At 40.1% G+C, this 72,089-nt stretch overlaps 1 protein-coding gene and 1 pseudogene across 1 annotated transcript; one reads left to right on the top strand and one right to left on the bottom strand.

The window, feature by feature from the left end:
• Window positions 1-3,252: 3,252 nt before the first annotated feature.
• Window positions 3,253-8,427, bottom strand: LOC127680168 (oogenesin-3-like; annotated as a pseudogene).
• A 46,529-nt stretch (window positions 8,428-54,956) lies between these two features.
• LOC127680167 (oogenesin-3-like) lies at window positions 54,957-60,682 on the top strand. Its single transcript, XM_052175734.1, is given in 5 exon segments — window positions 54,957-54,986; window positions 58,095-58,408; window positions 58,938-59,522; window positions 60,173-60,633; window positions 60,636-60,682. Coding segments are annotated over 5 exon segments (1,437 nt in total).
• Window positions 60,683-72,089: the final 11,407 nt, after the last annotated feature.

Raw genomic sequence — 72,089 nt, 5'->3', positions numbered from 1 at the left:
ATTTCATCCTTTATTTTTCTTTTGACAAAGATCTTTATTTCTGTTCAGATTATACCTAAACATCCATGTGTGATTTGTAATTGAAAATACATTCCTCATTAGTCACTAGGGAAATGCAGATCAAATCAACCCTGAGATTTCACCTTACACCAGTCAGAATGGCTAAGGTCAAAAACTCAGGAGACAGCAGGTGTTGGTGAGGATGTGGGGAAAGAGGAACACTGCTCCACTGCTGGTGGTGCTGTAAGATGGTACAACCACTTTGGAACTCAGTCTGGCGGTTCCTCAGAAAACTGGACATGACACTTCTGGAGGACCCTGCTATACCTCTCCTGGGCATATATCCAAAGGATTCCCCGGCATGCAATAAAGACACATGCTCCATTATGTTCATAGCAGCCTTATTTATAATAGCCAGAAGCTGGAAAGAACCTAGATGTTCCCTCAAAGGAGGAATGGATACAGAAAATGTGGTACATTTACACAATGGAATACTACTCAGCAATTAGAAACAATGAATTCACATTTTTAGGCAAATGGTTTGATCTGGAAAATATCATCCTAAGTGAGGTAACCCAGTCACAAAAGAATACACATGGAATGTAATCCCTGATAAGTGGATATTAATTAGCCCAGAAGCCCTGAATACCCAAGGCACAAATCGCATAACAAATGACTCCCATGAAGTAGTATGGAGAAGGTCCTGATCCTGGAAAGGATTGATCTAGCATTGGAGGGGAATATAAGGACAGAGGGAAAAAGGAGGGAGGTCATTGGAGAATGGATAGAGAGAAGAAGGTTTATGGGACATATGGGGAGGGGGGATCTGGGAAAGGGGAAATCATTTGGAATGTAAACAAAGAATATAGAAATAAAAATATTTTAAAAAAAGAAAATACATTCCTTTTCATGCAAGTACATATAAAGATTTATCAAACTAATTTTAAGAGTCTTTCACATTATTTCTTTAAAAAAATCTTCTGCAACCATCTATTGAAAGTCACAAAATTTTATCCAAATCCCATATATATTATTTTAGCCTTTAATACAGTACAATGTGAATGAAAACCAAGAACCAGGCTTATTAAACCCTAACTGTTCTCCCTCCATGCTCAAACTTACAACCAAAACTTTCCTTCTGATAGGTTGCTTCTGTCCCAAACCCATGTTGCTTGGCTTGATTTTCATTATCTCCATTGCTGAAGTTCCCTTTGTGAAAGCAGAAAAGTCCACACTAGCCTGAAACTCCAGAGGACCATTCAGTGTATTATTCCCCACAGCAGAGTCTTATTTATTTAGTCAATTTACTCATTAGTAAATTGAGTGATGTGCTATGTTTGTACTTTGTTTGGGGGAAGATTTTTTTAGTTTTTCTTTTTCTTTCTTTTATTTTTTTTTTTTTGATACATGGTCATGATCTGTAGATTAATTGAAACTCCTACTCTCACAAACACTCCTGTTTCATTGATGGAACTGTTGCCAGCCTGACAACAGCAAACATGGCGCTGGCTGCACTGTTCCTTGTTCCACATCCTTGTGCCTTACAGAAAACAGAGTACATTTCTAAAGGTAGCCCCCAAGGTCCCTTGCTTTATATGGACAGTTCCCCTTCTTGAGAATGTCTACCAAAGCTGAGCTTTCAAGTCTAGCAATCAAAAGTCTCCTTTGGCTTATGTAATTATCCACACCAATTAAACACCTTATCACACAAGGTTTGAATTTTACCTCTATAACATGCCGTTGCCCTATAACTTATACTCCTTGATCCTGCTGGCCCCCCAAGGACGACTACTCCTTTAGCTTTTCCCTTGTTCTCTTCTACTTCTGCTTTGTCTCCTATCTCCTGTTGTCTCATGTCCCTTGTCCTTTGTCCCTCTAAGGCAAATAGATCTCCTTTGTGCTGAGAACTTGATATGAGGGTATCTTGGACTGACTCTGAGTATACATATCTAATAGTTCATTCCTGGCTCCAGCCGGAAACATTGTTCATTCTCTATGGTCTTCCCTTCAGTAAACTCATGATTTTAAATTGTCTCAGGCTATTCACAGAATCTGAAAAAGAACATCATGGTACACTTTTTTAAGAGAAAATAGCCTGGCATGGATGTGCACATATTTAACCTCAGCTCTCCAGGGATCCTAGAGAGGAAAACAAGACCTATAAGAAAGTGAGGCAGAGCTTCGTGGAATTAGGTCCAGACACAGTGACCTACCTGGAGGTTAAAGAGATGAACTGAAGTGAGGAAGGAGATGGTGATGAGTTCCATAGAGAAAACCTCTTCTCCACAGCCTGCTGTAAGTCACCTCAATATCATAAAGGATCTGCTCTACAGATGAAGGTTGGGAGACCCACCCCCAGGAAGACCTGTCACAGGGGACCAGGGGATGGTGTTAGGACATATTTCTCTAAGTGAAACTCTTCTTAGTCAACATAAAAACTGTTCTGGAAGTTTAAAGAAGTAAATAGATTAAGGTCACATCATGCCTTTCTCATTTTGATATCAGGTCTCTAAGTGTTCATATGCTGCAAACCATGTCTTCCAGCAAAGGTTAAATACAAGGACATAGATCCTGAAATGTGGCTGCCTTGGGATTCACTAGGTCCTCATATTCTTGACAGCTAAAGAAACCTGTCCCCTCATCCCATTTTTCTCCATATCTAACTCAGTTTTTCTGATCTTAATGTACTACATACAAATTTGTATCCCAAACATTGAGCATTTTGTGAAGCCCTGTGCTTTAGCTCCCATTTATGAGACCAGTTACTGAACGGAAATGCACAAACCTGAGACTGACCTAATTATGGTGATGAGGAATGAAGAAACTGGACACAGATACAGAAATGCTGCGAATCATTAGGCTCTGTGCTCTGATAGAGGCATACCAACACCCCAGTAAGTCAACACTTGTATATGTGCAGTCAACAGATGGGGACAATATCTTCATGGAAGGATGCTTTTATTGAAACACACTAAATTTATAAAAATCGTGAGAGGAGAAAAGCATACTTGAAACCTTTAGCAGATGAAAAACTCATTCACAAGCTGTGAGAACAATCTTGTGTTTTCTCTGTCTCAGACCTTTGGGTGATTGACATTTTCATGCTCCTTTCAGCAAGGGACTTTCACTTAGGATTTCATCAATCCCCAATACTAAGCCTCTATTTTTCTGTTCCACAATCAATCACTTAGTAGGTCCTTTTCAAATAAGCAACATTGAGTATTCAGCTCATAAACATAGGACCCACCACAATTAGAGCATTGGTTTGTGGCAAAGGTGACCCTCTTGGGCTGTCTTTTGGCCCTGAGTATATCCAGGAGCTCAGGGCAAAAATTTTCTAATCTGTCTGATAGTATTACCTCCCTGTTTTCATAGCACTCCAGAGGGGCAGGGTACAGCTCATCAGTTAGCAGGCTAAGCTCGGCCGTGTGGTGTAGAACTTTTTTCAGTAAAAGCACAGAGAGGTCATTATCATAGAAATTGATTTCTGTGAGATGGGAACATTGTCTTAGGGCAGGCAGCAGGGCATCGACCTGAAATTCCCCCATACCACATGACTTCAAATGCAGGCATTCTAGGGTATATCTAACTGTCTCAAGGAGACACCCAAGAGGCTCAAGGAGTAAATGACATAAAGGTATTTCAATAAGATGCAGACATTTGAGCTCAAAAATATTCAGGCAATAGGGCAAGTAATCCAAGTCCGACTGTGAGAGGTAACATCTCCTGATCCAAAGTGTCTGCAAGGGCTTCTTCAGGCACCTGGGGAGAGAAGAGATGATTGATTTCAGGAAAATAGTGTTGAAGAGGGAAAAGGATTGGCAGATAAGCAGATGACATTCTCCCATACTCATTCTGACTGTATATTCAGGTCACCCCCACCCAGGACATGGCCTTCTTTTGTCTGCTCACACAACCAAGACCATACTAGTCTGAGGCCTGTCAACATCAATATGATTCAGTATCTTGCAGGATACCACACCAATGGATATATCAGGCCATCTTGGTGCACATAAGAAGAACTACCTACCCCAAATAAAATTCAATAATTTCCTAGTGTTATTTTTGAAAGTTCTCAGAGGTTTTGTTCCTGCAAGGTCCATGATCCTGTCTTTATTATGAAACCCAGTGTTGCATAGTTCTCATCTACTCAACCTGTTTCTGGACTAAAAACATGAGCAATAAGAGTCATGCTTATGCCTGTTCATACATGTCTTATCACAGAGATCATCTCCTCGGATATGCTATGTCTTTAACATTGATAGATTTATGGTGTCCAGACCATCATGGAATCCCTAGCTTGCAAACCAAAACCAAACAATAACAAAAACAAAAAACAAAAAACAAGGAAAGAGAACAGGAAATTAAAGAGGTGTGGTTTTTCTGGTCTACTGGACACTCTCAGTCCTTCCTTACCTGAGATATTCTTTCAGGTTGTCTTTTAAAAAGGGGACATCATTTACATAGAGTTCCCGGAGATGGTGGAGTGTGGGAAGTGGAGAATTCACTGTGATTACTTTCTTCTCATCAACCTTTCTAGTATAACCCATACTGATGGTATCTTTGATTTTATCTAGACTGAATGAGAGAAGATTGTTCATCTGTTTCAGGTAGGGATTAAGAAAGTCCAAATCTTCTAGGCAAAGACAACATAGCTCGAGATCTTGTATACAGTCTGCATGTACAATTTTGAAGACATCCAAGATTGTGGCTTTAGTTAAGCACTGAATTTTCAGCTTTTTACAGCATAAATGAATGGAATCTTTTCTCTGCTGGGCCCACTGCAACAAGTATGTGGCACATTCATCAAGGCTGCCTTCCATGAGTTGGAGTTGAGTCGTCACCCACAATTCTTTCTTCATCCCACAGTCAGGGCTGCTTTCCAATGCCTGCTTCTGTTCCATGAACTCTAGTAAGCCTTCATCTTCATGGGATTCAGCCGATATCCCATAGAAATCATGGTCTCCATCCCTCCAAATGATCTCTCTGAGTTTGCAACTACTGTGGGAGAAATGAGTATAATTTTCAGAAGGCAAGAGATAACACATCATACAGTTTGATTTCCTTCCACACCTCACACTTCAGCTTTTTTCCACAACATTTTATTCCTGTGCCTAGAATCAAACCCAGAGCCTCATGCTGAGAAAATGAATAACATTCATTGCAAGAACAGCATCTTTAGCCCTGTCCTGCTTCCCTTAACTCCAGTCCCCTTAATCCCAACCTCATTTCACTTGAAACTTTTAGGGATACAGGAAGAGATCCATTCTTCACTGGGTTTTTCTACCTTTTTCTGTCTTCTATATTAGCCATTATTTTTCCAGATAGTTTAGACTGAGCCCAAGCTTCTACACCACTCTAAGCCTCTTCTCCAAGTAAAGAACAGTCCTGACTATAAGGTAAAAAAAATTGAATAACAGAAGCCTCTCATCCACAGTTGGCCATATACCCTCTGTCCCTAATTGCTCATTCTCAGTACTCAAGAGAACCTTCCTCCATTCCCAGCTGATCCTGCCTACCTGGAATGAACTGGTTCTGAAATCAGTATATCTAGCCCCTCAAGAACAGCCTTCAGTGTGTCTAGGCAGAGGTTCTTTATCAACATTCCTACAGAAAGGTATTGGAAGGGCCACACAGGTATCATGGCGGTCAAGATTGTTGTATGTCCATTAATGAAGGCCTCCTCAAACATCTTTGGGAACAGACTACTGGGAAGGTCCTTGAGATAATAAATGGCCAAGGCCTCCTCACTCAGTAGCCTATCTCTTGTCAGCTTCACCAGGGTGGCTGGGGAGTAGACATCCATTGTGTCTTCTAAAGAGTCATCCTATGGAAGCAAGGGAAACATATACCATTAATGACAATAAGTTTATTATTAGGAATATTTCATAATAATGTCATTATTAGGAAGCCTTTCTGCCCACATTGGGAGGTGTGGAGGCTAGATAACTAGTGCTGAGAATGCAGAACTCAATTTACCAATTTGTGCACACTCAGTTGTTTTGTTGTTGTTGTTTTTTTTGTTTGTTTGTTCATTAAGATAATGTCTTGACAGAACTCCCTATATCCTTGGCTGTCCTGAAACTTGATTTATAGACCACAGTGGCCTGGACTCTACAGATAATTGCCTGCCTCTGCCTCCCAAGTGCTGAGATTACATGTGTTTTCCATCACTGCTCAGCCTGTGTCTAATCCAGGAATCTTTGATCTGGCCTGTGCTGGTTTTAAAGCAATAATTATCTCTGGTAGTGGGAAGTGTCTCCAAAGTATACTAGTTCCCAGTGGCTACATCCAATTGCAGCCACAACTAGGGAACATACATCCCACTAAGAAGGGAACACAAGGAACTCTTAAGCCTCAGTCAGGTGTTGGATTATGAATAGACTGTGCTTAGCACTGCAGGCCCTCAAAGAAAGCAAAGAAAATCAAATTCCAAATTCTCCACAATCTCTATTTATCCAGCTACACTGAATGGAAGGGAGACTGTGATTGTGATGTAATGTCAATTAAATACATACATACATACATACACACACACACATATGTACACATACATATACATGGACATATATACTACATACACACACATATATGTATGTATATATACAGGTTTCTTCCTTAAAGTTTGAAGACATCCTGAGTTCCAGTAAAACAAGGGACTACTTATCAATGAGTAGATGTAAATAGGATTTCTTTTTTGGTATTTTGTGTTTGTTTGGTAGTTTTGCATTATTTATTTAGTTATGTATCTATTTATTTATTGAATGTATATGAGTGTACTGTCCCTGTCTTCGAACACACCTGAAGAGGGCATCACATCCCATTATAGATGGTTGTGAGCCACATGTAGATTCTAGGAATTGAACACAGTACCTCTGAGAAAGCATAGTACTCTTAACAACTGACCCAATACTCTAGCCCCTTGTTTTGCCTTTTTAAAGGACACATATAATATTTGGCTATTTTGACTCTTACAGCTTTCCTCTGCCTCCCTGTTGCTGGGATTAAAAGCTCACCAAAGAATCCTAGGCTTAAAGTGACATAACGATCATTACTCAAGGCAATTGAGTAGCTCACATCTGACACTCTAGCCTAGAGGGCCTAGAATTCAAGGTCACCCTGACATTCTCACTGACCAAGACAGTGAGGCTATCTCGAGAAAGAAAAATAAAACTAAATAAAATTTAAAATCCCCACAGAAACCACTATGACCTAGTTAATACTCAGATGTAATTGAGAACACACTTGGATATTCTGGTTAAGCAGCCCTCCGGTGAATGAGGTAGGAGAAGAAAATCTTTGTGAGTTTAAAGCCTGGCAAACTTTTCTCAAGTTACATTCCATACATTGGCTCCTCCTCCAGTTCCCCATCCAATTGCTACTCCCACTTTCATCCAAGAGGTTGCTACCCCCCCCCCAAAACCCTCAGGAATTCCCCTTCTCAAAGGTCTCAAGTCTTTTCCACTGAAGCTAGACCAGGCAGTCCTTTGCTGTATATGCACTGGGGACTTTAGACAAGCCTGTGTATGCTGCCAAGATGGATGGCTTAGTCCCTGGAAACTTCCAGGGACCCAGGTTAGTTGAGATTTGTGGAATTACTATGGGGTTTCCCTCCTCTTCAGCTTCTTCAACTTGTCTGCTAATTCAACGTTTAAAAAAATCTGAAATGACCAAGAAGCACTTAAAGAAATATTCACAGTCCTTAGTCTTCAGGGAAATGCAAATAAGCATGGTCTTAAGCTTCTACCTTACAACAATCAGAATGGCTAAGATAAAAAACTCCAGTGACTACACATGCTGGTGAGGATGTGGAGAAATACAATACTCATTTCTGGTGAGATTGAAAACTGGTGCAACCACTCTGGAAATCAATCTGGTTGCTCCTCAGAAAATTGGAAACACTTCTACTTGATGAGCCAGCTATATCATTCCTGGTCATATACATAGAAGTTGCCCCACTGTACTGCAAAGACACATGTTCCTCCATGTTCTTAGCAGCCTTATTTGTAATAGCCAGAAGCTGCAAACAAAGCAGACAGTGCTCAAACAAAGAATGGATACAGAAAATGTAGTTCATTTACACAATGGAATATAATCTGGCTAATAAAAAATGAGGACATCAAGAATTTTACAGGCAAATAGTTGGAACTAGAAAACATCATCCTGAGTGAGGTAATGCAGACCTAAAATGACATGCACGATATATACTAACTGGTAAGTGGACATACAAAAAAAGAACAGAATATCTAGGATGCAGGCCAGACAAATTTATGTAGAGAGAACTCATCTCAAAAAAGAAACAGCAAGTAAGAAATGATATAAACAAAATTTCATGTGAGGACAAGGCTAGACTAGGCTGCATGAGATGAGATATACTTAGGAAGCTGAGGGACTTACTTGCTCTGGACACTGGTGGCAGATCACCATATTCAGGCAGGGGGAGGCTGTAACCTCAGGCTTCAAGAGAATGAGTGTTTCTCTGCCTGCTGTGACCCTTTATATAGTTTTCAGCTGAACCCTCCCTTTATAGCCACACCCTCACAGCCAAAGCAGGCCTCTGAGTCAATAATTGAGTCTCCACCCACTTGCTCATTTTCGGATATGGTTGGTGCAGGTAAGTTGTGTGAGATCCTTACACAGGAAAATTCTTAGGCCAGACAGATATGCAAGAACTGATCTATTGAAGCAAGAGTTTTGCATATTGTCTTTCATCATAGCACTTGCAAAGCTGAGGCAGGTGTATCTCTGAGTTCAAAACCACTCTTAGACTCCAAGCATATGGCATTTATCCCAACTCATGCTGACTATACATTGAGGTCAACACCCAGGGCATGACCTTCTGTTTTCTGCACACACAATTCATAGCATGCTAGTCTGAGCCCTTTGATTATCAGCATGGGCATGACTCAGGTCATGGCAAGAAACCACAGCAATGGCTGTACCAGTTCAACATAGTGCATGTAGGAAGATACAAGATACATCTTGTATCCTCAATAACCACTCACCCTTATGTCAGTCCCTGTCCAGTGATTCCTGTGTTTCCTCCTCCATGCTCTAGTACTTCATGGAAAATGATATTGAAAGGACCAAGTTGGTAATTCTTACTCTTCTCTCCTGTGTAGGCTTTTCCGACATTCATTTATATATGATTTCTTCTTCTTTGATTTCTATCACTGGGTTTCACAACATAGCCCTGAATGGTCTTAAAGTCTAGAGCATCCTCTCTCATTTTGCAAATTCCACAGCTACCACAGATAGAGGAGAAAGGAGAGGAGGGAAAGCAATGTAAGTGGAAGGATTCAGTGGCATGTCTATCTCAAATTCACAGTTTTTCAGGATACATTTATGTGGTCACATGACTCCAGATATTCTTACAGGAAACTTAAATGTCTCCTTTTCACTTTTAAATTTCAGTCTGGTTGGTCAGCTATGTGGTCCTCAGTTCACAGAACTTCTACCCAATTCTCCAATTTAGTAAAATAAAGCCCACTGTCATACAGCATCTTATAATAACTTCAGAAAGCAGTAATACCATACATTTCAGAGATTCTCCTCCTTCTGTCATTGGCAGGCTCGATCTGTGGAAAGAAAATCCTATGTTGTTGGGCATATATCAGTAGTACTGCCTCATTTGAGGGCCTTAATAGGGAATCAGTATCTTTTTGCCACAAGAAGAAACTGGTCACACTGCCTTCTCCTGAATAACCTTTCCAAATGGAAAAGAGTCAATGGATCAGGGTTTGGTACCTGTTGAGACAAAGCTTAATTATATTTGGGTTATGTCTTATGAGAGCCTCCATATGCTGAGCCTGATGAGTGTTTGGACTTGAGACCTCTAGAGTGTACAACAGGGTACACTAAGTTCTCTAATACTGCAGATCTGGCCTTATGGTGGTCTCTGGAATGGGGGAGACTTACAGTTCCTAAGACATATCATGAATATATGGCACCTGAATGTTTTACCAGACCCATCTGACTCAGCCATGTCCCTATGGACAAGTATGCCGAATGATTTTGTGAGCTCCTTGATACGAAGAGGCTAAATGTGGCCCAAGGCAGCCCAAGGTACAGATACCAGCAGTTTCAGTCCAGTGCTCTCAGCAGGCAGACATTAGGCAGGACCTGAAGCTGTAGTTCAATCCTGTAGAAACCATCAGGCTTGCCAATTGGCTTCAGGAGACGCCGCAGAAGCAGCAAGGAACCTGGCAGAGGAACCTAAGAGCAGTTCCTGGCAAGTTTCTCTCAATGGTAGCATTATCACAAGTTGAGCTCAACATTGCTATGTAAGCTAAGCGAATAATACATGGATGTTTTTAGTGAAAAATAGTGGGGAAGAGCAATCCAAACTAAAGCTTAGTGCTGGTGTTCCATTGTTTATGGGGTCATATTTCCTTCTTTATCAAGAAATTTTTTCCTGTCTGCTATATTAAAGTATCCTTTCTTTCACCTGTGTCTGCTTCAGGAAAACTTTGTTTCATATATCTGCTTTACTAAAGGATCGTTTCACCTGAGTGCCGTAGCAAACCATCATTTGATATAACTAACTTTCCAAAGAAACCAGAGTTTTCCATTTCACTTGGGAGGTACAATCAAGGAGATTTCTGAGTTAGAGGCCAGCCTTTTCTACAGAGCAAGTTCCAGTATATCCAGAACTAAACAAATAAACTGCCAAAGGAGATAAAAAAGAAAGAAGAATGACCAAAAACCAAAAAAAAAAAATCCAAAGTAAAAAAAATACTTTTTAAATGAAAATCTGCTTTCAAAAAATACTGCTTTGAAATCATTTTCAATTCAATTTTAGTGCACAGACCTGTGTGTGTGTGTGTGTGTGTGTGTATAATATGAATTTATTCATTAAATTGCTGCTGTATAATATCATTTAACACATTTAAATTTTTTTGTTTTTAAATTATGTGTGTGTATATTTATATTCTCATTTATTTAATGAGAAATGTTAACATGGATGAAATTTCGTACAGGCCAAAGGAGTTGGATCCCTCTGGATCTGAAGTTTTAGATTTTGTGAACTACAGGATATGGGTGCTAGGAATTGTAGTTGGGTCCTTTGAAAGACCAGCCTGTACTCTAAACATGTGATCCATATCATAAATATTAATGAAGATGTGATAGCACCTGAGCTGCCACAGTACCAAGTATCTGGCATAGGCCTAGGGGATTAACAGAAAATACAGACTCACATCATTCTGGTGATGAGAATGCCAAAGCTTTACTGAAGAACCACCAATTTATACTTGAGGCTGTGTGGAAAACAATAGGAAAAAACAATCACAGCCATAGGTCAGGCACCTGGGAAGTCCCTACCACACTGGGCAGGAAAACAGAAATCAAGCTAAGCTGCAGGATATTCTGCTCTGAGGAAACCTGTGCAAACAGCTCAGCTGGGGGCGTTGAGCTAAACTCACTGATACCCAACAATGATGCAGTCTCTCTGTAGAGACATGACTGGTTTGGGAGTTCTGAGACAGTAGACCAGGTTGGCCGTGAACATAGAGATTAACTTTGCTCTCCTCCTAGAGCACTGAAATGAAAGGATCACACAGACTTGCTTCACTAAGAGTTTGTTTGTTTGCCCAGAAGAAGGGACAACACCATTTCTGAAACCTCCTGTTGTGATAAGTGTGAACCAACATCCTGTCTCAAATTTCACTGTGTTTTTGAAACAGGCTCTGACCATGCAGTTCTGGCTTTTCTGAACCTTTTTATGTAGCCCAGGTTGACCATAAAACACAAAGATCAGCCTGCCTCTGTCTCCAAGGTGCTGAGATAAAAGGTGTGTTTGACCATGCCTGGTTCTGATCAAATTATTGGCATCCATTATTTAGTGTCCTGGCTGGTTTCTTCTGAGACTCCCTCCTTTGACTGAGAGTTAAGAACATCTCTATCCATGATGTAAATTTAAACTGTTTTAAATGACACATAAGTCTTCGTGCTATGTTGGGTCACTCAGTAGAAGCTGAGAAATTGTCATGAGACTGTTTGAACCTTGAAGCAATATTGTCTCTTTCGAATGTGTGCACTTGGTGCTATGTGAGAGCTTGCAGCTACAGTCATCTTGGTTCTAAGACGCTCCTTGCAAACCTGGAGTTCTTTCTTTTGATTATGGCTACCCAATGTCAAAAGGGACTGAGATTTGTGTGGGTTGTCTGCTCTCATGAACAGTAAGGGCAAGATAACCTTGGTAACTGAAAACTCTCCCATCCCCAATTAAACTTGTTCGATGTTTGAATAAAATAACTTGGGTGAGCTATCAATGTGTTAATCTTCCTGAAAGGCTGTACCCCTCTTCTCATTCAGAAATGAAGGCTTCACATCTTGGTGAGCTTCTCTCTCTACTGTGGCACCTACTACCAACATCAATCAACAGCATCTGGAGACTGCATGTCCACAACTGCTGCCCCATAATAGATGCAAGTGATCTTCCTGCCTCATTCCTCTTGAGTAGCTAGCTAACGCAACTGAAGAATGACAGAGCATGCAACTCAGCTATATATACCCAGAAATAATGCACAGTTGTGACCATGTGTTTGTCACAATTCCTCAGAGAATACTTTTAGGAGATTCTGTGTGCATGTCTACTATCAGAAACAGAGTAATGCTGATGGAATGCATACTCTGAACCATGTGTGTCACATGTGCAAGAAACTCAGCCAGGTGTGTTGGCTTACAACAGTCATTCTATGAAGTGGAATGCTGAGGCAGAAGCTGTGCTGGGAATTGGGGTTTCAGATCAACCTTATCTACATATCAAGACCTTGCCCAAATATAAGTTAAGAGTGAGTACATAAATAGCTACTAAATTAATGAACAGAACCTCATTATGGGAATTGGATTAGTTAATGGACTCTTGATTTTTCACTCTAGTTTTAGTTTGGTGACTTTCCCAAATGAAAATCTTTAGTCTAGACACTATCCAATAAATTCATTGAGATCTGCCTGTTTCTTACTCTGGAGTGATGAGATTAATGTATGTGAAATGTATACATCGGGATGTGTTTGTTTGTTTTAACATTAAGGCTCTCAATATAGCACTGGTTGTCCTAGAACTCTCCGTGTACTCAAGGCTGGCCTCATTTCTCTTCTCTTCTCTTTCCCTTCCTTCCTTCCTTCCTTCCTTTCTTTCTTCCTTCCTTTTTTGGCATGGGAGGGAATGGTTTATTTTTTTCCTCAGAAGAAACAGAAGTTTGGGAAACATTTACAACCGACTTTAACTTGCTGGTGGTCCCAACCCTCTTGGGAACAGCTGTTAAGAATGTTAGGCACTCTACCAGAAGGAAGTTGTTCACTCCAGACAGACTGTACATGGAAGATGCTTGAAGAAAACATGTTTTTCCCTGAGTGACATATAAGACAAACAGAATTTGATGAGAACCACCTTTACAAGCAGTCCCTCCGTCTTCACTTTGGAGGATGTGCCTCAACTATTCATCCAGTCAGTACGCAGACCACATGCTTCTTCTCCCCCTAAATCAGTCCCTTTCTCAAGCACTTGAGCTCCCCAAATCTTCATGGCCCAGGACCTAAAATACCTACTCTGATCCTGCCCATACATCAGTTGTCACATCTTGTAATCTGGGAAGTCAGGCTCCTAGTAAACAAAATGTCCATGACTAGATTATGAGAGGCTAACCTTTTAGTCACCTCAACCTATAGGGTTTATTCAACTATATAATGTGTTCTGAAGTCCAAAGAGATAAACATCAATGAGCAAATTATGATTGAGGATAAACACATAGGTACAAATTGCTCCAGCAATATGGACTTATGGTTGACACAGCCAGGCAGGGGATTTCTTCCCCATTACATTCTTAGTCATTTGATTCATGCCTATTTTTATCTGCAGCTCTGACTAAAGGTCATATTTTGAGGCTGAAGCTTTCAAATGACCATAGCTTAAATACCTTCAGCTTACCAATGGCTTTTATATAACTGGGTCTAACAAACCCATGTTTCTCTAAACTTAAGTGAACATATTCACACTTGGAGCAAACTTCCAAGCTATGATGCATCTCACTCCAGCTTCTTAAATCCCCAAGGGTATCTTAGATGCTTTTCTTACCAAAATAGGATAAGTACAATGGAAAACATTCCAATCCAAGAATGCCCATACCTAGTTACTGTTGGTCATAGGGCTCAAAGAGGTAGTATTACTATCCTCTAACAAGAAAGCTGTGCTGACTCTGATTAGGATGGGGGAGGAAATACTTAGGTTCATAGTTTTGAGAGTAGAGGTGAGAGTTCTAATGTAGATAACTAAAATGGCATATAAAGAGCACAGGGAGGAAATGTAGAGGACTATATCTATAGGGAAAACAGAGCATAACAAGCCAACATGTAAAGGGAGGAGAGGAAGTAAAGGTTAGTTCAATACCACAGGTGGGACACCTATAGAGACCAATACAGAAATTCAAAGCAAAGCTTAGCAACCTTAGTAAAAAGAAATATATATTTATTTTATGGAGACAAGGCTTAAACTTATGTTAAACAAGTAAACCCAGTGAATAGCACCAGGGTTAAGATTCTAGCCTACTTTCCCAAACCACTTTATCATTTAGTAAGTCAACAGGTGATCAAATGTCTAACATCTGCCTATGATCCTTAAATACAAAAACAGATTGTATCATTAAGCCTGCATAGTTATAAATATGATTTGTTCTACTATAACCAGTCCACACACACACATGGTTCTGCATATATACTAGAACTGATCATGACAAAGTTTTAAACCTCAGAGTGAACTTGGCTCCATTCAGACAGTGACTCTTCCAGAGGGAGCACTTTTCTCACGTATTTATTCTCATTAACCACAGTCCTGTAGCCACTTTCTTTCTGCAATGTTGCTACAGTAGAACCGGACTGTTAAAATCTTGGGCAGCTTCAAGTCCACCTTCACAGATACATTTGTTTCACAGAAACATGTAGTGTGGTGGGTGGAATTTTAAGAGTGAAATATTGCACTCACAAGACTCTCTTATCAGATATGCCAGATTGGTGCATACTCCAGCAACACAGACACGATACGGGCAGCAGTACATTTCTGATGCTGCCTTCTAGATCCTGTATGTGGAAGAACTCCACAAACCCAGCCCAGCCCACTTGTTTGAAAATCCAGTCCTATTTTGGCTTTACAAGAACATCTATGATACTTTTTTGTTAATGGTTCAGTGTAGCTTATGATTGATTTGAGTGTTTGACCATAAAACAACCAAAAGAAGTGAGTCTCAATCCAGCCCCGGTTTTTTAACCCATCTTTGAAAACGTAGACCATCATCACTCCAGAAAAAGATTTAAGTTCACCTTCGTTTTTTTTTTTCTTTTTTTTTCTTAGATATTTTCTTTATTTCAAATGTTATCCCCTTCCTGGGTCCTCTCACCAATCCTCCATCCCATTCTCCACTTCCTGCTTCTATGATCGTGCTCCCCCACCTACTCATGCACTCCCACCTCCAAGGACTGGCATTCCCATAAACTGGGGTATTGAGCCTTCCAGGACCAAGGGAATCTCCTCCCATTGATGCCAGGCAAGGCTAATCTGCTCCAGATGTGACTGGAGCCATGAGTCTCTCTATGTGTACTCCTTCGTTGGTTGTTCAGTCCCTGGGAGCTCTGGGGGCATCTGCTTGGTTCATATTGTTGTTCTTCCTATGGGGCTGCAAACCCTTTCACTCTTTTCTCTAACACCTTGGCTTTGTTTTTAATGTCCAATTTTCCAGGCATGTCCTGGAAGGCCATCTTGTAGTTGTAATGCATGCCATTGCCCACCAGCCACAAGTTCTCCAGCGACCTCCAGCATGCAGCACCGGCCTCACCAAGAGGCTTTGAGTCCTCGGAGCTCCCTGCTCGCCTGCTCCCACAGGAAGTGCCAGATCATCTCCACCAACTGGCTGTACAGCTCCTCCTCCTCAGATGGCAGTGGTGAGCAGGGCAGCCAGCCATTGGTACTAGAACTCTCTTAGCTTTCACTCCCATAGGGGCAGTGCAGCCAGGTGCTTGCTGAGCACTGCCGGCTCACAGGCATCCAGCTTCATCTCAGGAGATATGATGGCTTCAGCCAATATGGTCGTCTCTCAGGCCAGCATGGCGAGGAGTCCTGGCAACTTAAGCAGCCACCTCTCTGCTGACGCCATGATGTGGGGTCCTCAGTGCCCATGGGCTTTGGCTGGGTCACCATCCATGCTCAGGCCCACACCATCGGGCCCCTCTGCTGGAGAATCTCAGTCCAGGCTGAGGGCAGTGCCACAGCAGCGCAGGCTTAAGGCAATTGCTGAGTTTCTCCACAGGCCAAACATGGTCAGGCACCTCAGACTGAGAAGGAGGAGAGCACAGAAGGCTGCAATTCCAGACTTGAGGCAGGTGGAAGTCAGCAGTGAGGAAGGCTGTTTCCTGCTGCCCCCTTCTCAAACTAATTTTTAATGAATATTTCTTTTATGAAGGTGGGTGCCCTTGCATTTGCATAGATGTTCACACTTGAGAAGTCCTCCGGGTGCATTTTTCCTTTAAAGAAAATGAAGTGTTAATATTCTCCATTCTCTTTTGTTTATTTTTCGTTGAAAACTTTTGTTACTAGATATTAGACTGGTTAGTATTATTTTTCTTTTGGTCCATTTGCTTTGTAACCTTTTGTATTCCAGCCATCTACTCAGAAGTAATGCCTCTCTCTCTTTGTTGCTCAAATGTGTTGCTTGTAAAAAGCAGAATAATGAGTTCTGTTTATACATACACTTTTTTAACCTGTGTCATTTTATTGGGGAATTGAGTTCAGTGATGTTGAGAGCTATTAATGGACAATATTTGGTAATTTCTGGTATTGTGATATTGGTGGTATCAGTGTGTCTATGTGTGATTCTCTTCTTTCTTTTAATTTTAGTGATGTGAAATCATTTATATCTTGTATTTTCTTGAGTGTAGTTAACCTCTTTGTATTGGAATTTTCCTTCTGGTATCTTCTAGCCAGCTTGCTTTTGGACTTTTTATTTTTATCTCATGTGATTTCTCACAGTATACCTAAGATCTATCTGCAACTCATTATGTAGCCTATGTTAACCTGTATGTCTCAGTACTCCTTCTGCCTCAGAATAGTGTTATAGAGTGTGTCCAGTTTGATTAGATCTTCATGAAGACAATAAAATGAACTGATACCTGGCAAAGGTAAGAACCCATTCACTGAGTCACTGCACAAACACTAATGCTTTCTTCTTCTTTTTGACAACTATAAGTTTAAATAAATTTACATTTATATATTTAGAATGTTGACTTTAACTCTTCTTTGAAAGTCTGGCATAATTCTGTCCTACTTTTATTGACTACTTCTATTTCCTTAGGGGTTATAGGTCTATTTAAATTGTTTATCTGGTCTTGATTAAACTTTGGTAGGTGATATCTACCTAGAAAATGACCCATTTGATGATAAGAACGGCTGTTTTTCAAATATCTGGTATCTGTTGATATTTGCTTTGTGACCAAGTATGTGGTTAATCTTGGGGAAATTTCATTGAGGTGCTGAGAAGAATGTATATTCTTTGGTGTTTGGATGAGATGTTGTATAGTATTTGTTATGTCCATTTTGTTTATAATATCTGTCAACTCCAGTGTTTGCCTGTTCATTTATCTTTTATTTCCCTGATGAGTTGTCATCTTGGAGGCTCACCATCTCACTCTGCTAACTTAGTTCTTGTCCTGGATGCTTCCAGCCTCTGTACAATCTCATCCAGATCCAGAATGTTTTCAGCATTTAAGACTTTCTGCTGAACAAGCTCAGCTTTCCTTAGACTTTCTCAACTCTGACTAGTTCAACTCATCTGTTCTACTTCAAACTCTGCCCAAGGTGATTGATTCATTCTGACTGTATTTTCCTTATACGAACTTTAAAAATATGTTTTAATCTTATTATCCTTCTCATTCTCTGGCTCATTTTTTTTTCACATGTATCTTGCTTGTTAACTCTCCTGTCTCTGAACCTGTCTCTGTAGAATTGCTTCAATATAAGTGTTTCCTCTATCTCTCTGTACTGCCCCCCAAGTAACTTCCCTTTCTTCTTCCTGTTCATAAGGGTTGAACATCTTTCTTTGATTTGTCCCTTTGTCTGCAACTCAATTATATATCACTTTCAAATATGAGTGCTTCATTCTACAACAAACTGAGTTTACCTTCATTGTTTGGTATTAAAGGTGTGTGCTAAGAGTGTGTCCATATTCTATGCAAGGAATTAAAGGTATGTGTTAAGTGCTGAGCCACACCACACCTAGAAATTTGTTTTTCTGTAAATAATAGAGTATCAGGATTCACTGTCTGAGCAACTATCCTGAAATATTTCTTTGTTTAGTTTTTGGCTGAATGGCTTGTTTGGTGGTGAGAGTAAGACTCCACCTGTAGAGCCAGAGAGGTGTCTGAACTATAAAAAGCAGACAGGAGCAGAGCTATTGGAACTCACAGCAGAATCTTTATTTTATACCAGCTAGCTTGAGCATCCCTAGCACACCACAGTCATGCAGGAAGTATTTGGTAGTGGTGGAGCCTAGAATACAGTGTGTGTGTTCTCTCTCTCTCTGTGTGTGTGTGTGTGTGTGTGTGTGTGTGTGAGAGAGAGAGAGACAGAGAGAGACAGAGAGAGAAAGACACACACAGAGAGAGAGAGAGAGAGAGAGAGAGAGAGAGAGAGAGAGAGAGAGAGATTGTGGATATTTCAGTGTGAATCATGGAGCTGCACCCTTCCCCCTTGGAGTTCTATGGTGACATGAGTTATAATGTAGTAGAGAAACTTGTACAATGTTGTTCTAAGCTCATGGATTCCCTGAGGGCTCTGAGACAGCCTAAGTTTGGAAGTAGAGGAGACATGCTCTTTACTGATGAGCCATTACTCAGCACCACCTCTATCTCCATATTTCTTTTGAGACAATATTTTACTATGTTGTCCTGGCTCCTCTGAAATGTGCCATGATGACCAGGCTGCATAGGAAGTCATAGTAATCTGCTGTCCTCTGCTTCTGTTTTGCTGAGGTTAAGGCCATTGGTCACCATGCCTGACCAGATATTTTTTCCCTACCATCAAAGTACTTTTATATGTCACCTATGGCAGGTTAGGTTTCATAGAACAAATGATTCTTAGAAGAAAAGTCAATTTCATGAGCATGCTTTTAATGTCTTTTTCATTGCAGTGTCTATTTATTTATACAGGAGGGGACACTAACCAGGTCCAGGATGCTAGGCACTCACCTAGTACTTCTGATCTTTCTGTAATTCCCAGTTGCTTACAGATTTTGGTGTGACCGAGTAATCACAGAGATGAGGAAGTTGATCATGAATGGCATCTTCTCCTCCTGCATCTTCTGCTTTATCCCCCAAGGTTTAGCTAGCATGGGCATGAGATCCTGAATTTATAACTCTGATGTTCTTCATCAGTAGTTTACAGTAATACAATCTGATCTCCCACCCATGTGTTCTTCTTTTTCATAAATTATTTATACAGCAAAGTCTGATATAGACTGACCCAACTGAGTCTAGTCTTGAACAGTTTATCCTCAAGCCATGAACTCTTCAGTGTGTTTAGAAGTAGAGTCCTAACATCCAACAGTGAAACTATTGGTTTAGATCTGGCTAATGTCTCTGAGGCAATTAGAGTGCAAGAGGCACCATGAATCCTCTAGGCTACTTTGGGCAGGCTAACTGTGATCACAAAGGTGTTTCCAAGCCTCAATATGATGGGGTTCAGCAGCATACCCCTCTACTTCCCGCACATGAGAATAGCGTGTGAGAAGATCAGAAGACAAAGGTTAGTTTTGCTCTATAGAATGTTCATGTCCAGACTGGGACACAAGAGAGTCCACAGCAACAACAAATATCCTCAGTGGAGCCAATAGAGAACCTTGTGGTCCCATAATTTAGAACTCTAACTCACCTGCTGATGTTTGAACTTTCTTTCAAGCTGGTGCTTAGTTTGGAGTATTGTGGACTAGCTGGGAGGAACTTCCTCAGGACACCAAGCATGACAGGTATGCTGGGACACAACTGGGATGCCAGCACTCCTGAAATAGTTCATACAGAATATCCTATGCACTGTTCTAGATATTCCATCACAGCTGCTTGGTCTTTGTGCTGGTCCTGGATACGCTGTTTTCATAGTCAGGACCATCTCAGTATTAGTAATTCCTTCAAGGATAACAAGGACATTCTAGACTAGATATTCTCTGGTGTCCTAAATTTGGTTGATACACCTTCGCAGTAGATAGCTGTTGGAGCCTGTGTGATACCACATGTGTCACTCAAGTGCAATTAGAAACAAACAAATCAGTCTCAAAATACAACAAAACACACCTGAAGATTTGTTTGAGTCATGGGCTCACTAGGTAGCCCATGAATGCCTATTTCTCTTTTATAGAAAATGATGGACTAGAGCTTACTACACAGAACAGGCTGGCTAGGTATACTGTGTAACCCAGGGTAGACTAGAACTTACAGAAATCCACCTGCCTTTCTGTTCCAAATGCTATTGAGATGCCAAAGCTTTTAACTTTATACTCCACTTTAGAAAACCTGCCCTAAGTTTTAACTCACATAAACTAACAGGTTGGTGCCTAACATTAGTTTCCAAATTGCCTCCCAACAAAACCTGAGCCATACTACAGTTGCTACACTAATCCTCATGAAAATGAGAGTTTCCAGGTTATATCCTCAACAAGACTAGTGTCTCCAGGTTATTCCCCCCACAAACCTGCACCCTAAGGTTATAAGCCCACCCCATCCCACCCCAGTCTATCACATACCAATGCAGAGGTGAGCTGAAGTTAAGTTCATAATGACTCCCAGCACCAGTCAATTATGTTAAAGTCCAAAATAGCTTTCCAATTAGATGTTTCCTCACGTAGTCTTTGCTTGCTATTTACTATAAAGCATTGCCCCCATAGATATTCAGGGCTCTCCCACCATCAAAAACCATCCTACATCACAATGGTGCATTGAGAAGGGGCCTGGACTAGCTCAAATAAAATAAAGACCTTGTGTGAGTTATATCAGATTGACTCCTGTCTGTTTTGGGGAGGATCACTAACATTTCACTGGCACAATACTACAATCAAATTTGACTCATCACTACCTGCCTTGAAGTAGCTTTTGATGCAGAAATCAAGTACTTGCTTTTGAGAGATTGCATCATTGCCACTACAACATGCTTTCTAGTTCCTGCAGTCTAGAATATCCTAAGAGTCTTAAGTTTCCTTATCTCGATATTTTCAGGATCCTTCTATGTGAGTCTGGATTCCTTCCTTTTAGTCTTATTCCATCAATTATAAATAAAATAATTTAGGATCCCAGATATGTGATGCACTAGGACAATCTTCCTGTTACTCTGGCGAGTTATATTAGCTCCATTCTCATTAGCTGTATTTTGTTTTAAATTTATTCTCATACAAGAAATGTCAAAGGCAGGAAGCCTCCCTCCATCCCCTTAATATAAGCATGTAAATTGTTTATTTTGAGCTTTTGGACTAGCATCCACTTATTAGTGAGTACATACCATGTGCGTTCTTTTGTGACTGGGTTACCTCGCTCAGGATGATACTTTCTAGTTCCATCCATTTGCCTAAGAATTTCATGAATTCATTGTTTTTAATAGCTGAATAATACTCCATTGTGTATATATACCACAGTTTCTGTATCCATTCCTCTGTTGAGGGGCATCTGGATTCTTTCCAGCTTTTGGCTATTATAAATAAGGCAGCAATGAACATAGTGGAGCATGTGTCCTTATTACATGTAGGAGCACTTTCTGGGTATACGCCCAGGAGTGGTATAGCTGGGTCCACAGGTAGTACTAGGTCTAATTTTCTCAGGAATCACCAAACTGATTTACAGAGTGGTTTTATTAGCTTGAAATTCCACCAACAATGGAGAAGTGTTCCTCTTTCCCCGCATCCTCTCCAGCATCTGTTGTCCCCTGAGTTTTTCATCTTAATCATTCTGACTGGTGTAAGGTGGAATTTCAGTGTTGTTTTGATTTACATTTCCCTGATAACTAAGGATGCTGAAAATTTTTCTTTAGGTTCTTTAGAGTCATTTGAGTTTCCTCAGTTGAGAATTCCCTGTTTAGCTCTGTACCCCATTTTTATAGGGTTATTTGATTCTCTGGAGACTAACTTCTTGAGTTCTTTGTATACATTGGATATTTGCCCTCTATTGGATGTAGGGTTAGTAAAGATCTTTTCCAAATTTGTTGGTTGCCATTTTGTCCTATTGACTGTGTCCTTTGCCTTACAGAAGCTTTGCAGTTTTATGAGGTCCCATTTGTCGATTCTTGTTCTTAGAGCATAAGCCATTGTTGTTCTATTCAGAAACTTTTCCCCTGTTCCCGGGTATTAAGGTTTGTCCCTACTTTCTCCTCTATAAGCTTCAGTGTGTCTGATTTTATGTATAGATCTTTGATCCACTTGGAGCTCAAAATAAACAATTTATAATTCACCCAGCACAGGAAGCTCAAGAAGAGGGAGGGCTTAAGTGAGGATGCTATGGTTCCTCTGAGAAAGGGAAAAAAATACTCACAGGAGCAACAAGGAAGGCAAAGTGGGGAGCAGAACCTGAAGTAAAGGCCACCCGGTGAGTGCCCTACCTGGGGATTCATTCTATAAACAGTCACCAAACCCAGACACTATGACAGAAATGTGTACCAAAAGGAACATGCCATGGCTGTCTCCAGAGGGACCCTGCCAGAGCCTTACAAATACAGAGGCAGAAACTAGCAACCAACTATTGGACTGAGCTTGGGGGTCCCCAACAGAGGATCTGAAGGGTGGTCCGGAGGAGCTGAAAGGGTATATAGCCCCATGGGAAGAACAATGACTTTGGATGCCCAGACACCCCAAGACTCCCAGGGACTGAACCATCAACTAAGGGGTACACATAGTTCCAGCCAAAAATGTGGCAGAGGAATGCCTTCTTGGGCATCAGTGGGAGGAATGGTCTTTGGTCAGGTAAAGGCTCAATAAAGGCCCCAACAAAGGGAAACAGATGGGGGAGGGGAGGGGGAGTTGGGGAGAGGGGAGAGGGTGTTGGGTAGAGGGGCATATACATGGAGGCAGGGGGTGGGAGGAGGGGTAGGGAATCATGGGGGAGGGGGGCTTTTGGGAGGGGGGAAATTGGGAAAGGTTTTACCATTGGCAATGTAAATGAAGAAGATAATAATAAAAAGATTTTAAAAAGTTAAAAAATATATATAAGCATGTAAAATACTTTGATGGACTTCAATTTGAGGGGCAAATTTAAACTGAGAAGAACCTGGGCGGATGAAGAAATACAGTCAAGTGCTCTTCTGCACACATTCATCCCTTGTATTAATATGGCTAACTGTATTGGCTGAATATATTGTGTGTGTGATTGGTTTATTCATTTGATGAATGTAATTTCACTGTCCCTCTCTTCAGATACACCAGAAGAGAACTTGGGATCCCACTACTGATGGTTGTGAGCCACCATGTTGCTGCTGGGAACTGAACTCAGGACTTCTGGAAAGGAAGTCAGTGCTCTTATCTGCTGAGCCAACTCTCCAGACCCAGGTGAAAAGAGCTTCCGCCAAAGCAGGTAGTGGGAAACCCATAATGAAGGTTTCTTTGCTGACGCCATCTGTATGTTGCGCTGCCTTACATTGCCCACTTGAGCTCTTTTTATCTGCACACCACAAAGCGTGTGTATTTTTTCGCTTCTTCAGACAGGTTTTCTCCAGTTTCTTTGTGTGTTACTTCTTTTTCCAGACAGGATTTCTCTGTGCCCTTAGCTGTCCTGAAACTGGCACTTTGAAGCAGGCTCTCCTTAGACTTCATGATGTGCCTGCCTCTATCTCCTAAATGCTCGGATTAAAGGCATGGGTCATCCATGGCTGGCTGTGTGTTGCCACTACTTGGCCTCAGTGATTTTAAAGCCAAAATTTCCTGTCTAAGATAGGAAAACTCTCCAAAGTCCCCTCCTTCCCAGAGACCATGTGCAATTGCAACCACACCTTGGGAGAATATATCTAGCTGGGAAAAGATCACCAGGAAGTGTTTAAGTCTCAGCCCATGGTTCAATGATGAATAAACAGCCTGTGCTCAACTCTCCAGGACCTTTGTAGTAAAAATCATTTACTGGTGGGTAAGTGGATTTCTACACCACTTTTGATCATTCAGATCCCAAATAAGTGATAAAGAACATTTATATCTCTAAGAAGCCTTGATAGCAAGGAGCTGGAAAGACATCAACTCTCTATGCTATTTTGGCTATGTCCCTGTTAATGTCCCCACAAGACAACTTTTCATGGTCTGTCTATTCTGCTCCTACTTTAACGGGCCAACCCTCATGTTTTCATGATTCATTCACCCCATGGTGCCTTCTTTTCTCCACTTCTCCTTAATTTCACTCCTCAGAGCCCAAGCCAGTAAACCAAATTCCCACACATCTCTGTTCTGTCCAGCTATTTTCTGTAGGCATCTTTATTCAGCCAATAGTTTTAAATTAAAGAGAAAGGTTATATAGCATCATTGGCTTTAAGTGAGGATTTCCCCATACCTAATGGCAACCAGCCCTTTTGGGCAGTACTTACCATTACAATACACAGTAACAGACAAAAACCTCAACAATGGACCTCAGAGAAATAAAGAAATACCAAGTTCCCAACCTTTCCTAAGTCACCATTCATCTGGTTGATCCTTGGCTAGAACAACTAAGGGAATCTATGGAATGGCATCGTCAATCACTAAGGACAACTGTTGGTGGTCACCTGTGTGTGTATATTAGCAGTAGGTTGTATATCAGCAAAGCTTCAGCAGTCATTACCAAGGTATGAAGATACTGGGAAACATATGAAGGAGAGATTATACTTCACATGCTGAAGGCAGGAGGCTCACTAGGTTGGTGACATATGTGGTTACTTCTAGAGCACCAGAACAACCTGCCTGTGGCCTGCAGAAATGAATGGAAGACAAAAAAGGAAAGAGAGAATTATAAAACAATAATGTACATAAACAAACAAAAAGAAACTTAGAAAAATTTTAAATATCAAGCAATTGTTCAGATTTTATTTGAGAGTTCAGATCAAGAAATCCTGCTGCATCCTGAACGTTTTAGGACATTCTGGTCTCCATGAAGGAAACAAACCAAAAGCAACCTACAGATTCAATGCAATCCCCATCAAAATCCCAACTCAGTTCTTCATAGAGTTAGAAAGAGCAATTCTCAAATTCATCTGGAATAACAACAACAACAACAACAAAAAAAAAAAAACAGGATAGCTAAAACTATTCTCAATAGTAAAAGAACTTCTGGGGGTATCAGTATCCCGGACCTCAAGCAGTACTACAGAGCAATAGTTATATCTGTGCATCTGTATTTGTATGTGACTGAGTGTGTGTGTGTGTGTGTGTGATTTTTTTTCTGTTTAATAGGAATGTCTGGGAAACCTTTAGCTGGAGGCAATTCTGGCTGGAATGAAAGATATAGAACTTTAATCTTTTCAAAAGTTGATTTTTAATGATGGTTCTTAAACACTTTAACCTCCCTTTAAGCCCATAGCCACCAGAAAGAAAGGATAAGAGGGGAAGTGGACCTGTTTAGACAGGTTTTTTGGTACAACTCCAGTCTGTAGTGACAGGTGAGAAGCAGAAGGTCAGTTCCCTCACAAACACCTCATGGAGACACCAACAGTCCAGTTCATTTGAGTCTGGTTGGCAAACATGAAACTGCAGTGATGGCACTACCTAGCAGAAAAACCCTGGCCTATGCCTTGGGCTGGAATTAGCAAGAGGGACCAAGAGGAATTCACAGAGAATTTCTTTGCTGTGCCTTTGTCAGGGAAGCAATGATCAGCAAATACATGAAACTCATAAGCATTGCATAGATAGATCTATAAACAAGTCAAGCTCAGCCTCTATCACTGTCAGTATGAACTCCACCCCCAGAGCAGTTTCACAATCACCTGCCTTTAATATAATATAACCTGGGTTGTATTGGCTCATTTCACTTTCCAAGAAATCACCTATGAGTCAGGAGAGCAAATGGTAGAGGGAAAAGACTAGGTTACTAAAATGTTTGGATTAAATAAAGAAAGTTAGCTTGGAGAAGGACAGACCAACCCACGGGCTAGGGCTAGAGGGAGGATTGACCAGTCAAGCATATCTTATAACAGGTAGGAACTGAGGACTGTCAAGGAGAGCCTGAGAGATGGGTCTGCTTTGAATTGTTAAACAGGCACTGGAGGTGGAGCTAAAACTTTTGGGGAGAGGTGAGAGAATGAGGGGAAGGAAAAGGGAAGTGGGTGAGAGAGTAATTCTGAAGAGTAGGAGGTAGATGAAAAATGGAGGAAAAGCACATGTCCTTCAGAGACTGCAAGTTATAATGGTTCTCATAGCTGGGGAATATAATAGTGTAGTGATATATCTTCCCAGTCTAGGCGTGCGGCTTATATTCATATTAATTGATTTGTCTTTTCCTTTCACAGGCATATTTGGGTTGGAGAATTACTGTAACCTGAGATAAAAGTTCGCTGCCTCCCCTCCCCAAAATATGGTTTGGGCAGCAATCTAGGCTACAGCAGTATATGAAGTGAAAACTGACTGGTTTTAAGGGGCCCACAGAAACTGCAGAGAGACTCCCTTCTCCAACTATCAGGCACAGAGCTAATGTACAGGCCAGTACCTCAGCCTGGAGCTGGACTTAGGCAGTGCTATGTTAGAATTGCAGGGAAGGACAGAAAACCCTGGAACACAACTGCCTGGAACACAACCGCCTGGAGCACAACTGCCTGTGTTGGGCAGACACAACTGATCTGGGCATATATACTCAAGAGAGCCTTTCTATGTTCACTTCCCAGTATCACCCTGACCCTCCCTACCACATCTGCACAGGAAATAGAGAGTGAGACTGGATCTCCTGACTGCTTGCTTGTGCTGCAGGCTGCATAAGATTAGCACACAAGCACATGCTGCAAGCTGCAACCCAGACAGGGGCACAAAACCTCTGTGTCTCTGTACACTCTGCCCCTCCCTGTTAATAAGAGTCGGTATAGGGCTAAACCAGAACAGGGAAGTGGGAAGGGGTGGGTGGGAGAACAGGGGGATGGAAGGGGGCTTATGGGACTTTCGAGGAGTAGGGGGCCAGAAAAGGGGAAATCATTTGAAATGTAAATAAAAAATATATCGAATTAAAAAAAAAAAAAAAAAAAAGTCGGAGAGGACTGCAGTGTTATGAATCAAACAGCAGAGGGAGACAAAGTGCAAAGGGCTTCAGATCAAGTAGTACATTGATAAACAAAGTGATATCTATAACCTTTGGTACTTAAAGATGAAAAACACAATAAATAACGTTTGGGAGTTATTGGATGATATTTTGAATTGTTCGACAGGAATGGATTTAAAAGAATTAGAATCTTATCATTTACCAGTAGTGCAATATTTATGCTCTGAATTTACTATGTCTTCTCAGAAAGAAAGAAAGAAAGAAAGAAAGAAAGAAAGAAAGAAAGAAAGAAAGAAAGAAAGAAAGAAAGAAAGAAAGAAAGAAAGAAAGAAAGAAAGAAGGAAGGAAGGAAGGAAGGAAGGAAGGAAAGGAAAAGAAAGAAAAGAAAAGAAAGAAAAGGAAAGAAAGAGAAGAAAAGAAAGAGAAGAAAAGAAAGAGAAGAAAAGAAAAGAAAAAAGGGGGTCTAGATAAAAATTCCTTACCTTAGGAAAAAAAGATTACACGTAATACTAGGACTAAAGGTTCAGGATTTTATTGGTCAAAATGAACAACAGGAAAAGAAGAATGAAGGTTGGAGACAGGAGCTGGAAGAGATGTGAGAACAGAAATTTCAGAAGATCATAGATGAGCCTGAGCAACAGAGAGAGAAGCTGAAGACTTGCCAACATGGCCTAGAAGAAACACTAGAACTAAAGGTTCAGGACTTTGTAGGTCAAAATAAGCAACAGAAAGAGGAGAATAAAGGCTGGAGACAGGAGCTGGAAGAGATGCTAGAGAAAAGAATTTGACAATTCACAGTTCAGATGGAACAGCAAAGAGACAGAAATAAAATTTGGAAACAAAGTCTAGAAGATAATTTACTAAATGTAGCAAATCAAAATTAGGCAGATGCTGCAATATCAGGGTTACAATACAAAGAAAAGCTAAGATTATGGAAGCAGAGCTGAGAGCAGAAGATACAGGTAATTATAGAGCAGTATGAACAACAAAAAGAGAAACTTTAGACTTGGCAATGTGTTCCAGAGGAAACACTAGGATTGAAGACACGGGAAATTATAGATCAGAATAAGAGACATAAAGACAAAAATAAATGTGGGAGACAGGATCTGGAAAAGATGCTAGGACAAAAGATTAATCAATCAAAATAAAATGGATAGTAGATTATCAGAATTTCTATGTAAAGTAATAATTAAAATCTGGAGGCAGAACCTTGAACAGAGAATACACAAACTCAAGGAACAAGGGAGGCAACAAAGGGAGAGAGGTGAACCATGGACACAGACCTGAAGGTAGGAATTTAAATTTTCAATTAAGGAAAATTCTCAGGTAGAGACAAAAGGTAAAATTAGACAAAGCCAGCCAAACGTTATTAGAAAACTTTATTAGATAAACTTTATTAGACAAATATTGTTAGATAAACTTTATCTGGTTAATACAACACAAAGACATCCAGATGATGACCATCCACAAGGTTATCCGGAATTTGAATGGCAATCCATGGATGAGTTAGAACTGAAGAAAGTTAAGAAAAGTGTCACTAATTTTGGAATGCATTCTCCATCTGTAAAACAAATGCTGACTTCTTGGGCTATTAAAAATAGAACAATGCCCCAAGACTGGAAAGATATGACAAGAGCAATAGTAGAACCTGCTGCACCTTTACAATGGTTCTCGTGGTGGAGAGATGAGGCTAAAGAGATAGCATGAGAAAATAGAGCTAGGGAAAGAGAGATTTCCACACATCAGCTGCTTGGTGAAGTCACTGTGCTGAGGTAGCGGTGCAGGCTGTATATGATGAAGAGACTCTGGCATTGTGTTGATTGTCAGCCTTAAAGGACGGGGACAAAGTGACAGAACCAAGGAAAAGACTTGAACAATTTCAATGGAAGAAAAGTCCAAAAGACCATCCCTGACATTTTTGCAAAGGCTGACTTCAGCTGTAGAGAGAAGTATATCAGACTCAGCAGCAAGAAATATGATAATGGAGTCTTTAGCCTTTAAAATCGTGAATGCTGAGTACAAGGAAGTAATCAGACCACTGTGGGCAAGGTCAGCATCAATAGATGAGTGGATTAGACATAGAGCTGATGTTGGATCTTGCTCCGCTGATATGACTGTAATAGGAGAAGCTGTCAGTAGACACCTGATGATGACCAAAATTTCAGATGTTATAGTTGTGGTGAACAGGGTCACCTCAGAAAAAAACTACAGGAACAAACAAAGTACTACCAAAAAGGAAACTATGCTTTATAGTATATGCCAAAGATATGTCAAAGGCTGGCATTTGACTAGGGAATGTAGAGCAACCACAGAAAAATGGTGCAAGCCTTACCCAAAAACTCCCAGGGCTGCCTCTCAGGCCCCAAGGCCAGGAAGGGAGAGTTCTCTTCCTCAGGACAATCAAACATTACTGCTTCAGAAACAGATGCTGTGAGACCAGACAAGGCTGGGGCAAGATCTATAGACAATTCAAAACTGGTAAAAGGGATACAAAATTAATATTTTGGCAATCTACTAGAGAGAATCAAAGGACAATACTAAGAATACTAGTAAACAATATTTAGATTGAAGGAATGGTCCAGAGTGGAACCGATGTCACCATTATTTCCCCAAAATCTTAGTCTGGAAGTTGATCAGTTCAAGAAGTAGACATCCAATTTCAAGAAGCTTGTATTTTATCCCAAATAAAGCAAAACACCAGATGGCCTAAATGTATTGGACCAGAAGATCAGGTAGACAAATTTTGGCCATGTGTGGCTGATATAGTTATTAACTTTTAGGAAAGAGATCTATTACAATAGTGGAAAACTGAACTAATATCTCCTCAGTCTCAGTGTCTGGTCATGAAACTTGTCAGTCTCCTAATAAAAATTTTAAATTAGTTAGGGAACATTATCAAAGGCAGTTACAGATTATCCAAACTGTCCATAAACAAGATACAGCATATGAGGACAATTTAGGTCAACCCAAAGATCCACTGCAGCTAAGACACCAATAGCCTTACTGTTCCTACTTTGTTTCCAACCCGATTCCCAGGTAAAAGACATCTCAACTCAATCAGTTACCAAAACAAGCTAGAAGCCTAGATTGGGCAGATCTCCCACTACGCTACTCTATTTCCATCTATATTATCCCATATAACTTGTAGTTTCTCCAGGCCAGGAGCTTCTCTCTGTTGATCCTCTGTAGCTCCTCTCTTCCCTGTTTATCCCCCATGGCTCCACCCCTAGGCTCTCAGCTCCTCCCCCTTCCCCCTGCCCAATCATTAGCTCAAGCCTTTATTTGAAAAGTTAAGGTGGGGAGAAGGTTCACAAGGCAACTCCTTCTGCAGCAGCTCTGAGGGGCCGAATTAGCATCAAAATACAAGCCCAGGCACCTCACTTCCAGAAGATCCTGCTATACCACTCCTGGGCATATACCCAGAGGATTCCCCACCATGTAATAAGGATACATGCTCTACTATGTTCATAGCAGCCCTATTTATAATTGCCAGATGCTGGAAAGAACCCAGGTATCCCTCAACAGAAGAGTGGATGCAAAAAATGTGGTATATCTACACAATGGAGTACTATTCAGCCATTAGAAACAATGAATTCATGAAATTCTTAGGCAAATGGCTGGAGCTAGAGAGCATTATACTAAGTGAGGTAACCCAGACTCAAAAGGTGAATCATGGTATGCACTCACTAATAAGTAGATATTAACCTAGAAACCTGGAACACCCAAAACATAATCTACACATCAAATGAGGTACAAGAAGAAAGGAAGAGTGGCCCCTTGTTCTGGAAAGACTCAGTGAAGCAGTATTCAGCAAAACCAGAACGGGGAAGTGGGAAGGGGTGGGTGGGAGGACAGGGGGAGAGAAGGGGGCTTACGGGACTTTCGGGGAGTGGGGGGGGGCTAGAAAAGGGGAAATCATTTGAAATGTAAATAAAAAATATATCGAATAAAAAAAAAGAGTGGTTCTAAGCCTTGTATTCTTAAATGAGGTCCACGGCACAATGCCTATCTAAGAGAGAAAAAAAAAAAATACAAGCCCAGGGCTATCTGCAACTCCTGACCACTGAGATGGCTAAGTGTTGAACCCTTTCTGTGAATTTGCTATGGCTGTGCAGACTGGATTGATTCTCTGTGTCCTGCTCTGAGCTCTGCAGTTTGATGTTGTGAGAGAACATCAGAGAAACTCTGAAATCAAGACATGGTGAGCACAGGATATCTACCCACAATGGGCAGGAACACGGGGCTGAGCAGTGGGCACCGGAACCACATCACCTAGATGTGACCACCTGTGAGGTTTCTAGTGGTGCTTCTTACTTGCTAGTTCAGGCGGAGACCTCTGAAAAACTTCACTCTCATGGCTGATTGTGAATATGCTCAAAACATCTGGACCAGTTGCTTTCTTGTAGAAACATGAGTGGTTTCTTTGACTATGCAGCACATGTGTCCAAACCCGATTGTCTTTTACAATATACATTAAGAAGGCAGTAATAGGACTGGAGAGATGGCTCAGAGGTTAAGAGCCCTGTCCTTCCAGAGGTGGAGTCCAATTCCTAGCGACCACATATATTGGTCTGGTGCCCTCTTCTGGCCTACAGGAATACATGCAGGGAGAACGTTGTGTAAGTAATGAATAAAAATAAATCCTTTAAAAAAAAGAAGACAGGTATGAGTCTAATAGTTCTGATTTCATACACTAAAAGATTTTGTTTTGTTTAATTTTGTTAATTTTTTCTGATGTAGTTTTTTATATTTCTTTAACTTATACGTTTAGTGTTTTGTTTATTATGTGGCAAACGGACATTTTTGTTGCATTCTATTTGGTATTTTGGATGTGTCTTGTACCTTAATAGGCATCTTCTTTAGCTTAGGAATTTTTCACTTATGATTTCATTAAAATTACTTTCTCACTTAGGATAATGCTCACCAGTTCCATCCATTTGTCTAAGAATTTCATGAATTCATTGTTTCATCCTAAGTGAGGTAACCCAGTCTCAAAAGAACACTCATGGTATGCACTCACTGATAAATGGATATTAGCCTAGAAGCTTGGAATACCCAAGACTCAATGCACATATCAAGTGATGCCCAAGAAGAAGGAAGGAGTGGCCCCTGATCCTGGAAAAGCTCAGCGCAGCAGTGTCGGGGAATACCTGGACAGGGAAGTGGGAAGGGGTGCATTGGGGAACGGGGAGGGAAGAGGGCTTATGGGACTTTTGGGGAGGGGGAATCCAGGAAAGGGAAACTCACTTGAAATGTAAATAAAGAATATATCAAATTTAAAAAAAGAAAAAATACTTTATCAACCATTTAGCTGATATTCTTCTTCTATTCCAATAATTGGTATTTTTGTCATATATTGCAGAACTCCTGGTTGTTTAGTGCCAGGAAAATTTTAGAATCCACATTTTTATTCAACTGATGTATCTGTTTTATCTCTTCATCTTTAATGCCTGATATTCTCTCTTCCTTTCCTGTCCTGTGGGTTAACCTTGACTCTTAGTTGTCAGCATACAAAGACTTTCAATAGACTGCTCTCAGGGACTTAGCAACTGCTTAAGTCATTACCTGCCTCCATCACCAGATGCTATTGCCAGATGTGCTTTATATACATGGACCCAAAGCTACAGCAGCTCTCTCTTTTTTGTTCCCTGTGTCTGTTCTCTGCACATGCCCCCTCTGCATTCCCTTTCACTACCCTCAAAGCAATCTCTCTGTTTTTCTGTCTGTTTGCCTGTCTAGAGGTTCTCTCGTGTGCCCCTATCCCTTCCCAAGGTTCTCACTTCTCTCCCTCCCCCCAGACATCCTCTTTGGTACCATATCTGTTGCATGTTTCAATTTCTCAGGACCTCCTGTGATAGGGTAGCTTGGATTCCTTGGTGACATATTTTCCTGGCTTTTATTTATTATATTCATATTCTCGTGTCTAGGCCTCTGGGTTTGAGGTAATTATTGGTCTAGGTACTGGTTTCTCAGTTTGTCTTGTCAGGGTGATAGTTTTGATTCAGGGGGAGGGAAGAGGGCTTATGGGACTTTCCGGGAGCTCCTGTTTGATGTGTGGATTTGCAGAGTGTTGGCTGAGTGTTTCCTCTTTTAAAGACCTCTTTGTTGGGTACGTTCAAGAGGGAATGCTTGCTAGTGTTGAAAACTGGAGGAAGAAGAGGCCAGTAAGAGACGATATTAGTAATCCACAAGGAGACATAGTCAGGAGAAAGGTTAAGGTACCTCTTGTGTTCTAGTCCAGTGGAAGAGGCAACTGTGAAAATTTGATCTGTGATAACAGATAATGTGCTACTCTGTGAACTCCCTACCTTGTCTTCTGGCAGGGATTGATGTGGTTGAGCAGGAAGCTTCTGCCCATGTGGGGACTGTGACAAGGAAATGATAGAGGAAAGAAAGGCAGGTGGGGATTGTCTGTTGTATCAACAGGAAGCATGCATGGGGGAGAGGAACTACATCCGCTATTCCAGTACAATGCTAAGAGCATATGAGACTTGAGTCCACTGTAACAGATAGTCAGGTTGGTCTTTCCACAGAGTACCTACTCTACTGGCAAAAGTGGCCTGTGCTTCTAAAGGGAGGATCTGCCAATAGCAAGGTCTCAGACACAGAGATGAGTTTATAAAGACCAACCAAATTTTTTTTGAGAGTGCACTAAGTCAACTTGTGTAAACATCTCATGACAAACCTTACTTATCAAGGTAAAACAGTAGGGTCAAGCTACATATAGATAACTAAAATATCCTACAGAAAAAAATTAAAAGAAATATAGCCAACCCATTGTGGTTATCAGATGGTTTTGCCCCATAGTTTTGTTCATACAGATAATGCCTGACATGCAATTTTGAAAATATTAAGTTGCTGGACCATATTGAAATTCCCCAATCTTGCTGTTGCTAAAGTAATTACTCAGCACCCCTAGACTCAGGCTTAGTTTAGACCCAGGCTCTCATTTTGGAGCTAGATCCACTCTATATAACCCATGACAGAAAGCTCAAGGCAGCATCCAGGGCAAAATCAGGCTCTCACTACCCTGTTTTACAAGATGGAAAGGACAAAGACTTATTTTACTCTCTCCTGATCAACCCTGTTCCCAGTTCATATGTGACTCTGTAGTTTTGAACTTGGAATTGTCAGTAGATGGAATGTTATTCTTCATCCATTCCAACAAAGTCAGCATATCTTCCTTGAGATAGCAGTCTTATTTCCAGGTCTGTGGGAAATCTGCTTCTTCCTTCACTTTCCAGCTGTTTTAGTCACATCTTTGGTCACACTGTCTTGAGAACAGAGGGTTAAATACACTGAACCTCAGGGCAGCACAGCCTCTGAAGTCCCCAGTCTAGTGTGTTTATCCTTCCCTGCTCTGAGCCAGGTACACTTTCCATTTTGTCCTGTCTCAACCCCAACTCCAACTCTCTTGTGTGGTATCAGGGGCTCCTGTCATTGATAAGGGTAGATCATTGGTTTTGGGTTTTTACAACTTCCTCACTTATTATTTTCTCTGTGTCCTAATTGTGTTCACTTCTCAACATTTCAGAGCTGCAGTCATCTGATGGAGCCTCAATTGAATATGTACTCTCATCAGAATGACTGGTTGATAAATCTGTTAAGAGATTGTATTGATGATTGATGTGGGAAAGTTCTTCCAACAAGGCAATATTCCTAAGGAAGTGGGCCTGGGCTGGATGAGAGAGCTACCTGAGCATGGGACAGTGGCCAAGCAAGAGAGCAAGCTAGAAAACAGTATTTATCCTTCATTTTTCTACCTTCATATTCTACCTTCCGTTTCTATTCTAAGCTCTCACAATGATGGACTGGGATCTCACAGAATCATGCACAACCACCATTTATTCCATGAGATGCTTTTGTTGAGAGGATTCTATCACAGCAGCAGTGTAGCAAGTTAGAACAACAACAAATGGTAGCAAAAGGTTTTGCTGCTAGACAGAATCTATATTCTCTTTTGGAGGAATGTGGACAATATCAAAAACTGAGATAGCAAAACTAATAGAAAGCCATACATGGTGCTTAGTTGGTTGTTCTCATAGGACCTGGAAGATTTGAGTTTTGACTGTAATGCAGCCAGAGGAAGTTGAGGTCATGTTATTTCAGTGCAAAATGGACTGTGAAAAATTTAGCTAGAAGTCATTCATGTGATTATTTGGTCTACTCACTCAGGAGCCCACACACCCTGGCATACAGGTTCCACCACAATGGCACTGCCCCCCACCCACGCAATGGGCAAGGCAGGCAGCACTGGACACACATCCCCCTTTCCACTAGCGATTGATACAAGTGGAATATGCAGAATCCCAACTTCAGAGAAACTTGCTGCCCTCCTAGACATATATTAGACTCTGAATTACTTTTAAATCATTTACTAACCCTAGACCAGGATATGTTTCTCATAGTGGACATTGACCTTACTCAAATAAGAGTAATGGATATGTGCTTTTAAATATTATATGTACATATATCTGTGAATATACAGAAATAAACAGTTTAATAATTTTAAAGGTGTTCATAATCATTAAAGCCTTATTTAAAAATGAAAGAATAAAAAATTAAAGATTAAGCATGGGACTTCTTTTCCATCTTCTAAATTAGACTACAACCATCTTCATACCTTCAGATACCTTAAATAAAGTAATCATAGAAGGACTTTATTTTATAAATTATTTATTATTATATCTAAGTACACTGTAGCTATCTTCAGAAACTCCAGAACAGGATGTCATACCTCATTACAGATGGTTGTGAGCCACCATGTGATTGCTGGGATTTGAACTCAGGACCTTCAGAAGAGCAATCAGTGCTCTTTACAGCTGAGGAATCTCTCCAGTCCACAAAGGGATATTTTTAAATGAATATATATATATATACACATATATGTATATGTATGTATATATATATACATACATACATACACATGTATATACATACACATATACACACACATATGTTTAAAGGTGGAAGGGGGGAGAGAAGCGCCACGGCCATATTTGCACCCTGACAGGTCAGAAAAGGGTCACTAGGTACTGTATCACCCTGAGCTTTAGATCTCTGGTGGTGCAAACCGCCAGGGGTCTGCCTGCACCAAAAAACTGAGCACATAGGTGGTTTGTCCGCTCGGCATGGGACCTGTGTCCTGCCCAGAGAGCAGCAAAGGAAGAAATTCCCCAAGGCCATATTCGCTCCCTGCCAGGACAGAAAAGCATCACTAGGTATGGATCACCCTGAGCTTTAGATCTCTGGGGGTGCAAATCTCCAGGGGTCTGTCTGCACTCAAGAACTGACCACATAGGCAGTTCATCTGCAAGCCAGTCCATCGTGGGACCTGTGTCCTATGTGAGAATCAACAGAGGGAGTGACCCCCACCACACCATCTTCGCTCCATAACAGAGCAGTCGGAGAACACCTCGTTGACATTGACAACCTAAGTATAACATTGCTTGAGGCAAGACTAAGCAGGGCTCCAAGGGCACAAAAGAGGAAGGCAGCATATCAGTAATCTGTGCCAGAGGAAACCCAGTCATCCAGTGTTGCAGAAATAACCTTAAAGATCCACAATAGGTTGAGGCACCAGCCACTGACAATAAGAACATCTAACACCAGGGAGAACTAGATGGCTAAAGGCAAACATAGGAACGCTACTAACAGAAACCAAGGCATTATGGCAGCATCTGAACCCAATTCTCCAGCAATAGCAAGTCCTGGATACCCCAACACACCAGAAAAACAAGAGTTGGATTTAAAGGCACTGGTAAGGATGCTGATAGAGGAACACATGAAGGACATAAATAAATCTCATAAGAAATTCAGGAGAAAAATGATCAAAAGTTAGAAGCCCTTACAAGGGAAACACAAGAATCACTTAAAGAAATTCAGGAGAATATGGGTCAGAAGTTAGTAGCCAATAAGGACGAAATGCAAAAATCACTTTAAAAAATACAGAAGTTTGATCAACAGGCAGAAGTCATGAAAGAGGAAAGATAAAAATCTCTTAAAGAATTAGAGGAAAACACAAACAAGCAAATGACAGAACTGACCAAAAACTTCTAGGATCTAAAAACAGAAGTAGAAACACCTAAGAAAGCACAGAGAGAGGCAACTTTGGAGATAGAAAACCTTGGGAAGAAATCAGGGACCATAGACACAAATATCAACAACAGAATATAAGAGATAGAAAGAATCTCAGATGCGGAAGATACCATAGAAACAAACCATGGACACAACAGTTAAAGAAAATGCAAAATGCAAAAGGCTTGTAACCCAAAACATCCAGGAAATCTAGGATACAATGAGAAAGCCAAATCTAAGTACCGCAGACCACTCGGGGGAGAACGTCAGACTGCGGGAGCTCAGGGGTGAAGGTATCAGGAGAAGTCAGGATACGCGCAGGAATGACAGACAGACACCAAGTTGCTTAGTGAACTGCTGCAATTTTACTTAGCATGATTCTTTCTTATATAGTATTACAGACAAGGAACTCGGCATCAGACAGTACACAAAGGCTAATTTTACAATCTCTAAGAATCAGCAATAAATCTGCAGAATAACTATTTCTATCTGGGTATACAATGAGCTCATATCAGGACAAGGACTGTGGTTCCTGCAGTTGGTCATGAACTTCCTGTTCTCAGAATTTTATCTCTCACATAGCAAAGATAGGTACCAACTTCCTCTTTTTATCAAGGAGCTAAATTATATTCTCCCTCAAGAAATTTCTTAATATATTCTTCCAAAGTTGGAGGTCTCCGATGAAGGTATCTATCATGTTCACACCTTAATTTATGCCAATATATTAATGCAGGCTTCATATTATCTAATATCTTCTGTTTCTCTTTCCTATTATAAAGACACCAAGGCTTTCTGCTTCTAGCTAATCTGTCCATAAAAGGGAGTGAATGCCATAATAGCCTTTTTCCTTTATAATTCACCCACCTATTACCGAATTCGTCATACTTTCCTGTATATGGGAGAGGCTCAAGGTACTTTCCACTACTTCGGGACCACCGGGGGGCTATCCACCATTGCTCATTAATCAGATATTGAGATACAGAGAAATGCACAAAGAACAGACACACAGGCTCGGCATCGCAGGCATCTCGAGATCATTCTTTGTGGTCGTAAGATCGGGTCATCTTGCCAAGGAACTGCCTGAGGCTCCGCTCCATGAAGCTCTGACCTCAACCCTTCAGCTGCTGGACCCCAGTAAAGCGGCATCTTGCTACAGCTACACAGGCCTTACAGCGGCTGTGGGCGTAGCATCTAAGGATTATAGGCATTGATGAGAGTGAAGATTTACAACTGAAAGGGCCAGCAAATATCTTCAACAAAATTATGGAAGAAAACTTCCCTAACCTAAAGAGAGAGATGCCCATGAATATACAAGAAGCCTACAGAACTTGAAATAGACTGGACCAGAACAGAAATACCTCCCATCACATAATAATCAAAGCCCCAAATGTACTAAACAAAGAAAGAATACTTAGGGCAGTAAGAGAAAAGGGGCAAGTAACTTATCAGAAAAAGGAAGACTTATCAGAATTAGATCAGATTTCTCACCAGAAACCATGAAAGCTAGAAGATCCTGGGCAGAGCTCATGCAGACTCTAAGAGAACACAAATGCCAGCCGAGACTACTATACCCAGAGAAACTCTCAATTACTATAGATGGAGAAACCAAGATATTCCATGACAAAACCAAATTTACACAATATCTTTCCACAAACCCAGCCCTACAAAGGATAATAGGGGGAAAACACCATTACAATGAGGGAAACTATACCCTGGAAAAAGCAGGATATTAAGCTTCTTTCATCAAACCCAAAGAAGATAACCACACATGTATAAAATTAAAATCAAAAATGATAGGAAGCAATAACCACTACTCCTTAATATCTCTTAACATCAATGGACTCAATTCCCCAATAAAAAGACATAGACGAACAGACTGGTTATGTAAACAGGACCCTACATTTTGCTGCATACAGCAAACACACCTCAGTGTCAAAGACAAAAACTACCTTATTGTAAAAGTCTGGAAGACAATTCTACAAGCAAATGGTCCCAGGAAACAAGCCAGAGTTGCCATTCTAATATCAGATAAAATTGACGTTCAACCTAATGTCATCAAAAGAGACATGGAAGGTCACTTCTTGCTGGTCAAAGGAAAAATCCAACAAGAAGAACTCTCAATCCTGAACATCTATGCTCCAAATACAAAGGCATCCTCATTCGTAAAAGAAACTTTACTAAAGCTCAAAGCACACATTACACCTAACACAATAATTGTGGGTGACTTCAACACTCCACTCTTACCAATGGACCAATCAGGAAAACAGAAACTAAACAGGGAGACAGTGAAACTAATTGAAGTTTTGGACCAATTGGAGTTAACAGATATATATAGAACTTTTCATTCCAAAGCAAAAGAATATACCTTTTTCTCAGCACCTCATGGTACCTTCTCCAAAATAGATCATACAGTTGGTCACAAGACAGACCTCAACAAATATAAGAAGATTGAAATAATCCCATGCCTCCTATCAGATCACTATGGAGTAAAAGTGGCCTTAATAACAATAAAAACAACAGAAAGTCCACATACACATGGAAACTGAACAATACTCGACTCAATGATACCTTGGTCAAGGAAGAAATAAAGGAAAAAAAACACAAAAAAAAACTGAAAGAAATGCAGGAGAAAGTGAGTCAAACAGCAGAAGTCATGAAAGAGGAAACACAAAAGTCTCTTAAAGAATTACAGGAAAACACAAACAAGCAAGTGAAGGAGCTAAGCAAAACCATCCAGGATCTAAAATCAGAAGTAGAAACAACTAAGAAATCACAAAGGGAGACAACTTTGGAGATAGAAAACCTTGAGAAGAAATCAGGGGCTATAGATGCAAATATCAACAACAGAATACAAGAGATGGAAGAAAGAATCTCAGATGTCAAAGATACCATAGAAACCATTGACTCAACAGTCAAAGAAAATGCAAAATGCAAAAAGCTTGTATCCCAGAACATCAAGGAAATCCAGGACACAATGAGAAGACCAAACTTAAGGATTATAGGTATAGAAGAGAGTGAAGATTTACAACTGAAAGGGCCAGCAAATATCGTCAACAAAATTATGGAAGAAAACTTTCCCAACTTAAAGAGATGCCCATGAATATACAAGAAACCTACAGAACTCTTAACAAACTGGACCTGAACAGAAATACCTCTCATCACATAATAATCAAAACACCAAATGTACTAAACAAAGAAAGAATATTAAAGGCAGTAAGAGAGAAAGGCCAAGTAACATATAAAGGAAGGCCTATCAGAATCACACCAGACTTCTCACCAGAGACCATGAAAGCTAGAAGATCCTGGGCAGATCTCATACAAACTCTAAGAGAACACAAATGTCAGCCAAGACTACTATACCCAGCAAAACTCTCAATCACAATAGATGGAGAAACCAAGATATTCTATGACAAAAGCAAATTTACACAATATCTTTCCACAAACCCAGTTCTACAAAGAATAAAAGGAGGAAAACTCCAATCCAAGGAGGGAAACTACACCCTGGAAAAAGCAAGATAGTTACCTTCTTTCATCAAACCCAAAAGAAGATAACCACTCAAATATAAAAATAACATTGAAAATGACAGGAAGTAATAATCACTACTCCTTAATATCTCTTAACATCAATGGAATCAACTCCCCAATAAAAAGACATACACTAACAGACTGGATAAGGAAACAAGACCCTACATTTTGCTGCATACAGGAAACACACCTCATTGTCAAAGACAAAAACTACCTTAGAGAAAAGGCTGGAAGACAATTTTACAAGCCAATTGTCACAGGAAATGAGCCAGAGTAGCCATTCTAATATCAGATAAAATTGATTTTCAACCTAAAGTCATCAAAAGAGATACAGAAGGACACTTCTTGCTGGTTAAAGGAAAAATCCACCAAGAAGAACTTTCAATTCTAAACATCTATGCGCCAAATGCAAGGGCACCCTCATTTGTAAAAGAAACTTTACTAAAGCTCAAAGCATACATTTCACCCAATATAATTATTGTTGGTGACTTCAACACTCCATTCTCCTCAATGGACTGATCAGGAAAGCAGAAACTAAACAGGGACACAATAAAACTAATTGAAGCTTTGGACCAATTGGACTTGACTGATATTTATAGAGCATTTCACCCTAAAACAAAAGAATATACCTTTTTCTCAGCACCTCATGGTACCTTCTCCAAAATTGACCATATAATTGGTCACAAGACAGTCCTCAACAATATAAAAAGATCAAACTAATTCCATGCCTCCTATCAGATCATTAGGAAGTAAGAGTGGTCTTCAATGGCAACAAAAACGACAGAAGGCCCACATACATATGGAGGCTGAACAATAATCTAATCAATGACACCTTGGCCAAAGAAGAAATAAAGAAATCAGAGACTTTTTAGAATTCAATGAAAATGAAGGCACAACATACCCAAATCTTTGGGACACAATGAAAGCAGTGCTAAGAGGAAAACTCATAGCCCTGAGTGCCTCCAAAAAGAAAATGGAGAGTGCATACACTAGCAGCTTAAGGACACACCTGAAAGCCCTGGAACAAAAAGAAGCCAATTCACCCAGGAGGAGGAGAAGACAGGAAATCATCAAACTCAGGGCTGAAATCAGTCAAGGGGAAACAAAGAGAACCATACAAAGAATCAATGAATCCAGAAGCTGTTTTTTTGAGAAAATCAACAAGATAGATAGACCCTTAGCCAGACTGACCAAAGGGCAGAGAGAAAGTATCCAAATTAACAAAATTAGAAATGAAAACGGAGATATTACAAAAGAAACTGAGGAAATTCAAAAAATCATCAGATCCTACTACAAAAACCTATACTCAACACAACTGGAGAATCTGGAGGAAATGGACAATTTCCTAGACAGATACCAAATACCAATATTAAATCAGGACCAAATAGATAGTCTAAACAGTCCCATAACCCCTAAAGAAATAGAAGGAGTCATAGAAAGCCTTCCAACCAAAAAAAGCCCAGAACCAGATGACTTCAGTGCAGAATTCTATCAGACCTTCAAAGAAAACCTAACACCAATACTCTTCGAACTATTCCACAAAATAGAAACAGAAGGAACACTACCCAATTCCTTCTATGAAGCCACAATTACACTCATACCAAAACCACACAAAGATCCAACAAAGAAAGAGAACTTCAACCAATTTCCCTTATGAACATCGATGCAAAAATACTCAATAAAATTTTTGCCAACCAAATCCAAGAACACATAAAAAACGATCATCCACCATGAACAAGTAGGCTTTATCCCAGGGATGCAGGGTTGGTTCAATATACAGAAATCCATCAATGTAATCCACTACATAAACAAACTCAAAGAAAAAAACCACATGGTCATTTCATTGGATGCTGAAAAAGCATTTGACAATATTCAGCATCCTTTCATGCTTAAAGTCTTGGAAAGAACAGGAATTCAAGGCCCATACCTAAACATAGTAAAAGCAATAGACAGCAAACTGGTAGCTAGCATCAAACTAAATGGAGAGAAACTTGAAGCAATTCCACTAAAATCAGGGACTAGACAGGGCTGCCCCCTTTCTCCTTATCTTTTCAATATTATACTTGAGGTACTAGCTCAGGCAATTAGACAACATAAGGAGGTCAAAGGGATACAAATTGGAAAGGAAGAAGTCAAACTATCATTATTTGCAGATGATATGATAGTCTACCTAAGTGACCCAAAAAACTCCACTAGAGAACTCCTACAGCTGATAAACAACTTCAGCAAAGTGGCAGGTTATAAAATCAACTCAAGCAAATCAGTAGCCTTCCTATACTCAAAAGATAAGCAGGCTGAGAAAGAAATTAGGGAAATGACACCCTTCACAATAGCCACACAGTATAAAGTACCTTGGGGTGACTCTTACCAAACATGTGAAAGATCTGTATGACAAGAACTTCAAAACTCTGAAAAAGGAAAAGAGGAAGAGCTCAAAAAATGGAAAAACCTCCCATGCTCATAGATCGGCAGGATTAATATAGTTAAAATGGCCATCTTGCCAAAAGCAATATACAGATTCAACGCAATACCCATCAAAATCCCAACTCAATTCTTCATAGAGTTAGAAATAGCAATTCTCAAATTCATCTGGAATAACAAAAAACCCAGGATAGCTAAAACTATTCTCAACAACAAAAGAAATTCTGGGGGAATCAGTATCCCTGACCTCAAGCAATATTACCGAGCAATAGTGTTAAAAACTGCATGGTTTTGGTACAGTGACAGGCAGGCAGATCAATGGAACAGGATTGAAGATCCAGAAATGAACCCACACACCTATGGCCACTTGATCCTGGACAAAGGGGCTGAAAACATCCAATGAAAAAAAAGAAAGCCTTTTCAACAAATGGTGCTGGTTCAACTAAAGGTCAGCATGCAGAAGAATGAGAATTGATCCATCCTTGTCTCCTCCTACTAAGCTCAACTCCAAATGGATCAAGGACCTCCATATAAAGCCAGACACTCTGAAGCTAATAGAAAAGAAACTGGGGAAGACCCTTGAGGACATTGGTACAGGGGGAAATTTTCTGAACAGAATACCAGTAGCTTATGCTCTAAGATCAAGAATTGACAAATGGGACATCATAAAATTACAAAGTTTCTGTAAAGCAAATCAGCAACCAACAAATTGGGGAAAGATCTTCACCAACCCTACATCAGATAGAGGGCTAATATCCAATATATACAAAGAACTCAAAAAGTTAGACCCCAGAAAACCAAATAACCCTATTAAAAATGGGGTACAGAGTTAAACAAAGAATTCTCACCTGAAGAACTTCAGATGGCAGAGAAACATCTTAAAAAATGCTCAACTTCACTAGTCACCAGGGAAATGCAAATCAAAACAACCCTGAGATTTCACCTTACACCAGTCAGAATGACTAAGATTAAAAACTCAGGAGACAGCAGATGTTGGCGAGGATGTGGAGAAAGAGGAACACTGCTCCACTGCTGGTGGGGTTGCAAATTAGTACAACCACTCTGGAAATCAGTCTGGCAGTCCCTCAGAAAACTGGGCATGTCACTTCCGAAAGATCCAGCTATACCACTCCTGGGCATATACCCAGAGGATTCCTCAGCATGTAATAAGAATATATGTTCCACTATGTTCATAGCAGCCCTATTTATAATAGCCAGAAGCTGGAAAGAACACAGGTATCCCTCAACAGAAGAATGGATGCAAAAAATGTGGTATATCTACACAATGGAGTACTATTCAGCCATTAGAAACAATGAATTCATGAAATTCTTAGGCAAATGGATGGAGCTGGAGAACATCATACTAAGTGAGGTAACCCAGTCTCAAAAGATCAATCATGGTATGCACTCACTAATAAGTGGATATTAGCTTGGAAAACTGGAATATGCAAAACATAATCAACACTTCAAATGAGGTACAAGAAGAACAGAGGAGTGGCCCCTAGTTCTAAGTTCTGGAAAGACCCAGTGTAGCAGTATAAGACAAAACTAGAACAGGGAAGTGGGAAGGGATGGGTGGGAGAACAGAGGGAGGAAAGGGGACTTATGTGACTTTCAGGGAGTGGGGGGGCAGAAAAGGGGAAATCATTTGAAATGTAAATAAAAAATATATCGAAGGCGGGAGCCCTCAGATCTCTCCGCTTCCGGATCCAGATCAGCCTGGGAGGCAACACCACATCTCCAGGTCCTGCAAGAGGCAAGAGGGACATCCAGGCGGCCAGCGGGAAGAAGTCAGTGTGCTCTGGTGAATCCAGCAGGCCCCGGCAGGAGCCTCCAGGTGTCTGCTTTGGGATCTGAACAGCCTGTGCCACAGCACTCGGTCTCCAGGAATTATGGGAGACCTGGTGTGCACCCAGAGGCAGTCTGGGAGAGCGCACAGCTTGTTCCCGTGGCATAGAGCTTAGGTTCCAGTCCTGAGGCCTCTGGCAGGAGCCCTCAGATCTCTCCACTTCTGGATCCAGATCAGCCTGGGCGGCAACACCACATCTCCAGGTCCTGCAAGAGGCAAGAGGGGCTTCTGGGAGGCTGGCTGGGAGGAGTCAGTGTGCTCTGGTGAATCCAGCAGGCCCCAGCGGAAGCCTTCAGGTGTCTGCTTCAAGAGCTGAACAGCCTGGTCAACAGCACCCTGTCTCCAGGCAGTGCAGGAGGTAAGCTGTACACCAGAGGCCACCTGGGAAGGGGCAGCTTGCACTGGTGAGTCCAGCATTGACAAGACCAACTAACACCAGTGAGATCTAGATGGCAAGAGGCAAATGCAGGAACGTCGCTAACAGAAATCAAGGCAATATGGCAATGTCTGAACCCAATTCTCCTTTACCAGCATGTCCTGGATACCCCAGGATACCCCATCACACCAGTAAAACAAGATTTGGATTTAAAATCACTGGTCATGAGGCTGGTACAGGAACACATTAAAGAAATTCAGGAGAAAATGGATCAAAAATTAGAAGCCCTGGCAAGGGAAACACATTGAAAGAAATCCAGGAAAATACAAAAGCAAATAAGGAGGAAAAGCAAAAAACACTTAAAGAAATACAGGAGAACTTTGGTCAACAAGCTGAGGTCATGAAAGAGGAAACACAAAAATCTCTTAAAGAATTACAGGAAAGCACAAACAAGCAAGTGAAGGAGCTAAGCAAAACCATCCAGGATCTATAATCAGAAGTAGAAAAAACTAAGAAAACTCAAAGGGAGACAACTTTGGAGATAGAAAGCCTTGGGAAGAAATCAGGGGACATAGATGCAAATATCAGCAACAGAATACAAGAGATAGAAGAAAGAATCTCAGATGCTGAAGATACCATAGAAACCATGGACTCAACAGTTAAAGAAAATGCAAAATGCAAAAAGCTTGTAACCCAAAATATCCAGGAAATCCAGGACACAATGAGAAGATCAAACCTAAGGATAATAGGCATAATGAGAGTGAAGATTTACAACTTAAAGGGCCAGCAAATATTTTCAACAAAATTATGGAAGAAAACTTCCCTAACCTAAAGAGAGAGATGCCCATGAATATACAAGAAGCCTACAGAACTCCAAACAGACTGGACCAGAACAGAAATACTTCCCGTCACATAATAATCAAAACACCAAATGTACTAAACAAAGAAAGAATATTAAAGGCAGTAAGAGAAAAAGGCCAAGTAACATATAAAGGAAGACCTATCAGAATCACAGCAGACTTTTCACCTGAGACTATGAAGGCTAGAAGATCCTGGGCAGATCTCATGCAGACTCTAAGAAAACACAAATGCCAGCCAAAACTACTATATCCAGCAAAACTCTTAATCACCATAGATGGAGAAACTAAGATATTCCATGACAAAACCAAGTTTACCCAATATCTATCCACAAACCCAGCCCTACAAAGGATAATAGGAGGAAAACACCAATACAAGGAGGGAAACTTCACCCTGGAAAAAGCAAGATAGTAACCTTTCATCAAACCCAAAAGAAATTAACCAATCAAATTTAAAAAATAACGTCAAAAATGACAGGAAGTAACAATCACTATTCCTTAATATCTCTTAACATCAATGGACTCAATGCCCCACTAAAAAGACATAGACTAACCGACTGGATATGTAAACAGGACCCTACATTTTGCTGCTTACAGGAAACACACCTCAGTGTCAAAGACAAACACTACCTTAGAGTAAAAGGCTGGAAGACAATTATACAAGCAAATGGTCTCAGGAAACAAGCTGGAGTAGCCATTTTAATATCAGATAAAATTGACTTTCAACCCAAAGTCATCAAAAGAGACTCTGAGGGACACTTCTTGCTGGTCAAAGGAAAAATACAACAAGAAGAACTCTCAATCCTGAACATCTACACTCCAAATGCAAGGGCACCCTCGTTCGTAAAAGAAACTTTATTAAAGCTCAAAGCACACATTGCACCTAACACAATATTTGTAGGTGACTTCAACACTGAACTTTCCTCAATGAACCAATCAGGAAAACAGAAACTAAACAGAGACACAATGAAACCAATTGAAGCTTTGAACCAATTAGATTTAACAGATATATAGAGAATATTCTATCCTAAAGCAAAAGAATATGCCTTTTTCTCAGCACCTCATGGTACCTTCTCCAAAATTGACCATATAATTGGTCACAAGACAGACCTCAACAAATATAAGAAGATCGAACTAATCCCATGCCTCCTATCAGATCACTATGGAGTAAAAGTGGTCTTCAATAGCAACAAAAACAACAGAAAACCCACATACACGTGGAAACTGAACAATATTCTACTCATTGATACCTTGGTCAAGGAAGAAATAAAGAAAGAAATTAAAGACTTTTTAGAACACAATGAAAATGAAGACACAACATACCCAAATCTTTGGGACACAATGAAAGCAGTGCTAAGAGGAAAACTCATAGCCCTGAGTGCCTCCAAAAAGAAAATGGAGGGAGCATACACTACCAGCTTAATGACACACCTGAAAGCCCTGGAACAAAAAGAAGCTATTTCACCCAGGAGGAGTAGAAGGCAGGAAATCATCAAACTCAGGGCTGAAATCAATCAAGTAGAAACAAAGAGAACCATACAAAGAATCAACAAAACCAGGAGCTGCTTCTTCGAGAAAAACAACAAGATAGATAAACCCTTAGCCAGACTAACCAAAGGGCACAGAGACAGTATCCAGATTAACAAACGTAGAAAGGAAAAGGGAGATATAACAACAGAAACTGAGGAAATTCAAAAAATCATTAGATCCTACTACAAAAGCCTATACTCAACACAACTGGAGAATCTGGAGGAAATGGACAGTTTCCTAGACAGATATCCGACACCAGAACTAAATCAGGATCAAATAGATCAACTAAACAGTCCCATAACACCTGAAGAAATAAAAAGGGTCATAGAAAGTCTCCCAACCAAAAAAAGCACGGGACCAGATGGCTGCAGTGCAGCGTTCTATCAGACCTTCATAGAAGACCTAACACCAATACTCTTAGAGTAGAGTTCCTTCTGTTTCTATTTTGTGGAATAGAGTTCCTTCTGTTTCTATTCCACAAAATAGAAACAGAAGGAACTCTACCCAACTCGTTCTATGAAGCCACAATTACGCTGATACCAAAACCACACAAATATCCAACAAAGAAAGAGAACTTCAGGCCAATTTCTCTTATGAATATTGATGCAAAAATACTTACTAAAATTTTTGCCAACCGAATCCAAGAACACATCAAAACGATCATCCACCATGATCAAGTAGGCTTCATCTCAGGGATGCAGGGATGGGTTCAATATAAGGAAATCCATCAATGCTATCCACTACATAAACAAACTCAAAGAAAAAAAACCATATGATCATCTCATTAGATGCAGAAAAAGCATTTGACAAAATCCAGCATTATTTCATGCTAAAAGTATTGGAAAGAACAGGAATTCAAGGCCCATACCTAAACATCATTAAAGCAATATACAGCAAACCGGTAGCCAACATCAAACTAAATGGAGAGAAACTTGAAGCAATCCCACTAAAATCAGGGACTAGACAAGGCTGTCCTCTCTCTCCATATCTTTTCAATATAGTACTTGAAGTTCTAGCTAGAGCAATTAGACAACATAAGGAGGTCAAGGGGATACAAATTGGAAAGGAAGAAGTCAAATTATCACTATTTGCAGATGACATGATAGTCTACTTAAGTGACCCGAAAACCTCCACCAGAGAACTCCTACAGCTGATAAACAACTTCAGCAAAGTGGCTGGTTATAAAATCAACTCAAGCAAATCAGTTGCCTTCCTATACTCAAAGGATAAGCAGGCTGAGAAATAAGTTAGGGAAATGACACCCTTCAAAATAGCCACAAACAATATAAAGTATCTTGGTGTGACTCTAACCAAACAAGTGAAAGATCTATATGACAAGAACTTCAGGTCTCTGAAGAAGGAAATCGAAGAAGACCTCGGAAAATGGAAAAATCTGCCATGCTCGTGGATTTGCAGGATTAATATAGTTAAAATGGCCATCTTGCCAAAAGTGATATACAGATTCAATGCAATCCCCATCAAAATCCCAACTCAGTTCTTCACAGAGTTAGAAAAAGCAATTCTCAAATTCATCTGGAATAACAAGAAACCCAGGATAGCTAAAACTATTCTCAACAACAAAAGAAATTCTGGGGGAATCAGTATCCCTGACATCAAGCAATACTACAGAGCAATAGTGTTAAAAACTGCATGGTATTGGCACAGTGACAGACAAGTGGACCAATGGAATAGAATTGAAGATCCAGAAATGAATCCACACACCTATGGTCACTTGATCTTCGACAAAGGAGCCAAAAACATCCAGTGGAAAAAAGATAGCCTTTTCAACAAATGGTGCTGGATTAACTGGAGGTCAGCATGCAGAAGAATGCGAATCGATCCATTCTTATCTCCATGTACTAAACTTCACTCCAAGCAGATCAAGGACCTCCATGTAAAACCAGACACACTGAAACTAATAGAAAAGAGACTGGGGGAGACCCTTGAGGACATGGGCACAGGGGAAAAGTTCCTGAACAGATCACCAATAGCTTTTGCTTTAAGATCAAGAATTGACAAGTGGGACCTCATAAAATTACAAAGTTTCTGTAAGGCAAAGGACACTGTTAAAAGGACAAAACGGCAACCATCAAATTGGGAAAGGATATTCACCAACCCCACATCTGATAGAGGGCTAATATCCAATATATACAAAGAACTCAAGAAGTTAGACCCCAGGGAACCAAATAACCCTATTAAAAAATGGGGTACAGATCTTAACAAAGAATTTTCACCTTAAGAAATTCGGATGGCTGAGAGGCACTTAAGAAGTGCTCAACATCATTAGTCATTAGGGAAATGCAGATCAAAACAACCCTGAGATTTCACCTTACACCAGTCAGAATGGCTAAGGTCAAAATCTCAGGAGACAGCAGGTGTTGGCGAGGATGTGGAGAAAGAGGAACTTTCCTCCACTGCTGGTGGGGCTGAAAGATGGTACAACCACTGTGGAAATCAGTCTGGAGGTTCCTCAGAAAACTGGACATGAGACTTCCAGAGGACCCTGCTATACCTCTCCTGGGCATATACCTAAAGGATTCCCTGGCATGCAATAAAGACACATGCTCCATTATGTTCATAGCAGCCTTATTTATAATAGCCAGAAGCTGGAAAGAACCCAGATGCCCCTCAAAGGAGGAATGGATACAGAAAATGTGGTATATTTACACAATGGAATACTACTCAGCAATTAGAAACAATGAATTCACAAAATTTTTAGGCAACTGGTTTGATCTAGAAAATATCATCCTAAGTGAGGTAACCCAATCACAAAAGAATACACATGGAATGCAATCTCTGATAAGTGGATATTAGTTAGCCCAGAAGCCCTGAATACCCAAGGCACAAATCACATAACAAATGACTCCCATGAAGAAGTATGGAGAGGGTCCTGATCCTGGAAAGGATTGATCTAGCATGGGAAGGGAATATAAGGACAGAGAAAAAGGAGGGAGGTGATTGGAGAAGGGATGGAGAGAAGAAGGTTTATGGGACATATGGGGAGGGGGAATCCGGGAAAGGGGAAATCATTTGAAATGTAAACAAAGAATATAGAAAAATAAAAATATTAAAAAAATTAATTAAAGAAGAAAATATATATATATATCGAATAAAATTTTAAAAATAAATAAATAAATAAATAAGGCTGCTATTAAAAAAAAAAAAAAGAGGAAAACTCATAGCTTTGAGTACCTCCAAAAAGAAATTCGAGAGAGCATACACTAGAAGATTAACGGAACAACTGAAAGCCCTGGAACAAAAAGAAGCTAATTCACCCAGGAATTAGAAGCAGGAGAAGAAGACAGGAAATCAAACTCAGGGCTGAAATCAATCAAGTAGAAACCAAGAGAACCATACAAGGAATCAACAAAACCAAAAGCTGGTTCTTTGAAAAAATCAACAAGATAGATAAACCCTTAGCCAGACTAACCAAAGGGCACAGAGAAAGTATCCAAATTAACAAAATTAGAAATGAAAACGGAGATATTACAACAGAAACTGAGGAAATTCAAAAAATCATCAGATCCTACTACAAAAACCTGTACTCAACACAACTGGAGAATCTGGAGGAAATGGACATTTTCTTAGACAGATACCAATTACCAAAATTAAACCAGGATCAAATAGACCATCTAAACAGACCCATAACCCCTAAAGAATTAGAAGGGGTCATAGATAGGCTTCCAACCAAAAAAAGCAAGGACCAGATGGTTTTATTGCAGAATTCTATCAGACCTTCAAAGAAGACTTAACACCAATACTCTTCAAACTTTTCCACCAAATAGAAACAGAAGGAACACTACCCAACTCCTTCTTAGAAGCTACTATTACACTGATACCAAAACCACACAAAGATCCAACTAAGACAAAGAATTTCACGCCAATTTTCCTTGTGAATATCGATGCAAAAATACTAAATAAAATTCTTGCCCACCGAATCCAAGAGCAAACACATCAAATCGATCATCCACCATGATCAAGTAGCCTTCATTCCAGGGATGCAGGGATGGTTCAATATAAGGAAATCCATAAATGCTATCCACTACATAAACAAACTCAAAGAAAAAAAACCACATGATCATTTCATTAGATGGTGAAAAAGCATTTGACAAAATTCAGCATCCTTTCATGCTAAAAGTCTTGGAACGGACAGGAATTCAAGGCCCATATCTAAACATAGTAAAAGCAATATACAGCAAACCGGTAGCCAACATCAAACTAAATGGAGAGAAACTTGAAGCAATCCCACTAAAATCAGGGACTAGACAAGGCTGCCCCCTCTCTCCATATCTTTTCAATATAGTTCTTGAAGTCCTAGCTAGAGCAATTAAACAACATAAGGAAGTCAAAGGGATATAAATTGGAAAGGAAGAAGTCAAACTATCATTATTTGCAGATGATATGATAGTATACTTAAGTGACCCTAAAAACTCTACTAGACAACTCCTACAGCTGATAAACAACTTCAGCAAAGTGGCTGGCTACAAAATCAACTCAAGCAAATCAGTAGCCTTTATATATTCAAAGGATAAACAGACTGAGAAAGAAATTAGGGAAATGACTCCCCTCATAATAGCTACAAACAGCATAAAGTATCTTGCGGTGACTCTAACCAAACAAGTGAAAGACCTATATGACAAGAACTTCAGATCTCTGAAGAAGGATATTGAAGAAGATCTCAGAAAATGGAAAAATCTTCCATGCTCATGGATTGGCAGGATTAATATAGTTAAAATGGCTATCTTGCCAAAGGCAATCTACAGATTCAATGCTATCCCCATAAAAATCCCAACCCAGTTCTTCATAGAGTTAGAAAGAGCAATTCTCAAATTCATCTGGAATAACAAAAAACCCAGGATAGCTAAAACTATTCTCAACAGTAAAAGAACTTCGGGGGATTCAGTATCCCAGACTTTAAACTTTACTACAGAGCAATAGTGATAAAAACTGCATGGTATTGGTACAATGTCAGGCAAGTGGATCAATGGAATAGGATTGAAGACCCAGAAATGAACCCACACACCTATGGCCACTTGATCTTCGACAAAAGAACTGAAAGCATCCAGTGGAAAAAAGATATCTTTTACAACAAATGGTGCTGGTTCAATTGGAGGTCAGCATGCAGAAGAATGCGAATCGATCCATTCTTATCTCCTTGTACTAAGCTCAACTCCAAGTGGATCAAGGACCTCCACATAAAACTTGACACACTGAAACTAATAGAAAAGAAACTGGGGAAGACCCTTGAGGACATGGGCACAGGGGAAAAGTTACTGAATAGAACACCAATAGCTTATGCTCTAAGATCAAGAATTGACAAATGGGACCTCATACAACTACAAAGTTTCTGTAAGGCAAAGTGTCTTACACTGTCAAAAGGACGAAACCTCAACCAACAGATTGGGAAAGGATCTTCACCAACCCTAAATCCGACAGAGGGCTAATATCTAATACATACAAAGAACTCAAGAAGGTAGAACCCAGAGAACCAAATAACCCCATTACAAAGTGGGGTACGGAGCTAAACAAAGAATTTTCACATGAAGAACTTTGGAGGGCTGAGAAACACCTTAAGAAATGTTCAACATCATTAATCATTAGGGAAATGCAAATCAAAACAACCCTGAGATTTCACCTCACACCAGTCAGAATGGCTAAGGTCAAAACTCAGGAGACAGCAGGTGTTGGCGAGGATGTGGAGAAAGAGGAACACTCCTCCACTGCTGGTGGGATTGCAAGATGGTGCAACCACTTTGGAAATCAGTCTGGAGGTTACGCAGAAAACTGGGCATGAAACTTCCTGAGGACCCTGTTATACCACTCCTGGGCATATATACCCAGAGGATTCTTCAGCATGCAATAAGGACATATGCTCCACTATGTTCATAGCAGCCCTATTTGTAGTAGCCAGAAGCTGGAAAGAACTCAAGTGTCCTTCAACGGAGTAATGGATACAAAAAATGTGGTATATTTACATAATGGAGTACTATTCAGCTATTAGAAACAATGAATTCATGAAATTCATAGACAAATGGATGGAGCTGGAGAACATCATACTAAGTGAGGTGACACAGTCTCAAAAGATCAATCATGGTATGCACTCACTGATAAGTGGATATTAGCCTAGAAAGTTTGAATACCCAAGGCATAATCCACATATTAAATGATGTCCAAAAAGAATGGAGAAGTGACCCCTGGTTCCGGAAAGACTCAGTGCAAGAGTATAGGGGACTTCCAGAACAGGGAAGCGGGAAGGGGTAGATGGAGGAACAGGGGAAGGGAAGAGGGCTTATGGGACTTGCAGGGAATGGGGACCCAGAAAAGGGGAAATCATTTGAAATGTAAATAAAAAATATATCAATAAAAAATAAAAAGAAAAAAAAGAAATCAAAGAAGAAGAAATCATACATAAATGAATGTTGGAAAAGCCTACACAGGAGAGAAGAGTAAGAATTACCAACTTGGTCCTTTCAATCTCATTTTCCATGAAGTACTGGAACATGGAGGAGGAAACATAGGAATCACTGGACAGGGACTGATATAGAGTGAGTGGTTATTGAGGATACAAGAAATCTTCCTACATGCACCATGTTGAACTGGTACAGCCATTGCTGTGGTTTCTTGCCATGACCTGAATCATGGCCATGCTGATAATCACAGGGCTCAGACTAGCATGCTATGAATTGTGTGTGCAGAAAACAGAAGGTCATGCTCTGGGTGTTGACCTCAATGTATAGTCAGCATGAGTTGGGATAAATGCCATATGCTTGGAGTCTAAGAGTGGTTTTGAACTCAGAGATACACCTGCCTCAGCTTTGCAAGTGCTATGATGAAAGACAATATGCAAAACTCTTGCTTCAATAGATCAGTTCTTGCATATCTGTCTGGCCGAAGAATTTTCCTGTGTAAGGATCTCACACAACTTACCTGCACCATCCATATCCGAAAATGAGCAAGTGGGTGGAGACTCAATTATTGACTCAGAGGCCTGCTTTGGCTGTGAGGGTGTGGCTATAAAGGGAAGGTTCAGCTGAAAACTATATAAAGGGTCACAGCAGGCAGAGAAACACTCATTCTCTTGAAGCCTGAAGTTACAGCCTCCCCCTGCCTGAATATGGTGATCTGCCACCAGTGTCCAGAGCAAGTAAGTCCCTCAGCTTCCTAAGTATATCTCATCTCATGCAGCCTAGTCTAGCCTTGTCCTCACGTGAAATTTTGTTTATGTCATTTCTTACTTGCTGTTTCTTTTTTGAGATGAGTTCTCTCTACATAAGTTTGTCTGGCCTGCATCCTAGATACTCTGCTCTTTTTGTCGTATGTCCACTTACCAGTTAGTACATATCGTGCATGTCATTTTAGGTCTGTGTTACCTCACTCAGGATGATGTTTTCTAGTTCCAATTATTTGCCTGCAAAATTCTTGATGTCCTCATTTTTTATTAGCCACATTATATTCCATTGTGTAAATGAGCTACATTTTCTGTATCCATTCTTTGTTTGAGCACTGTCTGCTTTGTTTGCAGCTTCTGGCTATTACAAATAAGGCTGCTAAGAACATGGAGGAGCACGTGTCTTTGCAGTACAGTGGGGCAACTTGTATGTATATGACCAGGAATGATATAGCTGGCTCATCAAGTAGAAGTGATTCCAATTTTCTGAGAAACAACCAGATTGTTTTCCAGAGTGGTTAAAATAGTTTGCAATCCCACCAAAAGTGGAGGAGTATTGTATTTCTCCACATCCTCACCAGCATGTGTAGCCACTGGAGTTTTTTATCTTAGCCATTCTGATTGTTGTAAGGTGGAAGCTTAAGACCATGCTTATGTGCATTTCCCTGAAGACTAAGGACTGTGAATATTTCTTTAAGTGCTTCTTGGTCATTTGAGATTTTTCTAACTTTGAATAAGGGGAAGGGTTGAAGAACTCGAAGGGGAGGGAGACCCCATAGTAATTCTATAAGTTTCAACTAACCTGGGTCCCTGGAAGTTCCCAGAGACTAAGCCACCCATCTTGGCAGCATACACAGACTCATCCAAAGTCCCAGTACATATACAGCAGAACACTGCCTGGACTAGCTTCAGTGGGAAAGACTTGAGACCTTTGAGAAGCGGAATTCCTGAGTGTTTCGGGGGTAGCAACCTCTTGGGGGAAAGCAGGAGTAGAAATTGGATGAGGCACTGAAGGAGGGGGCAATGGATAGAATGTAACTTAAGATTGTAGGCCTTAAACTCACAAAGATTCTCCAACCTCATTCACCTGAGGGCTGCTTGACCAGAATATCCAAGTGTGTTCTCAGTTACATCTGATTATTAACTAGGTGATGGTGGTTTCTGTGGAGATTTTAAATTTGATTTAGTTTTGTTTTTCTTTCTTGAGACAGTCTCCCTAAGAATGTCAGGGTGACCTTGAATTCTAGGCCCTCTATGCTGGATTATTAGATGTGAGTTACTCAAGTCACTTTAAGCCTGGAATTTGTTGGTGTGCTTTTAATCCCAGCAACAGAGAGGCAGAGGAAAGCTGTGAGTGTAAAAATAGCCAGACATTATATGTGTCTTTTACAAAAGCAAAACAAGGGGCTGGAGAATTGGCTCCGTTATTAAGAACACTGCATGTTGTCCCAGAGGTACTGTGTTCATTTCCCAGTAACTAACTATATCCCACAACCATCTATAATGGGACGTGATGTTTGAAGACATGGGCAGTGCACTCATATACATTAAATAAATAAATAGATACATAACTAAATAATGCAAAACTAGCAAATAAACACAAAATACAAAAAAGAAATGATATTTGTATCTACTCATTGATAAGTAGTCTCTTATTTTAATGAAACTTAGGATGTCCTCAAACTTGAAGAAAGAAGCCTGTATATACACATACATACATATATGTGTGTGTATGTAGTGTATATGTCCATGTATATGTATGTGTAGGTATGTGTGTGTGTGTATTTAATTGACATTCCATCACAATCACAGTCTCCCTCGTCTCTTCCCATACCCACCCTTGAAAGCAACAGTAAAGCAGAGGGTGGATAGTATCTAAGTTTAATGGCAGCCTAATTTATATAGCAAGTTTCAAACAGCTAAGATCTCATGTCTCAAGAAATACAAAACACACCAATTAACAAACAAAACCAAGCAAAGTATTTTCAATTGATATTGGTATATTCTTCTAATGAACCCAAGATGTATTCAAAATTTCAGGAAGAATCCAGCCTTTTTTTATTAGGTGTTCAATAACAAAGCTGAGTATAACTTAAAATTTAAATTTCTGGTCCTTTTTCTTACATTTTTTGGTCTTCTTTTGTTTCTGCATGTCTCAGGCTAGCTGTTCTGTTGCTGTAGAAGTAACCAATTATCTATAATATTGAGCTAGTGATGTTGTCTTCAGCATGTAAATTATAATCTGCACCTCATAGTCTCTTCTTTCTGGATGCTTTATAAAGAGTTACAGAACACGCCAATGGCTATTGAAGGATTACTGACTTTAGTGTTTCTTTCCCACTCCACCTCTGTAGTTTGCAGACCTCAACCTTGGAACTTTGCCAACACCTTTTCAAAAAGCCTGTATGGGTCATGATCAAAGATTGATGTCAATAACTAATGATGGGAATTTCAAAGATGCTGTGACTTATTCCATGCAGTGTAGCTGGATAAATAGAGATTTGGAGAATTTGGAATTTGATTTTCTTTGATTTTTTTGAGGGCCTGGAGAGCTAAGCACAGTCTATCCAATACCGGACTGAGGCTTCAGAGTTCCTTGCGGGCCATTCCCAGTGGGATGTACGTTCCCTAGCTGTGGCTGCAACTGAATGTAGCCATTGGGAACTAGAATACTTTGGAGACACTTCAGACTACCTGAGAGAATTATGGCTTTAAAACCCAGCACAGGCCAGATCAAGCATTTATGGATTAGACATGCTATGTTGACAAAGGCTGAGCAGTGATGGAACACACATGTAATCTCAGCACTTGGGAGGCAGAGGCAGGCAATTCTCCGTGGAGTACAGGCCTCTGTGAACTACACAGCAAGTTTCAGTACAGACAAGGATATAGGTATTTCTGTAAAGACATTATCTCAATGGACAAACAACAACAACAACAACAAAACAAATGAGTGTGCTCAAATTGGTCAACTAAGTTCTGCATCCTCAGCCCTAGTGATCTAGCCCCAACACCTCCCTATGTGGGAAGAAAGGCTTCCTAATTTTCTTGTCATTAATGGTATATGTTTCCCTACTTCCATAGGATGACTCTTTAGAAGAAGACACAATAAATGTCTACTCCCCACCCACCCTGGTGAAGTCAACAAGACAGAAGCTACAGAGTGAGGAGGCCTTGACCATTACTTCTCTCAAGGACCTGCCCAATAGTCTGTTCCCAAAGATGTTTGAGGAAGCCTTCATTAATGGACGTACAAAGATCTTGACCACCATGATACCTGTGTGGCCCTTCGCATACCTTTCTGTAGGAATGCTGATAAAGAACCTCTGCCTAGACAATTTGAAGGCTGTTCTTAAGGGGCTAGATATACTGATTTCAAAAACGGAGGTTCGTTCCAGGTAGGCAGGATCTGCTAGGGTTGGAGAAAGGTTCCTCAAGTACTGAGAATGAGAAATTAGGGACAGAGGGTATTTATTTGGCCAACTGTGGATGGGAGGCTTCTGATTTTCAATTTTTTCTTTATCTCATAATCAGGTCTGTTCCTTACTGGAAGAAGATGCTTAGAGTGGTGTAGAGGCTTGGGCCTAGTCTCAGCTATCTGGGAAAATAATGGCTAATATAGAAGACAGAAAAGAGTAGGAAAAGCCCAGGGAAGAATGGGCCTTTTCCGGCATCCCTAAAAGTTTCAAGTGAAATGAGGTTGGGATTAAGGGGACTGGAATTAAGGGAAGTAGGACAGGGCTAAAGATGCCCTTCTTGCAAAGAATGCAATTCATTTTCTCATCATGAGGCTCTGGGTTTGAGTCTAGGCACAGGAATAAAAAAGTTGTGGAAGAAAAAAGCTGAATATGTGAGGTGTGGAAGGAAATCAAACTGTAAGATGTGTTGTCTCTTACTTTCTAAAAATTATACTCATTTCTCCCACAGTAGGTGCAAACTCAGAGAGATCAATTGGAGGGATAGAGACCATGATTTCCATGGGATATGGGCTGGATCCCATGAAGGTGAAAGCCCATCAGAGCTCATGGAACAGAAGCAGGCATTGGAAAACAGTCCTGACTGTGGAGTAAAGAAAGAATTGAGGGTGACAACTCAACTCCAACTCATGGAGGACAGCATTGAAGAATGTGCCACATACTTGTTGCAGTGGGCCCAGCAAAGAAAAGATTCCATTCATCTATGCTGTAAAAAGCTGAAAATTCATGGCTTAAACAAAGCCTCAATCATAGAAATCTTCAAAATTGTACATGCAGACTGTATACAAGATCTCGAGCTATGTTGTCTTTGCCTAGAAGATTTGTATTTTCTTATTCCCTACCTGAAAGAGATGAACAATCTTCTCTCATTCAGTCTAGATAAAATCAAAGATACCATCAATATGGGTTATACTAGAAAGGTTGATGAGGAGAAAGTAATCACAATGAATTCTCCACTTCCCACACTCCACCATCTCCGGGAACTCTATGTAAAAGATGTCCCTTTTTTAAAAGACAATCTGAAAGAATGTCTCAGGTAAGGAGGAACTGAGAGTGTCCAGTAGACCAGAGAAAACACACCTCTTTAATTTCCTGGTCTCTTTCCTTGTTTTTTGTTTTGTTTTGTTTTTGTTTGGTTTTGGTTTGCAAGCTAGGGAGTCTATGATGGTCTGGACACCATAAATCTAGCAATGTTAAAGACATAGCATATCTGAGGAGATGATCTCTGTGATAAGACATGTATGAACAGGCATAAACATGACTCTTATTGCTCATGTGTTTAGTCCAGAAACAGGTTGAGTAGATGAGAACTATGCAACACTGGGTTTCATAATAAAGACAGGATCATGGACCTTGCAGGAACAAAACCTCTGAGAACTTTTAAAAAATAACACTAGGAAGTTATTGAATTTTATTTGGGGTAGCTGGTTCTTCCTATGTGCACCAAGATGGCCTGATATATTCATTGTAGTGGTTTCCTGCAAGATATTGAATCATGTTGATGTTGACAGGCCTCAGACTAACATGGTCTCAGTTGTGTGAGCAGACAAAAGAAGGCCATGTCCTGGGTGGGGGTGACCTGAATACACAGAATGAGTTTGGGAGAATGTCATTTGCTTACCCGCCAATCCTTTCAACCCTCTTCAACACTATTTGCCCAAAAGCAATCATTTCTTCTCTCCCCAGGTGCCTGAAGAAGCCCTTGCAGATACTTTGGATCAAGAGATGTTACCTTTCACAGTCAGACTTGGATTACTTGCCCTATTGCCTGAATATTTTTGAGCTCAAATGTCTGCATCTTATTGAAATACCTTTATGTCATTTACTCCTTGAGCCTCTTGGGTATCTCCTTGAGACAGTTAGATATACCCTAGAATGCCTGCATTTGAAGTCATGTAGAATGGGGGATTCTCAGGTCGATGCCCTGCTGCCTGCCCTAAGACAATGTTCCCATCTCACAGAAATCAATTTCTATGATAATGACCTCTCTCTCCTTTTACTGAAAAATGTTCTACACCACACAGCCAAGCTTAGCCTGCTAACTGAGGAACTGTACCCTGCCCCTCTGGAGTGCTATGAAAACAGGGAGGTAATACTATCAGACAGATTAGAAATTTTTTGCCCTGAGCTCCTGGATATACTCAGGGCCAAAAGACAGCCCAAGAGGGTCACCTTTGCCACAAACCCATGCTCTAAGTGTGGTGGGACCTATGTTTATGATCTGGATACCCAATGTTGCTTTTTTGAAAAGAACCTACTGTATGATTGATTGTGAAACAGAAAAATAGAGTTTTAGTATTGGGGATTGATGAAATCCTAAGTGAAAATCCCTTCCTGAAAGAAGCATAAAAATGTCAATCACCTAAAAGTGTGAGACACAGAGGAAATACAAGATTGTCCTCACAGCTTTTGAATGAGTTTTTCATCTGCTAAAGGTTTCAAGTACTCTTTTCTCCTCTGGGATTTTTGTAGTTTGAGTGTGTTACAATAAAAGCATCCTTCAATAATGATATTGTTCCCCTCTGTTGACTGCACATATACAAGTGTTGACTTACTGGGGAACTGGTATGTCTCTATCAGAGCACAGAGCATAATGATTCCCAGCATTTCTGTATCTGTGTCCAGTTCCTTCATTCCTCATCACCATAATTATGTCAATATCAGATTTGTGCAGTTTCTTTCATCTTAGTAACTGGTCTCATAAATGGCACCAAAAGCACAGGGCTTCACAAAGTGCTCAATGTTTGGGAAGCAAGTTTGTATGCAGTACATTCAGATGAGAAAAAAATGAGTTAGATATGGAGAACAATGGGATGAGGGAACAGGTTCCTTCAGTAGTCAGGAAAATGAGGACCTCGTGAATACCAAGGCAGGCACATTTTGGGAACTATGTCTTTGTATTTAACCTTTACTAGAAGACATTATTTGCAACATATGAACACTTAGAAACCTAATGTCAAAATGAAAAGGTCATGATGTGACCTTAAGCTATCTAGTTTTTTATACCTCCAGAAGAGTTTATATGTTGGGTAAGAGGAGTTTCAGTTAGAGAAATATGTCCTAACACCATTCCCTGGTTCCCCATGACATGTCTTCATGGGGGTCTCACAAACTTCATGTGTAGTGCAGCTTCTTTAAGATATTGGGGTGACTCACTGCAAGCAGCTGAGAAGACAATATTCCCTATGGAACTTATCACAATCTCCTTATTCACTTTAGTCCATCTCTTTAACCTCCAGGCTGGTCATTGTGACTGGACCTAATGCCATGGAGCTCTGCCTCACTTTTCTGTTATGGGTTTTATTTTCCTCTGTACAGTCCCTGGAGAGTTGAGGTTAAATATGTGCACATCCATGCCAGGGTATTTTCTCTTTCAAAAACTGTTCGAGAATTTTCTTTGTGAGATTTTATGAATACCCTGAGACAATTTAAAACCATGAGTTTTCTGGAGGGATGTCCAATTAGAATGAATGATGTTTCTGGCTTGAATCGGGAATGAACTATTCTGTATGTATGCTCAGAGTGAGCCCAAGATACCCTCAGACCATGTTCTCAGCACAGAGGAGCTATGTGCCTTAGAGGATATGTTTAGATATGCCTGTCATCCCAGAACTCAGGCATTCATGGCATGAGGACGAGAAATTCAAGCACAACATTGGCTATCTAGCAAGGTTGCAGCCAGCCTGGGCTTTCCAAAACTATTTCTCAAAACAATTTTAACACTGTGTTAGAAGAGAGACAGGACCCTTGGATCTATGTCACAGAGGGCTGTTTCAGAAAAGTCTAGCCCAGCACAATGGATACAGTTAAGGAAATCAAGAGTGAAAGCAGAGCCAATCCTGGTCATATAACTTTAATATGAGCATCTGGAAGGCAGAGGCAAACAGATCTCTATCAATTTGAGGCCAGGTTGATATGCATATAAAGTTACAGGACAGTCAGTGATTCATGATTATTTCAGAAAAAGACTAGGCTTTAATCCAGAATGTTGCCCGAAATGTCACAAGAGTATTATGAGTTCATTATGTCTAGCCTCTGCAAGCAAAACACCAGCAAAACTAACAAATAATTAGCCAATCATTAGTTGGCACATTTTTAATTTCAGTGTTCCAACAAGAATAGCAAATGGATTAATGTATCTCAGAATTTTGGGGGACATCAAGGTCTACATAAAAACTTTCAGGCAAGTCATATATACATATTGAGAGCATTTCTTCATAAAATGCTGAGGACTGGACTGATAGCTTTGGTGTTTACGACATAGTGTTGTAATTTCAGAGTGCACTTTCAGAGGACTAGAGTTCTATGTCCAGCAACTTCTGTCCACCGCCTCCTGTTAAAGCACATACAATAGCTCTAAATTACACAATGTCCCATTGACTCCATATTCGGGCCAACAACTATGGCTACTTTCCTGGAGATGAGGCTGGCACAAGTAACCCCATGTAAAACCCTGAACTCTGTCTGCCCAGTCCACTTAAAGTAATCCCCACAAGACCCAACTGTTTCTGATACCCTGGTCTCATTTCCTATACACAGGTCTCCATATTATGGTTCGTATCTTTCTCAGAAAACTTCTGCTTTCCCAGAGACCAAGCAATTTTAGGAACACCATAAGCAACATTGGCACCCAAATCCATAGTGGTCATGCAGCCCAGAAAATCCCCAGTGGAGACACCACATAGAATTTGAAGAATCACTGATCACCTGAACTCCAGAAGACCAGAGAAGAAAGAGACCAAAAAGGGAAAATCCCCAAATGACCCATCTAACAAAGATGAACTCAGAATTCACCACCTAAACCTATAGTAACCCAATACTTGAGGCCACTGTAAGAATACAATCAACAACAGCCAATACAATATTGTATCACCAGAGCCGAGCTATCTTGCTACAGCCAGTTCTGGATATTGGAATGACATGAAACAAAAAATGACCTAAAATCTAATCTTATGAATTTGGTAAAGAAGAAATGAATAAATTCTTAAAGAAATCCAGTAAAATACAAGCAAAGTTGTGAAGGAAATGAAGAAAAAAAATAAGACTTAAAAATGGAAATAAAAGAAAGAAGAAAACACAAACCAGAGATAGAATATCCAGCCCAGCAACAGAAACTATAGATGAAGCATCAGTAACAACACACAAGAGATGGACAAGAGAATCTCAGGTGAAAAAGATATGATAGAAGAAGCTGATAAACTAACTGTTTAAGAAAAAGTACCTGACCCAAAATATACAGGAAATTTGGATACTTTGAAAAGATGTAAATAAAAATTAATCTAAAAATCTAAAAATAATCGGTATAGAAGAAATTAAAATATGCTCAGCTCAAACAGCCAGAAAATACTTTGAACAATGTCATAGAAAAATGTCCATAATTTAAAGAATTAAATGCCTATAAACATATAGAATACAAAATACAATAGACAAGAAAAGAAAGTCCTAATGCCATGTAAATAAAAAACACTAAATTAAAAAAAGAAACAATCTTGAAAGCTATAATACAAAAAGGCCAAATAACACATAAAGGCTAACCTATAAGAATTACATATGACTATTCAGATAAGATTCTAAAAGCCTGAAGGACTTGGCCAGATGTCTTGCAGATTCTAAAAGACCACAGATGCTAGCCCCTACTGCTGTACTCAGCAAGCTTTCAATTGTCACAGATGAAGAAAAAAAAAAGGTATTCCATGACAATAGCAAACTTTATTTTCTTTATTGATTATTTTATTTACATTTCAAATTTCCCCCTTCCTGGTCTCCCCCTCTGCAACTCCTACTGCCATCCCCATGTTGTTTACCTCTAAGAGGGTACTCTTCTACCCATCCAAGAAAACCTATCCTAACACAAATACCTAATTCAAGAACTCATCAAAAATATCATTCATGACAGCTAGAAGCGGAGGCTGGAGCCACATTATATACTTCTAGCCTTGTTCCCTGGTCTGGAAAAGTACTGTGGGAGTGCAAGAGCATCCTGCATCCCTCTGGAAACCTTCGAGGCCCCAAAACTAACCAATTTGGAAACCTGTCTGGCCAGGACTGTCTAATGGAATCCACCTGATACCCCAACTGATCCACCAGATGCCATCAGGATGCCTTCAAGATGCCAATACCAGGGCATAATAGACAAGTGCATAAAAGACAGCACAATAACACAATAAAGACTAAGAAAATTCAAAGAAACATTAGGTCACACTTCAAAACACTGTACTCGACAAAATTGGAAAATCTAAGTAAAATGGATGATTTCCTTGACAGATACAAATTAACAAAGCTAAACCAAGATCAGGTAAACCATCTGAATAGTCTTAGAGCCCCTAAGGAAATAAAAGCGCTCCTGTAAAATCTGCCAATAAAAGGCCTGGGCCAGATGATTTTAATGCAGAATTCTTCTACCCATTCAAAGAAGACCAAAAGCCTTCTTCAAACTTCTGCTCTAAATTGAAATGAAAGGAAAATAGCCAAAATCAATCCGTGAAGCCACAGGCACCCTGACACCTAAACTACACAAAAACTCAACAAAGAGAAAATTTCAGAGTGATTTCCCTTATGAGCATTGAAGCAAAACTACTCAGTAAAATATGGAAAAACTGAATCCAAGAACACATCAAAGACATCTTCCACCACAATCAAGTAGGCTTCATCCCAGGGATTAAGAGTTAGATCAAATATGGGAGAACCCATCAATACAATTAACCATATAAACAAACTGAAAGAAAGAACACATGATTGTCTAAGTTCCCAAAAAAAGGTGTTTGACACAATCTTACACCCCTTCATGATGAAAGTGATGGAGAAAGCAAGGATACAAGGTGCATACCTAAACATTATAAAGGCAATATACAGAAAGCCAATAGACAACATCAAATTAAATGGAAAGAAATTTAAAGCATTTCCACGAAAACAGGGACAAAACAAGGCTGTCTACTTTCCCCATATCTCTTCAATATGTTATGTGAAGTTCTGACTACAACTAAAAGAAAGGGAAAGGAAACCAGGAGAATTCAAACTGGAAAGGAAGATGAAAAAGCATCGCTCTTTGCAGATGATATAAAAGTATACATAAGTGATCCAAAAAAATTGATGAGAGAACTCCTACAGCAGAGAAACAGCTTCAGAAAAATTGTTGGATACGAAAATAGTTAACAGTAGCCATCATCTATACAAGCAATAAACAGAATGAGAAAGAAATGAGGTAAACAATACCCTCTACAATAGTCAAAAATAACATAAAATACCTTGGTGTAACTTTAAACAAGCAAGTGAAAGACCTGTATGACAAGAACTTTAAGTCTCCTTAAAAAAGAAATTTTGGAATATATCAGGAGGTTAAAAAAGAAATTCTCTCTTGCTCATGGATTGGTGGGATTAATATAGTGATGATGGTCATCTTTCTAAATGCAATCTACAGATTCAATGCAATCCCCATCAAAACTCCAACATAATTCTACACAGATCTGCAAAGAACAACTCTCAACATCATATAAAAAGAAAGTAAAAGAAAGAGAAGCACAGCATAACCAAAGCACTCCTGAAGAGTAAAAGAACATCAGGTAGTATCAAAAGCCCTGACCTCAAGTGGCATGACAGAGTAAGAGTGATACAATCTACATGGTAGTGGCATAGAAATAGAAAGGTGGATGAATGAAATTGAACTGAAGACCAAGAAATGAACCGATATACCTTGGACACTTGATTTTGGACAAAGAATCCAAAACAATACAACGGAACAGAAAGAACATCTTCAACAAATGATGCGGGTGTAAAAAGATGTATGTATACTGAAAATGCAAATAGATCCATATTTATCACCACTTAAAAGCCCCATACAAATGTATAAGACCTTAAACTAAAACCAAACACACTGAACCTAATAGAAGAAAAAGTGTAAAACATCCTTGAACACTTTAGCACAGGAAAAAAAATCCTAAAGAGAACACAAGAATTGGTAAATTGGACATCATGAAGCTGCAAATCTTCTATAAGGAAAATGATATTGTCAATAAGATAAAACAGGAGCCTAGAGATTGAGTAAAAATCTTCACTAACACTATATCTGAAAGAAGCATAGTATCCAAAATATATAAAGAACTCAAGAAGTTAGAATCCAACAAAACTAAATAAACTAACCAACAAATGAGGTACAGAACTAAACAGAAAATTCTCAACAGAGGATTGTTGAATGGTTGAGAAGCTATTTAAGAAATGTTCAAGATCCTTAATCTTCAGGGAAATGCAAATCAAAACAACCCAGGGATACCCCCTTACACTGAGAATGGCTAACATGAAGAACTAAAAGAACAGGACATGCTGGTGAGGATGTAGAGAAAAGGGAACACACCTCCATTGATAGTGTGACTAGAAATATGAAGAATCTCTTTGGAAATCAAGGTGGAAGTTTCTCAAAAAAATTAAACTAGTTTTACCTAAAGACCCAGCTATACCATGCTTTGGCATGTATGCAAAATATGTTCCAACATAGCACAAAATTACATATTCCACTATGTTCACGCAGCTTTATTCATCAAAGCCAGAAACAGGTATTAACCCTGGTGTCCCTCAACAGAAGAATTGATACAGAAAATGTGGTTCATTTACATAATGAATACTATTCAATGGAATACTATTCAGCTATTAAAAAGAGGACATGGTGAATTTTGGAGGTAAATGGATGTGGAACTAGAAAATATCATCCTGAAGTAGGTGACCAAGAACCAAAAGGACATGCATGGTATTTAGTCACCAGAGGATAAATAGCCATAAAACACTATGGATATCATGGATAATAAGATATCCATGATATATTCACAACCAAAGAAGTTAAGCAAGAAGGAAGATGCTTGAGTCTTAGTTATTGGTGATATTAAGTGCAGCTCTGTTGGAGTAGATGTGGCCCTGATAAAGGAAGTGTGTAACTGTGGGTGTGGGCTTTAAGATCCTCATCCTAGCTTCCTGGAAGCCATTCTTTTCTGTTTGACTTTAGAACAAGATATTGAACTGTCACCTCCTCCTGCACCATACATGCATGCATACAGCCCATTATATAATGGATTGAACCGCTAAACATGTAAGCCAGACCCAATTAAATATTGCTCTGATAAGAGGGGCCTTCTTCGTGGTATCTGTTCACAGCACTAAAACCCTAACTAAAACATTAGGGTAACTGGGGGTGGGGCAAGATCAGATGTGGGTAAACACAGGTCCAGAGGGCAGGAGAATGAATGCATATCTCCAGCTGTGTGGGGCATGGAGGTGTGAAGTTGGAAGGTATCTCTAGGAAGTGTTATGGATAGGGAGGCTTCCAGGAGTCAATGTGGATGACCTTAGGTGAGGCACACAGCAGTGGGGACCTAGAGTCTGAAAAGGTCACCTCTTGTAGCCAAGCAGGACCTCTAATGGGTGTGAGTATAACACCAATCTACATTAAAAAATTCCTAGCCAATATTTGCTCCATCTTGAAGAAATGTAAGACAAAACTAAAGTGGAGACTGAAAGAATGGCAAACCATAACCAGCTCAACTTGAGATGCACTCCATGTTCAAGCACCATTCCCAGACACTAATAAGGATGCTCTGTTAGGCTTGGAGAGAGGATGCTAGCAGCTTGGTCTTATGGAAGAGGAACATCAGGAGAGGAGGCTCTCCCAAGAGCTGTTGCCTGTATCTGTGATGTGTTTTAGTTGGACTGCCTTGTCTGACCTCAGTGGGAAAGGATGTGCCTACCCTGGGGCAGACCTGATGTGGGTGGGTGGAGACATAGCCAGGGGAGGCCCACCAGCTCAGAGGAGAAGGGGAGGGGCATGTGGAAAGGATTGTGGGAGAATGTGGGAAGGAGGAGACAGTGAGAGGGATAGGAAGTGAACAAGTAAATATGAATGAATGAATGATTGAATGAATGAATGAATGAATGAATACATAAATAAATATGTAAAAGATTTTACCATGATTCTTGTCTGAAACATAAAATACTAGAGTACATAAATACATTCATAAAATTTAACACATCTCAACAAAAAAATGAAAGATTTTGACTGGAAAACTTGGCAATTAAATAGAGGTAATTTCTACTTTTCCTAAAATGTCTTAAAACTTTAATAGTCCCACAATAAAATTAAAGTGCATCTAGTGTGTACTTTTTTAAAAAAAGGAAAAATTAAATAATTGTTTTTAGGTTTTTTTGCAATGAACACTATAATTTTTGTATTTATTTTGATATAAATATATTTATCTGTATAATGCATGGAAATATTAATGTAAAGATATAAATGTAAATATGAAATTATTTAAACTTACAATTGTCAAAAAGAAGAAGAAAGCATTAGTATCTGTGCAGTACCTCTGTGAATGGTTGCACTGAATGGGTTCTCACATTCACCAATCTCAGTTCATTTTGTCTACATGGAGATCTAATCAAACTGGACACACTCTATTTTACAACACTACCCTGATGCAGGAGGATTACAGAGATATAACAGGTTATCATAGGCTACATAATAAGTTGCAGATAGCACTTATGTATACTGTGAGAAATTACATGGGGAAAAAAATCCGAAAGCAACCTGGCCAGAAGATACTAAAAGAAAACGACTAATACAATGAGTTTAAGTACACTCAAGAAAATACAAGAAATAAATGATTTCACATCGCTAAAATCTAAAAGAAGAAGAGAAACACACACACACACTAGCGCCACCAATACCAAAACACCAGGAATTAGCAAATATTGGCCATTAATATCTCTCAACATCCATGAACTAAATTCACCCATAAAATGTCACAGGCTAAGAGAATGGATGCATACACAGAACACATCATTCTGCTCTATTACAAGAAACACGTTTGAGCAACAGATATAAACATTACTTCTGAGTAGATAGCTAAAAAAAACAAAAACAAAAACAAAACAGGCTATAAATCAAATGGACCAACAGGAAAAAATACTAACCTGTCAAATATCTAGTAACATAAATTTTCAAACAAAAGTAAGCAAAAGAAACTGAGGAGAACACTTCATACTCATTAATGGAAAATACACCAAGAGGACTTCTCCATTGTGAACACCTATGCTGAAAATGCAAGGGCGTCCACATTCATAAAGGGAACACTGCTTACAGCCTGCCTCACTGCTCACTTCCTCCTGCCTCCAGACTGGAGGTGCAGCCTCCCTACTCTCCTTCCCTTCAGTGAGGGTGCTCCCCAGCCACCTGCTATAGGCACTGAGGATCCTCCCCCCACATCACCAGGTCAGCAGAGAGGAGGCTGCTTCAGTCCCCAGGCCTCCTTTCCATACTGCCCTAGGAGATGGCCTCATTGGCTGATGCCATCATATCTCGCTAGGAGGGGCTGGATGGCTGTGAGCAGGAACTCACTCCATAGACCAGGCTGGCCTCCAACTCAGAAATCCACCTGCCTCTGCCTCCAAAGTGCTGGGATTAAAGGCGTGCACCACCACCACCGGGCTCAAACCAGCCAAGTCTTTAGAGAGTGAGAGACCACATCTTCCTTAATATTTATGAGAGGGCTCACATGTTTAGAGCACAGACTGGACTTTCAAAACAAACTGATATTCCAAGCGACTATATCAGCTCACAACCACCTAAAACTACAGATCCAGAGGGACACAACTCTTTTGGTCTCTGGGAGTTTTCATCTATGTTAGGATTGCTCATTAAAGACCCCCCATATACACATAATAAAAAATAAGAAAAAATTTAAGTGTGACTAATGAAATTATCACCCCCAGAAATTTAATGAATGAATATTATTCCTAAGCAATAGTTTATGCCCAGCAGTCTGGAGCAATATTGTGATTAAATGTTCACAAATGCTTTTCATTTAAAAAGTATTTTTTTTCTTGTTTTGGGTTTTTTTTGGGTTTTGGTCTTCTTCCTTGCTTCTTTCCTTCTTTTGACAGTTTATGTATGCTGTGCTGGCTATACTGGAACGTGCTCTGGAGAAAATGCTGGCTTCCAACTCAAGGATCTCCCTGCATGAACTTCCCTACTGAAGTGGAGACTTCTAGTTTCTTTGGACATAACATTATATCAAATGATGGTTTGCTGGGGCACACAGGTGAAGGGATGTCTTGCTAATGCAAACACATGAAAGAAGGTTTTCCTGAAGAAGACACAGGTGAAAGGATGCTTTAAAATAGCAGACATGTAAAGGTTGCTTGATAAAGGTGTAAATATGACCCCACAGTCAATGGGAGACCAGAACTGAGCTTTAGTTTGGATTCCTCTAGCCCACTATTTTTCACTGACCATATCCAGATTCCTTACATAGCAATGTTGACTTGTGATAATGTTGCTATTGAGAGAAACTTGTCAGGAACTTCTTGTGAGGTTCCTTTGCCAGCTTGCTGCTTCTGTGAAATCTCCTGAAGCCAATTGGCAAGCCTAATGGTTTCTGCAAGATTGAGCTACAGCTGCAGGTTCTGCCTAATGTCTGCCTGCTGAGAGGACTGGACTGAAGTTGCTGGTCTCTGTACCTTGGCCTGCCTTGGGCTGCCTTTAGCCTCTTTGTATCCAGGATACTTGTCCACAGGGACATGTCTGTGTCTGAACGGAGCTGGTAAAACCCTCAAGTGCCATATATTCCTGCAATGTCTTAGGAACTGTAACTCTCCTTCATTCTAGAAACCACCAGAAGGCCAGATCTGCAATACTAGGGAACTCAGCGTGCCATGTTTTAGTTTTAGTGTCTCATGTCCAAACACTCATCAGTCTCAGCATATGGAGGCTCTCAAAAGACCCAACCCAGATACAGTTAAGCTTTCTCTCACCGGGTACCAAACCCTGCACCTTTGAATCTCATTTCCCTTTGGAAAGGTTATTCAGGAGAAGGCAATGCGACCAATCTCTTGTCATGACAAAAAGTCACTGATTGCCTATTAAGGCCCTCCAATGAGGCAGTACTATGGTCATGCCCAACAACAGAGTTTCTGCTAGCCACAGATTGAGTCTGCCAATGACGGACAGAGGAGAATCTCTGAAATGTACGGCATTACTCTTTACGTTTGAAGTTATTATAAGATCCTGTGTGACAGTGAGTTTTATTATTCTAATTTGGAGAAACAGGGAGAAGGTCTGTGAACTGATGGCCACATGGCGACCCATCCGGACTGTGTCTGAAATTTAAAATTAATCCAAGACATTTTAATTTCCTCTAAGCAGGTCTGGAGCCATGGGGCTACATAAGAGGTCCCTGAAAAACTGTGACTCTGAGGAGACAGGCCACTGAATCCTTCAGCTGGCACTGCTCTCCCTCCTCTCCTTTCTCATCTCTTTCTTTCTGTGGTAGCTGTGCACTTTGCACACTCAGACAGGATGCTCTAGACTTTAAGACCAGTCTGGGATGTGTGGTAAGACCCAGTGTCAGTAATCAAAGAAGAAAGAATCAAACACAAATGAAAGTTGGGAAAGCCTACACAGGAGAGAAGAGTAAAAATTACTGTCTTGGTCCTTTCAATCTCATTTTCCATGAACTGCTGGAATGTGGTGGAGGAAACAGATGAATCACTGGGTGCAGTTAGGATAAGGGTGAGTGCTTATGGAGGCTGCAAGAGACCTTCCTATATGCACCAGGTTGGCCTGATA

The sequence above is a fragment of the Apodemus sylvaticus genome, chromosome 3 (genome assembly GCF_947179515.1).
Source record: "Apodemus sylvaticus chromosome 3, mApoSyl1.1, whole genome shotgun sequence".
Classification (NCBI taxonomy): Eukaryota; Metazoa; Chordata; class Mammalia; order Rodentia; family Muridae; genus Apodemus; species Apodemus sylvaticus.
This window is presented reverse-complemented; position numbering and strand designations above follow the sequence as displayed.